Consider the following 71,344-nt stretch of genomic DNA (forward strand, 5'->3'; position numbering starts at 1 on the left):
CTCTCTGAATTATGTATTCCCTATCTTCTCCAACAATTTCAATCTTCTTTATATATTTAGGTGAACATGCAAAGAGATAGAGTGCATGGCTTGCAGCTCATGCTTGGAGAATCAAAGTAGAGAAAAAATGCTTTGTGTGTGAGCATAAAGATGATGATAATGGAGAAAAACCTTTTTCCACTTTGTACAATCCATGCAAAACATTTTTTTCATTTTTCTTTTTTTTTAAAAAAAATGACTTTTAAATCATTTTAATTTAAAAATTGATTTTCTTAAATTAATTTTAAAAAATATTTATTTAATATCAAATATTAAATTAATTTTTGCACAATAATCATCTTTATATATTTAAATCATATTTAAATATTTATTCTCTTGTTCCATTTAATTTGAATGTTTCAAATTAATTTTTCAAGCTAACCTAAAGCGTACCCATTTACGAGCTAGTAGGGGGACCTCGCAGACCTACAGATCATGGGCTCCAACGATCCAAGATTAATCGGCTAAACTCATTAGATCGATCTAACCCCCATTCGTTAACTAATGGGTGATTCCACTAAAGCCCATGGCTAAAGCCCATAGCTGAACTCCCCTCACTGTAGATATATTATGTCTACTCGATATAACCATGATTAGTAAGTTAACCCTTCACAGGTTGCTCGTAATAACGACTGGGTCGAATCTCTGTTTTGTCCCTGAAATTACCTATTGTTCTTTAAGTTCCACTGGTCCCCTAATGAACAATTGATTTGTGATCTAATCAACAAATCGAATCCCTCTCAAGACAATGAGAGGGTGAAGACCCAGAATCAACACTTGAAGGGAACAACCTCTTTACTAACCCTAACCGGGTAGGAGTGAATTCCCTCTTGCACCCTATGTTCCCAGCTATTCATCCGGTCTTATCCCCAAAATGGTAAGCTTATTGAGCAGAGGCAATTGGTCTACTCTCACCGTTTGCAGATCAAAGGATAATCCCGAACAAACAGGAGTTCATAGTTAGCTCAGGATTAAGGTTAAGTTACCTAGGTCATCGCTTCGAAATAGTTAGTCTTAAACAGTAAACAACGTTATAAAGTAAGAGTGAAAGATTTCGTGGTCCGACCTTGCACAAAACTCATTTACACTGGAAACTCACACTTCTCATGTCTCAACATGCACAAATTAGGATCACTTCGTATGTAGCACTTTACAACTCTTTGTAACAACTATAGAGTAGGCCGCATCCAATAGTGTTACTAGAATAAGGTACCCAACCTTATTCATATACTATAGATCATTTTGACTATTTACTTGAACCTGATTCACTTGTATGTCTCCACATAAAGTTCAAATACTCATATAATAGTCAAGGGACTTGGGTTTATTGGATTTCCAAAAAACAATATATTCAATAACAACTTTATCGAATTCTTAGAATAGGTTCTAATGTTTACAAAACCATGAGTTTTAGGACATAAAACCCAACACGCTCCACGTCTCCACATGAATGGTTAGGATTTACCATCTGTAGTAGTTTACAACACTTGTAAACCTCTACAAAGCGGGTCGTATCCGTAGTGTCACCAGGATCAGGTATCCCACCTTAATCCTTATACTACAGACCTATTTATGTTATCACTTAAGGCAGATCCACTTGTATATCACATATACATGCTTAAGTTCACATAAGATAACCAAGGAGCTTTGTTTATTGGATATGAGTAAATGTCAGAATTAAATAACTTATTTTATTCATTGAACAATGTGTATCTTTACAAAACAACAAGAATTCGGGAGAATTAGGACACCAATCCCAACAGAAGTGATAGAAGTCTACCACTATATAACTTTATTATTCTTTATTTTTTATTTGTTGTTGTGCAGATATATAGTTTTTTATGTGAATATGTATAGATGTGAACATTTCTCTACCAATGATAGATATTTATCATTATCTATCAGTTATACAAAGTGATAGAGTTCTCAATGATAAACAGTGATAGAGTTCTATCACTTTCTATCAGTGATAGATAGTTATAGAGCTCTATCACTCTCTATAACAGTGATTGATATACTGTGATTGATATATTGTGATTGATATACTGTGATTGAGCTTTATCATTTTCTATCACTGATAGTTAGTGATAGCACTTTATCACTATCTATTAATAATAGAACTTTTCACTTATAAACAGTGATAGATCTCTATCACTGTCTATCACTAATATAAAGTTATAAAGCTATATACATATTAACATTTTTCTTATATAATCTTCTTTTCCTTTTATTGCGGTAAATTGATACTATGATTAATATTCCTGTAGTCGTTTTTTATGGTGGACAGTGGACTCATTACAATTCTTATGAAAATTATAGTGTTGTTGGAGTTTTTATTGATGATATGATAGACTTCAATGGTTTAGTTAGATTGATATTGGGTGAAATTCAGTTGGATATTCAATAGATTTATCGATATTGTTGGATTTTGGTCAAACTAATATTCAATCTATATTCCAAATAATGGAAGATAAAGGATGTCATTTGGTACTTGTCTTTGGCTAAAGATTCAGGGGCTAGGCATCCTTTAGTTGCTCATGTTAGTCTTCATTCTGTAGAAGGATCTTGCAGTGGTATTAGTGGTGGAAGTGGTGATAGATTGCTATGTTTATGTTCTTCTAGTTATTCAAATGATCAAGTTATATGAAATATTGATTTTAAAGGTGATTTGAAAAAAACAGATGTATTTGGAAGAAAAGAAATACTGTCTAAGTGTTTTTATGTAATAGTAGTGAATAAGAATTTTCAATTCAGGACTACACGGTCAAATTCAAAGTTGCTTGAGTTGAAATGTTTGCAAGAAGGCTGTTAATGGTATGTTCGAGCATCTCAGTACAAGAAGATCGAGTTGTGGATGCTTAGAAAGTATATTTTCGACCATAATTGTTCAATGAATAGAACTCAAAGTTGTCATAGGCAAGCTTCTTCATCTGTAATTGGGGACTGCTTGAAAAAGGATTTTAGGTTTATCTCTACTGATCACTCCCTTCCTAGAGATATTGCTCATAAGGCTCGTACTAAGCTTGGTGTTAGCTTGAAGGAAATGAATCCGGGTATTATTACAAATGAAGTATTCTTCTTATAAAATTTATATCATTGTGTACTGTAGATGGACTGTGATAGATATCTATCACTATCCATCAATGATAGATGTGCATTATTGTCTATCACTAATTAACTATGATAGCCATCTATAACTGTCTATCCACCAATGACAGATAATGATTGATTTGTTACCATTGTGACTAATATAATTGTTTTCATTTATTTGCTTAGGAATGTACATTACTTTAAAGATTGATGAAAATGGACATTCTAAATTCTGTTTCATGGCTATTGGTGCATCTATTGAGGGGTGGAGGTATTGTAGACCTACCATATCCATTGATGGCACGTTTTTGAAGTCTAAGTTTGCTAGTACTCTACTGTCAACTTCCACACTAAATGGTAACGATAATATTTTTCCCCTTGCGTTTGCTATTGTAGATTCTGAGAATGATGTATCAAAGAAATGGTTTTTTGAAAATATACAAACTAGTTTAGGGGATAGAGAACATTTAGTCATTGTCTCTTATCGACATTTAAGCATTCCAAAGGGTGTCTTAAGTGTGGTTAACAATGTTGAGTAATGTGTGCATTCAACATGTTATGCAAAATTTGAAGTTGTTCAAGGATCCTTTAAGTAACCAGTTTTACTTTAGTTGTGCTAAATCTTATACTGTTGATGACTTCGAGTTTAATATGAGATTTATAGAGTCAATTTGTCCAAATATTCAAAGTTACCTTATTAATGTAGGATTTGAGAAGTGGTCTTGTGCATATTCTCGAATAAGAAGGTATGAAATGATGACAACAAAATCTTCAGAGTGTGTAAATTCTGTTTTGAAAGAGAATAAGAATTCATCAGTTGCAAGTTTACTCGATGCAATTAGAAGTTTACTGCAAAAATGGTTTCATGATCAAAGGAAAGCTAGTTTGTCAACAATAACAATTTTGACTCATTGGGCAGAGAATATATTACGCAACCAAGATGAACAATCAAGAAGTTTCATAGTAAGTGTTCTTTATAAAATTGATAGGAGAATGGTATTCAGTGTGATAGACAATGATAGAAGTCTATCACCCTAACGTTGATAGATTTATACAACTTTTTATCTATTTGTATGTTTGGTATGTTTGTAATGTGCTGATTTCTTTTCCCATTTTTATTTATTAGGTTCATCCTATTGAAAACATTGAATACTCAGTAATGGATGGTGATAAATAATTCCTAGTCAAGCTTAATTTGGGATCTTGTAGCTGTCGAGTATGGGATTTTGAAGAAATCTTATGCTCTCATGCGCTTGTTGTTCTTCTGCTGCTTAACAAGGATATTTATTCCTATGTATCTAATTATTATTACTCAAGCGCGTTGTCATAAACATATATGGGTTGTGTTCGACCTATTGGAGTCTATTCAAATTTGAGGGTTTTAGATGATGGCATTAGAGCATTACTTCCTATTTTTAAACGTTTAATAGGAAGACCTAACAAACAACAGACTCCATCTATAGGTGAAGCTAAAAGTAGTTCATTAAGTTGTAGTCATTGTCATTCTAAAGGTCACAATTCTAGGACTTGCAAACTTCGCCTAATTAGTCAATGATGTAATCATTATAATTGCATTTTCCCCTTGTATTGTCAAATAGATTGATATTAGAACTTATGAAAGTTATTTTTGCCCTTGGTTGGTTCAATTATTGAGTTTGTAAGTGAATGGAATGCTACCTTTATATGAATAAAATTCTTGAATTTCTTTGTTTATATTCCTTTTCTAGATTGAAATTGAAGGAAATCAGACATGAGGATTTCCATGAGCAGCGGAATGATTGTTCCAAATTCCATTTGAAATTGAATATATACAATTACAGTCATGAAACGAAAACTTACAGGTCATGCACAATATGAAATTACAGTATGCTTTTCAATAAGATCAAGGGATAAAGTATCATATCTTTGAAGACTCATGTTTCACACTTCCTTAATCACAAATGCTCGATCAGTCTCCAAAACAGCAACACATGAATGCTCGAACACAGTGACCGCAACACAGCACGATCAATCAGTAAACACGAACTCAACGACCTCCAAGATCACAAACCCAACAAACGGCCTCCAAAACCTCGAGCCAGTCGAGTTGAGTAAGATACCACCATAATGGCTACCTTGGTATTCTCGGTGTGAGAATCCAGAAGTGTGGGTTCTATGTGGACTTGGTTAGAGGAAGAGACCGGAGGAATAACAATCGTATAGACGATTAAGCAAGTGGAAGATGACAATAGTCTATCGTATAGACGAATGCTCAATCGTTTAGAAGACGGTAAGCTATCGTATAGCAAAAGCCCCACTATCGTTTAGAAGATGACCAACTAAATGATCTATCGTGTAGTGTCACTTCACGATCGTTTAGTCTCTCTTCAGCTATCGTTTAGTGAATCCCATTCACTTGACAGCAAACTATTAGTTTTTTCGAGAATGGAAACTCTTTCTAAATCTACTAAATTTAGGAAAATATTTTTCCTTTTATCTCACGGTTACCATGAAACCACCAATAACCTCCCATTCAATTGGTTATTAGAGAAAAAAGTATATTATCTAATAATTAATATTATTATAAATATATATGTCATCTTATATTTATAACTTATAGTTTTAATATTTCATCTAATGAAACATACAACCATAGTTCTTTTTCTATTTCATGGTACTTAATGTAAATCTCATTTACATTAATCCTCCACTTGATGTATCTTACATCACACCGATCATATCATATATAATCGAATTTTCTCTTGTCAATTTGAACATTTCAAATCAACATCGAGAACTGATTCTCAACTTGAATCCATGAGCTACCAAGGGGACCATATGGACCTATAGCTTAAAGCTCCAACAGTATGTGAATAACTGACTAAACTCTTTAGTCATGGGATCCACCATCCGTTAACTGCCAAATACTCCACTAAAGACTGACAACTGCACTCTTCTTACTACAGATATATTTTGTGTCCATATTAACCAATCAACAGTGTGATAACCCTTCACAAGTTGCTCGTAAGTACAGCTGGGCCAATAACCTTTATGCTCTTGTAGTTATATCTAACTTCTTAAGTACCATTGATCCCTCTAATGAACATAAGTCATAGTCCTACTATGACTAAGTCCTCTCTTCCAAAGAAAAGTTGTGGCCACTATGTTCAAGACCCGAAATCAGCTCTTAAAGGAGTAATCTATCTACTTACCCCTGCTTCAGGGAAGGAGTGAGTTTCATTTTGTGTAACTGAGTTCCCAACTCCCAAATCATACAAATCCCCAAAAAGGTAGGCATGTTGAGTTGGCAATCTGACACTCTCACCTATACTAATCAAAAGACCGCCCTCAAAGGTAGAAGTTCCCAAAATATTCAGGATTGAGGTCATGTCACCTATGGTTGTTTAGGTTAGATGTAAGTCTCAAGTATGAACGATGTTATATAAATAAACTATTCATCTCGTGGTTATGTCTTATACAAACTCTTTGTATAGGACACCCCCACTCGCATGTCTCCACATGAATGGTCAGAATCTATCATCTGGAGTAGTTCACAACACTTGCAAACCTCTACAAAGCAAGCCGTGTCTGTAGTGTCACCAGGATCAGGTATCCTTCCTTAATCCTTATGCTACAGACCTATTTAAGTTTCACTTAAGGCATGATCAACTTGTATATCTCATATACATGCTTAAGTTTACATACAATAACCATGGAACTTTGTTTATTGGCTATGAGTAAATGCCAAATAAAATAATTCTTATTTTATTCATAACAACGTGTACAGTTTACAAACTACGAGACTTCGAGAGAATTAGGATACCAATCCAAATAGAAACATGTGATATACCCATTTATACAAACACTGATATACACTGATAGACACTGATCAATTTCTATCATTTATACACATTGATATACCATTGTATTGATATACATTATCTTTCAATCAGTGTATATCACTAATAGAGAGTAATTTATTTTTCTGTTATTCTGAAAATGAAGATACTTGATGAACTGATCATGGAAATTGATACTGAACTTGTTTAATGGTCAATTTTAAAGTTAGTGTTTCTTCTTTACCATATGATACAGTATATCAGTTTTGGTTATTAAAGTTTATATATTGATTTCATTTTTTATGTAAAAGTTGTTGCAATATTAGGATTATGCATGGTTGATTCAATTTTGGCATCAAAACTAGAAGCATTATAGCATTATTGTAATTGAGTTTAGAGTTGATAGATGCTAGAATAAGTCTATCAATATCTATCAGTAAACTATGGAATTGATAGACTTCAAAAGTATATAATATATATTTAAACATTGATAGACACTGATAGTAGTTTAAATAGTTTAAATATATTTTTGTCAAACCAAAAAATAGTTTGAGATAAGAAAATTGACAATATCAACATCCAAACTCTTGCAAAAATGCTCCAAAGGACTCTTAAACTCTTGTAAATAACTCTGAAAAAAATGGTGGTTAAACGTCCTCATTCTTCGTACACAAAATAAACCATAAATAAAGCTCCATAAATAGGTCCAATAGCTAATGCAAAAAGTAGTAGATATTGTATAAATATCGGGATGTCTTGTGAAGTCGAGGGGACTCAATGAGAGCAAAGACCAACCATGATACAGAATAACGTTGTATATTTTCTTGGATTAAACTTACAATTAAAAATAATTTCCAGTGAGCAGTTCTTTCCCCAAGTGAAATGGAGCTTACAATCATGTTTCTTTTTTATAGACCATCACTAATAGACATTGATAAACTTCTATCATTGTCTATCAATGATAGAATTCATGATGTACCTAATAGAATTACGTTGGACATATATTTGATAGTGGTTTATTCATCATGTACCTGATAGAATTTTATCCAACACATATACAAAAGTTCAAGATTTCGAATGGATGACACTTGGCTTTGTAGCACCACATCGTTTTTCTGGATATACTCTTTCAAAATATTTTCTAATGGTGAAGAAGTTGATGGTTGAGATGAGCTTGGCATTTGCGAATATCGGTTCTCCCTTGATGGAACCCAGGTGGTCCATCTCTGGCTACGTTTGGAATGCCATGGCAGTTGGTGTGCAGCTACTGATTTCTGTCCCATGAGAAATTTGAGTGGTTCTTCTAACCAGTTGTATGTATTAGAAAATGAGTTATTCTTGATCAAGCAAACGGATTGTGGATTATGTGGGTACCTTTCAAATGAATGTGCTTCTTCACATATGACACAACTCTTATTAGCCGCATGCATGACCACATTCACCTATCCACTTCTAACACCAGTTTGTGCCATTAGCATTGCTTGTAACAAATTTATCATCGTGTTTACCTGTGTCTGCAATGTTGTGATGGCACTGTTATCATGTGAATTCTCATTTCTTCTTCAATCATTCTCCTTCCAATCTTCAATCATTCTCCTTCCTCAATCAATGATGTTTTTGGCTTCAGTATAGGTTCTTGAGAAAAAGAGAAAGAAAAGAGTAAATGAGCTAAAGAAATCGAAAAAAAAAATAAAAAACAAAATCGAGAAAAAAGAACACTCAAAATAAAATAACTCACAGTTTAAGATGCAATAGGGAAAATGAAACAAACGCACGAATTGAATCGAAGAGATTGAAACGAAGAGCATCATGATTTCGAATCGGAGAGCTTCAAAATTTTGAATTCATCGTACGTTTTTACACTTGAAACAAAGATGGACCCCTGAAAACAATGAAATCGAAAATGTAAAAAAAGAAAGTTAATAAAGGGAAAAAGAGGTTAAATTTGGAATATTTAAAAAACTAATACTTTGACCGGTCAATAGTTGCTATATTAGCAAATATTCCAAACGTGGAATATAGGATAAGTTTTTTCCCCATTTGTATTATTTGATACAAATTTTTGGTAATTTTCCCATGGTATTTTTTTTTCCAAATATTTGAAGATAATTATTCAACATTTTATACCATTTAAGTTACAAATTATATTTTGTTTACTTTAAATTATTTGAAAATTTTAAAAATCGCAGTTTTTATTTTTAAAAAAATATCTCTACCCAATCTTTATTATGATTTAACTACAAACATTATATAGGAAAAAAATGAACTCAAGCAAATATTTTGTTGATGCCAAAATTTGAATAAAAAATAAATTTATTAGCATAATCAAATTATACATTCAAAAGAAATTTTGTAGTTCACCACTATGGTGCTATTTAAGCCACACACACTCCAATGATTATAGCAAATATCAAACCTGTGAGTAACTTCAATCATAGATTGTGAATATTGTGGACGTGCCTTCAAAGTTTGCATCTTTTTTCCTTGTACAGGGATTGGATTTGGGCTTTCATGGACGACATGGGACCATGTTCGAGCCTCATGCCTCGTGATTCCCCCCTCACACCTCAACCTAAGGGTTTGGATCAACCTAGTTAAGGCTCAACCTCTAAGGTCGCTATGTAAGGTTTAATTCCCTTAGGCTCGTTTTTAAAGCTCAACCTTTTGCCCTTGGTTATATTCGATGGGTTTGGACTTACCCATTCAAGATAGAACAATCTAGGTTGATTCTTTTCTAATTAGTATATAAATATAAATGTGTATATATATCCTGACAATATGTGGGATGAGAGCAGAAGGAATTGAATATCTGTCAGTTAAGTTATGCTTATTTTAGTTTCTGCTTGTGATAATTACTTAACAGTTGGACTTTGAGTCTCATGTTAGGTTTAAACACGACCTGATCATAATTTCACCCTAAACAATATCATACAAATAATAATAATAAACCGAATATAAAATTGATGGCAAATTATGGTATAGGCATGAAATGATTAAAAAAAACCATTTAAAAAGTTTTTCTTGGTTTTTTTTTCCGCACATGTGCTGTTTTTAGAATAGTTAAAGCTCAAAATAGATAGAATTTTGTAAATAAAGAAAGGAATAAAAGAAGTGATTTATCTTCTCACCTTAAAAAGTCTTCAAAACCAAATGTCAAAAAGGGAGATTTGTATTTATTAAAGTTTGATGAGAATATATCAACCTTAGCTATAAGGTCACACCATAGATTCCCATACACAAAGAAGCACACAATAAATATTCTCCTCAGCCATTCCCCTTCATGTCAGCCTAAGGCACGTCGCCGCTCGACTAACCAACACATTGCCTTATTTTCGGACACGTAACAATTCCTATTTATTTTAATTCACATAATCTCTGATCCCTTCATCGCAAGATCAACGGTCAATATTAAACGGGAACACCGTAGTGTGTCTAGTTCTGGTTGCAGTAGATTATCAACCCGCGAAAAATGCTTTTCTTCGGGATCCGAGTATTCAAACCCTCCGGTCCGAAGCGTGGACGACTCTACAGGAATCCGGCAACAAAATGACAACTCTGCCCCTTCCAAAATGGACGGCCCAGATGAAATCCATCCTCTTTCCTTTGTTTCAAACCCTTGAATCGGAACCGGTTGGTTGATGAGTTGGGTCCGCTTTGATTTTTGGAGTGGACAGGTCGGTTTACATTCGCTTCTTTCTTCCGTCTATTCCTCTTTCGTTCTATAAAGACGTAGATTCGCGTACCAACTCTCTAATTTTCCCGTTCGTTTGAAATCCCTGTTCTGGTGGGTTCTTTTTGTTTTCTTACATTTTGTTCTTGGTTTTGTTATTTGGACTTCGTTGTTTACTTCATCCGGTAACTGGGATTTGTTTACTTTTTTGAATTGGGATTTGTGGTTTGTTGTTTTGATAATGTGATCGTTGTTTTTTGTTTTTTGTTTTTGTCTATCCCTTGTTCGGTTTATTGTTATCCGATTACCATTTCGATGATCGTGATTTGTCGGATGCTGATCATGTTCTTAGGTTTTGATTTTTAAGGTTTTTTTGCATGTGTTTGTGTTTGTTATGCCATTTGACCGTATCATTTCAAGGTTTCTTTTTCTTCCTATGTTCTGCAATTTCGTATAGTTCATAATTTTCTTTTCTCCTGAGGCTCCCTGGATTTTGTTGGATTGAATCATTAGTTAGGACGTAGGAGTGTAATGTCCCAAACGATTTTATCGTTATAAGGTTTCTCTTTAATTTTGTGTAGGAGACTTGGTCGATTAATCTGGTCTACCTTCTTTGGATATATTTTTGTTTTTTATTTTTTAACCTCAATCCAGAACAATTTAAGAGGTTCATCATCTGAAACTTGATTTTGAAACATTGTTTTTAATGTAATTAGTCAATTCAATAGTTTAGGGCTCGTTTGATTAGGTTTTTTCATTTCTTTATTTATGTTCTGTGTTTTTTTTTTTATGTTAAAAGCTATTAGAATAAGGCTCGTCCAACTTGATTTGTAGCAGGTTTTTAGTGATATGTTTATAATTTATTTTACTTCTTGAAATTTCAAAGAATCCCAATGTTATTTATCTGGTCTATTCTTGTTGTTTTCTCATCCCCTCCCTATGAGTCTTGACTTTTAGCTGGAAGAAAATCTCAATGTTCTATGGTTTTGTTTCCTGCTTGTTTTCTTATCAATAATCATCAAGGGACTATGAGTTTCATGATTTCTCAACTTCACTTTGGACTTATAGGTTACCAATGGCTTCGTATCACTCCCAAGCAGCTTTCTTGTGTTTATTCTTGTTGGTTTCATTTAATATTGTCTCGTCTGCATCGAAAGATGGTTTGCTTAGAGTTGGACTAAAGAAGATTAAGTTAGACCCAGAGAACCGGCTAGCTGCCCGCCTTGAATCCAAGGATGCAGAGATTTTGAAAGCTGCTTATAGGAAGTATAACCCCAATGGTAGTCTTGGTGAATCTTCTGATACTGATATCGTTGCGTTAAAGAACTACCTGGATGCTCAGTACTATGGTGAGATTGCCATTGGTACACCCCCACAAAAGTTCACTGTGATTTTTGACACGGGCAGCTCCAATCTGTGGGTGCCTTCTGCGAAGTGCTTGTTTTCTGTAAGAATCTGTCGCATTGAAGAAATGATATATTTTTTTGGAGTGCACCAGTTCGATTAAGGGCCACACACTCAACCCTTTTTTTTTTTATTATTTTTTTATTTTTATTTTTTATGTAGGTGGCTTGTCATTTCCATGCCAGATACAAGTCAAGCCGCTCAAGTACATACAAGGAAAATGGTACTTCCCCAATTCCATGTGCTAGATTGGATTTTAATTATCGGTACTTATTTTGAACTGGGGGGATGTTTGTAGTTTGTACTTTCATTCTAAAATAATTTGGTATATGGACATTGTGCAGGGACATCTGCTTCAATTCGATATGGCACTGGAGCAGTCTCTGGTTTCTTTAGTTATGACAATGTCAAAGTTGGAGACCTAGTAGTAAAGAATCAGGTAACTTCCGGCATTAACTATTTTTATATCAAATAAATTGTTGGTATATCAATGATTTGTTACATATTGTTGTTGTCTTTTTCAGTTGTTCATTGAAGCAACCAGAGAACCTAGTCTTACGTTTCTGGTGGCTAAGTTTGATGGCTTGTTGGGACTTGGTTTTCAAGAGATCGCAGTTGGTAATGCTGTCCCAGTATGGTAGGATATGTTTATCCAACATTACAGATTATTGTTTAAGGTTCCTCTTTGGTCATAGAGCTTGAATGAGTCGTTTGTAATTTTCTTTCCAGGTATAACATGGTTGAACAAGGTCTTGTTAAGGAACCAGTCTTTTCCTTTTGGCTCAATCGCAACGCTGAGGAGGAGGAAGGAGGCGAAATTGTGTTTGGTGGGGTTGACCCAAAGCATTATAAGGGCAAGCATATTTATGTTCCTGTCACACAGAAAGGTTATTGGCAGGTTGGTTTCTAAGTCACCATCTCATACATCCCTGTTCGTTTTGTTTTTTACTCACCATGCTTAACTTTTTCTTTCTGATTTGTAGTTTGACATGGGCGATGTTCTCATAGATGGTGAACCAACTGGTGTGTTTCCAAATCACTTATTAATTATAATACATCTAAAGTTAATAGAATATAAAAGAAAGGAGATAGTTTTTCATTTTCTTTCTCTCTTTTTTATTATTTCTGCAATATGGGATGATTTGTAATCTGCATTTATGTGCTTATGACTAAAGAAAATTGTTAATTCAGGATATTGTGAAGGTGGTTGCTCAGCAATAGCAGATTCTGGAACTTCACTTTTGGCTGGTCCAACTGTGCGTACATAGACTTGAACTTTTCCTTGTAATCTGCAATTTCACTGGCTTTACATATATTACCATGTTGCATGACACTTTTTTAATCAATAAGTTGAAAGTCCTTTTTTTTTAATTAAAATAAAATGTCTTATGCTTCTGGATGCTTTTTAACCTAAGATTTCAGGTTTTAATTTGGTGCTCTGTATAAATATATTTTCACACCCTTGTACATCAAGATCTTTTAGCCTTTGGTGCAAAAGTATCCATGATTGATCAAAACTGCAGCGATGGACTTTGCAGTTGGGTTAAATGGGCTACTGACTCCCATTGTTTGCTTTTCTCTTTTAGACTATTATAACCATGATCAATCATGCCATTGGGGCTAAAGGAGTCATGAGCCAGGAATGCAAGGCTGTTGTTCAACAATATGGGCAAACTATTATGGATTTGCTTTTATCTGAGGCAAGTTAATCCTATCATTTTTAACTTCTCAATTTTTAACGTAGCATTTTGGTCTTATACTCTGCTCCCAATCTTTATACCTTCTATAGATTATTTACCTCTAGCATTTATGCTAACAGGCAGATCCGAAGAAGATCTGTTCTCAAATTAAGTTGTGTACTTTTGATGGAACTCGAGGAGTTAGGTAAGGCATAATAAATGATTTTCTGTAGTACCACAAATTACAGTGTTCCTGCTATATGAAATCACGCACATATATTTACTTGGTGAATCTACTGATCCCTGAAATTATGTTGTTCGTGTAGTATGGGAATCGAGAGTGTCGTAGATGAGAATGCTGGTAAATCATCTGATGGTCTAAGGGATGCTATGTGCTCTGTATGTGAGATGACAGTTGTCTGGATGCAAAATCAACTTCGTCAGAATCAAACAAAAGAACGCATAATAAACTACATCAACGAGGTGGATAGAATCTCATACTTTTAAGAATTTTACAGATCCTTTAGAATATTTGTTCTTTGACTCAACTAATCAACTCCCCTGCAGCTATGTGATCGTATGCCTAGTCCAATGGGACAATCAGCAGTCGACTGTGGAAACCTTTCTTCCATGCCTGGTGTTTCCTTCACCATTGGTGGCAAAGTTTTTGACCTTGCCCCAGAAGAGGTAAATACCATAAAAATGAGAAAATAGTTGCTGGACGTAGAATTTTTTCTCCAGACGTAGAACTATTTTCATTTGGTCATACAGCTTCTTAGATGTTGAAACCGGAGATCATGGAAAAATTATAATGCTTGTTTAGTGTTTCCTCAATATTACACTAGTTTTTACCAACCCTCTAAAATGGCGAGCATTGTGAACAGTATATACTCAAGGTGGGTGAGGGTGCTGCAGCTCAGTGCATCAGTGGATTTACAGCATTTGATGTTCCTCCTCCTCGCGGACCCCTCTGGTATATGTCTTAACCATTTATTTTGCTTTCAGAATAATTCAAAGCATAGTTCCGTCTCATTATCTGTTTTTATTGGCCACAGGATCTTGGGAGATGTCTTCATGGGCCGCTACCATACAGTTTTTGATTCTGGCAAGCTGAGAGTGGGATTTGCGGAGGCTGCATAAAGAAGACCTTCCTTTGATGGCTTTGTTCGGTTGCCTTCAATGTTTATACACATGAGCCATCTTTTGTTTCAATCGAACCTTTAACTTTAGTTTATGTTCATGGATTTATGGAAGTGTTAAATGCGGTTAGAGCTTCCCTGCAAAAGGGAAAAATCCAAGATTGTAAATGCTTGCTACTGTTTCATCTTTTATAGACACAGCTTGTATAGTTGCTTTTTTAGTATCTCTGCTGATATAAATATATACAGAGTGGCTGTATATTTGGAGATGGAGATAGAAAACAAATGAATCAAATAATATATTTGTGTCATCTTGATTTACAAGTCAACTTGAAATACAGTAACTTAGAAAAGCTTGCTTGCGAACTCTCCCAATTCCTCTCTGCTGCTGCTGCTGCTGCTGCTGCTGGAGTTTGATAAAGCCAATTGCTTGAGTTCTGATAAACTCCTCCCCAATTGTAAAGCGACCTTCATTTCAAACACTTCTCCATTCTCCCTTTTCCCAACGTCTCTCGAATTTACATTTGATTCGATTGTTTCTTCCATGAGCTTAAAGAAACCTGCGTTGCTCCTGTACATTTCAAACACCATTCCAACTTGTCCACCATGTTCCATTGTATTCACAACACTCGCCATAGATCCTGCAACAGCTCCTAGCAAAGCAGGCCAAGCCCCTGAACAAGAGCCTACAAAAGCAGACCCAATTGCTCCAACCAAGGTTAACAATGGACCGGAAACTGCTAGAATCTTGTTGATTTTCAGGGCCTTTTGGCTCAATCTCAAGTATTCTTGCAGATCTTTTCTCTTTAGTACCCGAACAATTTCTCTCATTTCTTCTTCTAGGATTCTACCCCAGCCATTTTCATTGAGTTTTGTACTTGCTTCTTTATGTCTATGCATTTGCTTTTGTTGAGGCCACCAAGTTGCAGGCTCCACGGTGGTGGGAAATTTTTCAATCATGGATCCTAATAAAGGAAGAGGGTATGCTCTATCCAAAGCCAAAACTTTCTCCATTGTTTCCTCTACTTGGTTGTCGTTAAGATCTCCCACAGAGAGTTTGGATTGAAGCTGACAATGAAGCTGCTGGAACAATCTTGCAGCGTTTCTCTGTTCTTCAGCTAGTTGGGATGGTTGCAACTTGTTCATCACCACCGAAATTCCAGTGGCTGCTAAATACAGCAACATCGATGACATCTTTAGTGCCGTGATTGGTGCACCGGTCATGGCTGCAGCTGCCAATCCGACCATCGTTGCAGCTCCAAGAGTAATTGCATTCAAGGAAGTTAGTAAGAGTCGGTTCCAATTGTCACGTTGCTCCCCAACATTTCGATGCATTTCCACTCGATCAGCTATGGCCTCCATAACAGCATACAACTTCGCAGTCATGACAGGATCCGAGCGACTCGCAACACCACTGTTTAAATGTGTATCAGCAACTGCATCAGTAAAAGTTGGAATCTTAAACCCATTTCCCATCTCCAATTTCTCAACCAAGCCTCTGCTTTGCAACTTAGGGAGAGACACAGCAGTGGCTTGAAACATAGGTGAACTCGAACTCATTGTAGCTTTACAAACTCCTTCACTGCAATTGGTTGAATAGAAAGACGACAGTGAAGATGAAGAACTCTTGAAATACAATAAGCTTGCAGTTCTAAATGCAGCCATTTCATCAATAATCTGGAAAAATCAGGTTGAACAAAAGAGAGAAACAACTGATTTGAATAAAATGGGTTCAAATTTCTATGTATATATAGAAAAGCAGAGATCTAAAGAGCAGGAATGAAAGAATCAAGATGCTGATTCTCGAGTTCAAGACTTCAGCAGTGGGAAAAGGCTGACTTTTCAACTCTAAAGGCCCGTCTGTATGAGTACACAAACCAACAACTGCCTCTCAGCCAATTCCAAACAGCTTGGTATTACATAATAATAGAGAAGGTAACATGTTTTTGTTCAAAATATGCCTTTAAACCGACAAAACATTGTTCTGTTCTGACAACTCACACAATGTTTCAAGTTCATTCGTTAATTTTAAAAATGAATCCGACCTCTACTGATGGTAATGTTTGCCCTTTGACGCGTTTCACTAAGCAGTTTCATGTGTAAGAGTTTTGAGGATTTTACAAACGAACTCCAATACGGTTTGTCAAAGAGGGGTTTGCTCAGTCAAAATTTAACTGCTTATTCAAATTTTTATATAGAATAATTTATTATTATTATTATTATTATTGATAAAAGGTGGAATCTATAAAGAGAGAGAATTAAACGGACCTGGTTACGACTTGAACTTTGGGTTAGTGTAATTTAATTTCTATGGACCCGATTAATTCCTGATTAACGTCCCCATTTTTGGACCAAGACATCATATTTTCTTCGTGGTAATTAAATTAAAGGGGTAAAAAGATAATTTCATTTTGAAATATCAAAAAAAAAAAAAAACTATTACATCATTTCTCATTAGACCTATGAAAGATTGAATTGCGGACTATTTTGATTTTTTTAAATATGATATTATTGCTACCACTAGATAATCTTAGAGTCAAAACTATAACGAGTATAGTTATACTGGCATCGAATATGTGTCATAAGCCTTGAGATTAAAGGTTCAATCCTCATCCCATATATTATAAAAAAGATAATTAAGATTAGAAATGAACTACACAATAAAAAATTAGACACTTAGCACAATAAGTAAATACTTGTTACCAACTTCAAGTCTATCCTCTTAAGTCGATGATTTGAACCTCCCCTTTCATATCTAACGTGTTGTTTTTTATTTTTTTTTTAAAAAATAGTTTGCTTGCTTAAAGAAGGATTAGAAGAGTGCTTTTCTTACTTATTGATACCAAAAATGGTTGAGTAGATCAAAAGTATATTTGTATATAATAGAGATCCAACTCAACTTGCAAAACATAAACAACTATGTGCACCTGTGTGATGTTAAATTCAAGTTAGTCTTGAGTTTTTGAGTAACTTGATAGTAATAATGGTGCTTTTAATGTATCCAAGGCAAATAGTCTACTTTACTAGTATAGAATCATCACTTTGTAAATGAAACTTAGGGTCATCATTGTTGTCTTTTTTTTTTTTTTTTTCTCTCTTTGATGAAGCGATCATCATTGTCTTCTTTGTAACTCTTGTAACCATTGAACCACTATTCAGGTGGTTACATTACATCACCACTTAAGTCCATAATTGAATTGATTTTTAAGTGTCTCATCCATTCAATTTTCAACCGTTCTTTCATGGTCATGTGAGGGTCATCCAAGAATCATGTAATAATCATCCTATGCTCTTGGCCAACCCATATGGGTCAGCCATAAGCCTGTATCGGCCAAGAGCTACGCATGATCCTGAGTCATTGTCAGCTCACTTAGGTCAATCTCTTAAGACCATTGGTGACTTTAACGCAAATTTCTTCAATCTTAAGCGAGTCATGTTAGACTTTTACATTCGCCCTCGAGCCTCCTGTCTCTGCAATTCTCAATTTTGGACCATCTCAAGAAATTAACCCATAGCATTACTTGTTATGCATCATTTGAGTATCACACGTGTGGCGACCCTAACACCTAAGGTTTAAAAATGGGAATTTTTTTAATGGGAATTTGAAAACGTGACTCAGTTTACGATTTTTTTTTATTGTTACAATTTTCAATTATTAAAATCTTTTGAAAATTACTTGATAAATATATTACCATAGGTAATTGTTTTAAATGTCAAACTGTTAGAAATATTTTCAAATATAGCAAAATGTCACTGTCTATCAGTAATAGATAGTGATAGACATCTATCAATGTCTATCACTGTCACTGATAGATGTCTATCAGTGTCACTGATATATAATGAAATTTTGCTTTATTTGAAAATATTTTTCAACAATTTTCTATATTTAAAAATAGCCTTATCCAAAAATAAGAATAAGGTGTTCAGGGCTATTAAGGAGTGGGTTTTGAGGGTCTAGCAAGTATAGAAGGAGAAGCTCTTTTTAGCTAGCGTAAGGAGGTCTTGCTTAAAGCGGTTGCACAAGCTATCCCGAACTATATGATGAGTTGCTTTTAGCTCCCCAAAAGTCTGTGTGATGAGATTTTTTAAGTGTATGCGAGATTTTGGTGGGGGTCATCAAGTAATAAATCTAAAGTTCATTGGCGTAGTTGGTCTCGCATGTGTATTAGGAAAGAGGACAATAGTCTTGGCTTTCCCAACTTGCATATCTTTAATCAAGTTATGCTAGCAAAACAAAGTTAGAGGATTATCAAGAGACCTAATAGCCTTCTTACTAAGAGCCTTATAAGGTAACTACTTCAAAACTAGAAATTTCTAATGGTAGGTTTAGGCCACAACCCTTCATATGCTTGGAGGAGTATCTTGTGGGGAAGATATTTGTTCGAGAAAGGATATAAATGGAAGGTGGGCAATGGGCAGATCATCCAAATCGATAGGTGTTGGGCATGCTTCTGTGAAATGATGAAACTTTTAGCCCAAATGATGAAATAAGTGAGGCCCTTTTTGCTGATCCAAAACCGAGAGCCCAGTTCTTTACCCCAAAACTTTTGGTTGGTAGAGAACTTGGTTATTAAGAGCCCACGATTTTCCAGCTGATGCCTTACACGTGGTCTTTCCACTACTTTTTGTCTAATGGAAAAATTGAAAGAGTGACTTCTTTCTGATGGGTGTTTAATGCAAATTAATTTTTCTTTCTCTCTCTTGCTCTCTGATTCTCTCTTGTTTTCCGCCTTCTATGTTCCTTTACTTTCTTCTAACCCTAATACTTTCTTGTTTGATCTGTGCAACTGCTTTGAGTATACAATGGAGGAGTCTTGCAATCGAGTAGACGATGGAAGAAGGAAAAGGTAAACGAACATGCAATCACGTAGACAATTGCTGAAGGAAAAAGTAGACGATCAGTCGATCTTCGAGACGATATGAAGAAAATGGTAAACGATCGTGCTATCTTGTAGACGATGAGAAGAAAGGGAAGAAAAATACTGAGCGATGTATGTGGTTCGTCTATTAAAGCCTACGTCCACGGGAAGGAGAGAGTTTTATTGAAACTAAGTCACAGACTCTTTTTCTTTTACAGATATTTCAAGTTCTTCTTGAAGCGATGTAGTTGTATCTAAAAAATTTGTAAATGATGAGTATTTATACTGATCTTTTATACAAGTAGTTACAATAACTAACTGTAAAGATTAAAGAAATGTGAAATAGCTTCTTGACTATTGAATGTATGAGCTTATAATCTTCAATAGGTGACCCTTGGCTTTCAAAGGGAGTTGTGTGCCTCTCCAAGTGCCTCCAAGCCTACAAGGTTGAGTAGAGGCTTATCTCTTTTCTGATAATGATGGATGGAACAAGGAGCTTTTTCAGGCAAGTTTCATTCCTACAAATGCAAACTCCATTCTTCAATTCCAGAGATCAAGGGGTAGACATAACCATGAGATCATTTGGGATCTTGACAATAAGAGAGTATTTTCTATTAAAAGTGCTTATTTTTTGGGTCTCAAACTTGCTAATTTGAATGCAACTAGCTCGTTGGAGAGGATCGCTTCAAAATCTATGTGGCAATCACTCTGAAAGTCGAAAGCCCCTAGGGCTAATTTTCCCTCCAAAATATAACCTTGCCAAAAAGGTGTTCATTCTGAGTTGTTGTGTGTGTTTTACATGAAGCATGTGGAAACTGCAAACCACCTTATATGGAGTTGTTTGGACTCTAGAAAGATTTGGTTTAGGATTATTTCAACTAATATTGATGTTCTCTGGAATGACAGGCCTTAATGGAATTATCAAAACTGCTGACATTGGATTTTTTAACATGTGGTATTTGTTAATATTAATAAGATCGTGATCATGGTGTGACAGTTTTGGGAAGCTCGGAACAAAGTGGTGTTTTTAAGACAGCCGACTTGTTGGAATGCCTTGAATTTGTTTATTGGTTTCTTGAACAACCAAGTACGGGGGTCTCGCTTCCGTTTTTGCTGTATTAAAAAAACTTTCTCTTTAATAATATTGTTCTCCCTCTACCTTGTGGACGTAGCTAACACACCGTTAGTGAACCATGTATATCTGTATGTTGATACTTTTTACGTTTTTTGTATTCTTTAATTGCCAATTACATAATGCGACTAATGTTTAATCCATTTGTGATGCGAATGCAAGGTATTTTTCAATTTGTGATGCGAATGCAAGGGGTTGATCCTTCCTACCCAAATCCCAGCTCAGATTGGTCGGCACCTCCTGAACCATCTTTTTAGAAGTTGAATATTGATGCAACTTGGAGTACGAATAACAATTCAAGTGGGTTGGGTTGGGTACTTCGTGACCACTAAGGTCATTTGCATCTAGTAGGGTTGAAATCTATCCCCAGATGCCAGAAGGTGAAGCTCCTTGAAGCTATGGCGATTTGCTTTGAACTCGAGACTCTGTCTTCCATTAGTGTATCAAATATATTGGTGGAGTCTGATTGTTTGGAGATCATAAATCTACTAAATGAATGTTGTCGACTTTTCTGATGTCTCCTTTTTTATTGAGAGGCTAAGGATAGAGACGGGGAGCTAGAAGTTGTCCCATTTTCTCATGTTCGACGTAGCTAGAACATGTTGGCACACTGTGTTACGCACAAAACTTTGGAGGATCAGAAGTCCTCAATTCTTTATCTTGAGTGGTTCACACTGATTATGTCTCATGATATCATTGCATAGTTGTTCTGCTTCGATTGTATTTGTCCTTTTTCATAAGAAAAAAAAAGGTCCTTATAACAATAGGTATGTCTCTTAGCCTTATAGGCAGGTAAATGAATTCCTCAAAATAAAACCTTTTTTCAAATAAGGCATTAATCTATAGTTGAATTGGCAAAGTCCCCAACCGATGATAAATAACGTCAATGGTTGTTAACTTGAGATAATTAAGACATTCGTCATTTGATCATGTCAAAATCCACCCTTATACCTTGAACTAAATTCATAACAAATATAAATGGTTATTATTTTCTCCATACAAATCAATCCTCTGACTTTCTTGTTCATTTGCAACACAATCTCACAAAGTTTCCATGTAACAAACACAGAAAGTGAAACTTAAGGCAGATTACCAAAAATTGCAAAAGCAAGAAGAGAAAAAACAAAAGATTTTTGGAACACTTGTTTGAAACCAATGTACAAAATCTATTTGACATCATAAGATTAAGTACTTGTGTTTTATTTTATCTTTTTAAAATGTTCATACTCACCCCTTTCATGCGCCAACTTCACACTTCCAAGGCGGGTAGCGTATTTACACACACACGCACAAAAAAAAAAAAAAAAAAAGTGCAGAATGTTCTGCTGATGCTTAAATGCAAATGGTTCCAATGCAAGATTACATTTTTATGTTCAACAAGTTCTGATTAGTGCAGTTTGAAAACAAAATACCCCAACACTTTTGACATCATGGAAATACAGAATTTGGTCAAAAGAGAAGGGTCAGATCAGAAAAATCTTGACAGGACAGGACCAACATACATAGTAGACATGAATTATGTTGGCTTGTAGTATTTTGTAGGAACGAATGGCATTTTAGTGACAACACCATCGTAAGCCTTTCCTCTGATAATTATCTTAACTTTGGTGCCAGCTTTGTGAGATCCAGATTTCACATAACCCATGGCAATGTTCTTCTTGAGGCAAGGGCTAAATCCTCCACTGGTAACTTCTCCAATGTTTTTCCCTTCCTCATTCTGAATCTCACTGTGGCTTCTTGCAGGAGGACCGGAAGAGAAGAAACCAACACGCCTTATGGCTGGGCCCTCTTCGAGTTGTTTCAGAATCACTTCGGCACCGAGAAAACCACCTTCTGCTCTCCTCCTTTTTCCTATGGCCCACGTTAATCCCGCCTCGACTGGTGTTATATGTTGTTCCATGTCATTTCCGTATAAACACAGGCCAGCCTCAAGTCGAAGACTGTCTCGAGCACCCAGTCCTGTCAATCTCACCTTCGCTTCCGATTTCTCCAGGATTGCTTTGGCAAGATCCAGTGCATGCTCTGAAGGCACTGAAATTTCAAATCCATCTTCACCTGTGTACCTGATTATTTTCAGAAGTACAAGAAAGTTGAATTAACTGTCAGCATTGTTCATTTTCCTTCCCCTAAATTTGGAATGCATTCACAAGAACCACTATGATTCGTGAACTGAACTTGAAAACCAAACGATTGATAAATGGATTTCATCACTTTTTTCAAGCACAGGATGATATGAGATGTTATGATTAGAAAAAGGAAATAACGTGTTTAGTTTTTCACAGATTTCATGTGGTACCAAAAGACTTGGCTCATTTAGAATGGAAAGAGAAATGTTAAGCCTAAAGGAAGCATACCCTGTCCTGGTGAGAAAGCAATGGGCTCCATTGATATCCAATATGCGGAACTCACCAAAGTAAAGTTTGCTCAGATCGTCTTTGGTCAAGTGTTGAAGAACTGGTGCAGCAAGAGGGCCCTACAAAAGAAAGACAATGAACTTTTTTTACATTGTTAACACAATAGGTGCATTCGAATATTGTAAACAGCAGAACAATGCATTCAACCTGAATCGATGGGGTTGATGTGAAGGGGATGAATTCAACAATTTAATATGCAGATGAAACCAACTTCACAAATAGGAATCCTAAACTAATGACAGTGTTTATCCAATTTAGGATAGGGAAATGAAAATTGAAATGAACAGAATATGTCAACCTGCAGTGCTAGAAGAGATCTCTCATCATGGATATGCCATGAAACATCCCCTCCTTTGGCCTTGAAGGCTTTCATATGCTCCTCAATGTGAGCTAAATCCTTGTCTCTGCAGCCTGCATTCACAACCAAGTATATGTGGTCATCTGTCACCTTGGTGATCACTGAGTCATCAATGGCTCCACCCTTTTCATTGGTAAAGACAGTAAGTGTTCCTGTTCCAGGAGCAAGCCCAGCAACATCAGCAACAACGAGTGTCTCGAGGAAAGGGATAGAATCCTTCCCCTTAAGGCTGAGTCCACACATATGGGAGACATCAAACAGTCCACCATTCTGCCTACAGTTCACAGTCGATTCCATTATCGAGTCCTTGTACTGAATAGGCATACTCCATCCAGCAAATGGAACCATCTTTCCACCATGAGCAACATGGAAATCATACAAAACAGTTTTTTTGAGCTCAGACTCTGTAGAAAAGAATCGACGTCCCACAGCCTTTTTATCAGCCTGTGCAAGACGGCGAGTAATTGATTGGCCCAGTTGCCACAGACCTCCCCTCATCTTGCTACTCTAAAATATCTGAACATAGAATGAAGGAAATTTAGGCAGAAAATCAGTTTTACCTTAAAATTTAAACCACACCATGTATTGCATGCTTGAATCACTTTTTCTCATATTCAAAATCACTCTCAAACACGTTTTTAATTCCATAAAATTAATTTTATATTTAATTTTATACTCTTAATGCAATTTTCATATCATCAAAATAACGTTGGAGTGATTTTGAAAATGTCAAAAGTGATTTTAAATATTAAAGAATTACTCCCAAACATGTTATTAGTTAGAAAAGAACAAGATGAAATGGAAACCCGAATAACTAGATAGCTAAAAGTAGAGGCAAAATCAGTATGAACTCTACGATGCTTGCAAACAAAATTGAGATATAACATGGTCATGGTTCATATACGACTCATAAACAAGGAAAGTTCGAGTTACAAGTTGCTAATAATTATTAGCACAAGTTGCAAGCAAGCAATTTGAGCAAAACTGGTCCATTCCAATGGCATGAAATACTAAGATCAAGAGACGATAGAACATCCAATGATTCAAATAATTTAAGATCACTTCTAAAAAACCAATCACTGATTTGAAATACCGGGAACAATACTCGAGCAGATGAAAAGCCTGGCATGTCACATTGGAGATGCAAAACATCAAACACCGCCTGGAACAATTACAAATGACCGTCTAAAAAAAATTCAAACAAATCAAGATTATAGACACTTCTTTAAGAAACCCAGAGAAAAACATATTCCAATTTCCTTCCATGAATCCAGTCTACAAAACACTGTGTTAGTTTGTATGCTTCAACGTAAGTTTCCAAGATCCAATTAACGACCCGCAAGAGGAAGAGAAACATAATCACAAAAAAGGTAAAAACTCAGATTGGAAAACGCAATGTCTGGAGATATAAAAACCAGAAATCAAGAGAAAAGAACGAGCGAAGAACTTACAGAGATGGGTTTTCTTGTTGGCCCTTCAAATTTAGTTCTTCAAAGAAACAAATCTGACAGCCTAAAGGAGCATTTGTGGATCAGTCTGAAGATATCAAGAGGAGAGAAAAAGCTTGAACCTTTATATATGTGTAGGTTATTTTACGTCATATACCAACAAAATACTAATAATAAAATCAAAAGAAAATAAGATTAAAAAACCATATAAGGAAAAAAAATTATAAAAAAAAAAAAAAAAAACTTCAAAAGGTTTGGTGAAATATAAAGTGGGTGGCGTAGGGTGCCCTCTTCCAAATTGAGCAGCCAAAAATACCCCATCTTTAATGGGTGGTGGTGGCACAATCTCACACACACCCTAATCTCTTAAAATTCTCTGCCAATTCCTCAGTTTCTTCAATCATATTTATCCCCAAAATGTACAGCCCCTGATGCAAAAATCAAACCCAAAATTTCCAACAACAGAGTATCTCCACCGTTAAATTTGTAATACTATTGACAAAATGGTGGGGTCAGCCATAAATAAGAGACTTACAAATTACTATTCTTCCCATGGTACTCAGTACAGGATATCAGAATGGCTCACCTAAGTTCGGTGGGCGATCACTTCAGGAATCAGAACTATGAAACTGAGATGAAAAGGAGAATAATATTCTCACCAATTACTTCTTTCTCAAATAATTTATTGGTTTTATAAGGTTATAGAGTTTGATAAACAAATAAAATTAACCCTAATGTGACATTGATTTGGTTAAAAGGGCCATAGCTTATTTAATTTGAGGTTGGAAGATACTTGATCGTGCACCACCGCAATGGTCAATCTCTTGGGTGATTGAAACGACGCCGTCGCCGTTGCCGCCTTTCATCGCAACGACGTCGGATTCTGAGCCTAACCTCACTGCGTCATCCGGTCTGCTCTGATTTAAAGGGGAATGGCAGTTGCAGAGGATAAGAATTTGGTGAAAAAGGAAAGCTAATCAGCAAGAAATTGTTTCCATGGAACTGAAAAGTACTGTACTATTAGCTCCGTTGGAGGGTAGGACGACGAGTTGACGACGATGAGCTTCGCACTATTGGGCTGGGCCTAGTCTAGCGAATACCACCGATCGATTTAAATGGGCTGGGCCTAGTCATGAGTTTAGTAATTCCAAGCCCAGTTTTATTGAGAATATAGTGTGTCTTTTAAATTGTAAAAACACTAAATATAATTAATGGGTGATTAGTTTATTATTTTGATTGAGCTGCAAATGTTTGACTTTATGATATATTTTGTTAGAATATTTTCTTAAATTTTGATAAATTTTCTGGACTGATTTTAAAGCAAGTAATGTTGGAAATGCAACCAAAGTCTACATTCATTAGATTAAGGAGATGATCATAAATATATAAGTGAGAACAATTATCTCTATTAATATAAGACTATGAGATTTCTTGGTTTGAAACTAAAAACAAAGTCATGAGGTTTATGCCTATCGTAGACAATATTATATCATTGTGGGGATGTTTTGATGGTTATTGTCACTATCAAGTGGTAGCAAAATCATAGTCTTGACTTAACCATCTTGGTAGTGGTTGAACTAGATTGATAACGTTTTTACAAAAACAAAGCCATAGGAGTTTATGGGCGAAGTGGAGGATATTTGCCCCTAAAAATAATAGAAATTTAGTTTGAATTTTATTTGGGTGGTTATTTTAATTTCTTTATCCATTATATTTTGGAAGTGTTCAAATTTAGACTTACACTTTTAATCAACTTCAAAAACAATTCTCTCACACAATTAATGGGGGTTAAAATGAACTAATTTAGAAGGAAGGAAAACAAAACTACTTCATCTCTCCTATCTCTCCTCTTCCCTCCCTAGCCACACTTCCCTATGCCTTTCTCAATCTCTTTGGCTATGGCATAATTCAGTTGAGAAATATACCAATTCAAAAATAGATTAATAAAATTCTTAAGTACTTGAATCATAAGCTGTGAAATCTAAAAGAAGCTTTACTCAGTTAGGAAGATTGTTTCTAAGGACAAATATAAAATAGACAATATATAGTATGAATTAGTGCATCTTGTTTAGAATTACATTTTCTACAAAGATAACTTAATAGATAAGATGTTTATCATCATGTCAACTCATAATTGATTTGAATTTAGTATGGAAATTCAATTTGAATACATTTAATGTATCCAACTAGAATAGTAATTTATCATAAAAGTTTTAAACCTGAAATCATGAACTTGAACTTAGATATTTGAAAGGGAAACAATATATGTGATAAATACATGCAAAATGATGGGATATTAAAGATTACAAACAAATTTTGTGCATCTTAAATAATTGCATGGTAATGGCAAAAGGTCGCTTAGGGTTGGGCAATGGTGGTTTTAGCTTTAGTATGGTCATTGTACTCATCAGCTCCATTGTTATTGTTTCCCATCCCAAATCCAATTCCCATACCAAATCCCATCCCAAATCCCATTCCTATGCCTTGTCCTCCCTTTCCTCCGCCGCCAAGTCCACCGCCCTCCCCCTTACCATATCCTCCATTTGAACTACTTACTCCACCCCCTCCCCCACCGCCACCACCACCACCAAAAACACTGCCATGACCGTCATTTCCTCCATTTGAACCCCCTTCTCCTCCGCCTCCACCGCCGCCGCCGCCTCCGCTACCTACACCACCGCCAAAGCCACTACCATAGCCATTTCCTCCATTTGCACCTCCTCCACTACCGCCGCCGCCGCCTCCTCCTCCACCTCCCCCGCCACCCATACCTCCACCTCCCCCAAACCCACTTCCATGTCCATACGCCTCCCCTCCCCAAACAGAATTTCCGCCACCCCCACCGCCACCGCCGCCACCTCTTCCACCGCTGCCTCCTCCGCCTAACCCAAACCCTGCACCAAATCCCATTCCTTGGCCGTAACCATTACTACCACTACCACCACCGCCACCGCCACCTCCTCCGCCTCCAGCTCCATATCCACTACCATGACCAGACCCTTCTCCAGACCCACCTCCCCCACCTCCGCCACCGCCTCCACCATTCCCACCTACACCAAACCCAACTCCATAACCTTCACCATGGCCGGACCCAAACCCAACTCCTGAATTGCCTCCGCCGCCTCCAGCTGAAGAACCCCTGTCAGCCGGCCACCCAAAGAAGCTTCCACATCCCCTCCAATACCGGCAAGATTCCTCATTGGTAAATCCCCACCCAGTTTGATCACCTCCGTAGCCAAAACTAAGTTGGCTTAAAACAAGAACTATAAGACAGAGAAATGTAAAACAAGGTTGAGACATCATTAATTATTAGAAGAAAAGTAGGAAAGAACTTTTGCATGGGTTTCGCTGGTTCTTTGTGTGCCTTATAAAGAGGAAGCCGCAGTCTATAACCATCTCCCTTTCCCCTTTACTGTACTATCTTAACTCAGTACCAAGTTTAATTTACTATATAATGCTCTCCTACCTACCATCTTTCCTTTACACGCTGTTTCAGAAAGGCCTCAAATCTGCCGAAATTATTCCAACTCCACATTTCATTCTCAGAAATTTCTAATATGAAGAATACTTCGCTCGTTCAATCACAAATTGACACACTACTTTCCTTTTTCAAAAAAGATATTTTTTTAAAAAAAATATTTAGGTGTTAAGTTTGCTAGGTTGCACTTATCTATGTGCCCTCTACTTAATTGCTTGATTAAAATTTATATTACTTTTTTTTCTTTTTTTGTAAAAAAAAATGATTTTTTTTTATTATGTAATAAAAGAGTCGAGTCGGTTGGAATATGGCTTCACTTAGGAAAAACTTAGGTGCAGTCAGACTACACCCATCTTTTGTGTAATCTAGCTAACATCTAATAGAAATGTGTCACGTGTCATTTCTTTTTTGTCTTTTTTTCTTAAATTTGTACTTTATGTGTAAAGAAAATAGGAGCATGAGATTAAGTGGTTGGTTGCTGTTAATCATTGGCTCATTATCTATATTTATTTATTTATTTATTTTGTAATTGAAGGAGATGCTCGAAGATGAATACTTATAGATCTGTGTGCATAAATGTTAGTAGGTCACCCACATTAATCTAAGTGAATCTCACCTTATTTTTTAAAAGATCTTTGGTAATCTCAGTAGCATCTATCTTTGTGCATCCCACAAAATTGACCCATCATAATTTGACATGTGGCAATTTTTTTAATATTTCAATGTTTTTTTTTTTAATTTTACGCAAGTGATAAAAGTGAGATGCATAAAAATGAGTGTATCTTAAGATACATCCAAGTATTAAAAGCATTCTAACCTCGCTTGCAACACAAATGAAAATTTTCCATTCATTCTACCCTTTTATGAAAAATATAACAAAGTTCTTGCTTAGGTGTTTACTAATTTTATTTCTATACTATACGTCCGACTCAAGGTTTTTTTCGGATAATATTTGAGTGCATCTGCTTCTATGCTTTTTCTCTCATTACTCACACACACACAAAAAATATATATTTTAAAAAGGAAATAAAAAGAATTTGCCACATGGCAAATTATGATTGAACAACTTAGTAGGATGCACATTGATAGGGAATTCTCGAGATGTATCTAAGTATTTTCCTTGAAAAGAAATGTGAGGAAAATATAACAATTACTCATCCACACATAAAGTTCTACGTACGTTCTTACATATTTCCTCTAATATAGGTTGTTCTAATTTCTAGAAGTGCTTTAAAAGATACAGTGGAATTTACTTATAAAGTTAGTTGAGATAGTCAAATTTACTTGTTAATTAATTGAGTATAAGAAAATATTGCTCGTTCAGCTTCAATAAAGAATGTAATAAAGTTATATCCCAATGAAAGCAATCCATATCTTGAAATTTATGAGAGTGTCAGTATTTGAAGAGCATTTGTTAAACTATATTTTGATTAGTAGCAAGTGGATAAAACTTACCTTTTTATCTCCTAATAAGTCATCTTTCTATGTATATACACTCTAATTAAGTGTTAATTTTTTTAATTAAAAAAATTAAAAAGAGTTTGATAGGTGATAAACTATGATCCGACAAAGTTAAATGAAATGAAAAAAAAAAAAAAAGAATATAGTCTAAAATGTACCTAATTATGTGTACATATATTTATATTTTTTTTTGTGGTTGTTTGATCCTTGCACTTACCCAATTTAGAACAAAGCAAGTAAGGTATTGACAATAATCTTATAAACCATAATTTAAAAAAAAAAAAAAAAAAAAAAAAAAAAAAAAAAAAAACTTTGTTACATAAAATTATAGATTACAATCTTTTTTGTTTAAGAGAAAACTTAAAATATGAAATATTTTATATCAAATACATACTTTTTACGTTAAAGAAACAAAAATATAAATAAACGAAAGAGACCTAGAAACAAATACTAACACAAGGCCATCACTACTATTTTTTAGTACAATAATATAGAGAATATATACATTATATCAGTCAAGTTAGGTTCATGTTGGACAAATTCATTACTATCCTATCGTATTTTAGTGTTAAATTTCAATTTAAAATTAATATATATATAACTTATTTTCTTGACATTATCGTGAAAATTTTTAATCATGAGTGTAACTCAGAAATTTGAATTCTTACATGTACCAAAAAAAAAAAAAAAAGTTAATTTTCTTTTGAATATATATTCTACCATGTGATAGAAACGTTCATTTTTAATTCGAGGTTTGTAAGAAATTACACAAAATTATTGTTCAAGTGAGTAAAATATTTAAACTTCAGTTTTTGATAAGACAAGTGTCATTTCGATCGCTAAATGCTTTTAAAGCAAATAATTAATGGACAGATTATTAAATAATTTAAATTTATAAGATATGGTGGAGTAGGTGACAGCATCTTCATAACAAATCAGTGTAGAGAAGGAAAAAAAGAAGAAAGATAGAAGAAAATTGTCACCCATAATCGGAGCTTCAAGTCTAATACAAGAACCCCCATGTGATTTATTTTATAATAAAGTTTTATAATAAAGTCCAGTCTGTCATTCTACTTTACATTTTTTTTAATCAAAATGGATTATCTTTATTTATATGCAAATTGAATATTTCTTTGGCCACGTGAAACAACGAACTGGCCATACTTGTAACATAGCTAATGCATTTTGTTGCATTTATTTTTTCTTCTCAATTTTTTTGTTGGAATGAAAAATAAGTAAAAATAGACACCGGGTTGATACTTTATCCAACACACTTTAACGCTTAAGTTAATATTAATCTAAAGTGGTGTTGAGCTCAAGCAATTTTAAATTACGTATTCTTCAAGGAGTGGGTGTTTCTCCTATTATATTATTGTTCTACGGATCCACTCATTGTGAGTTGATTAGCTTGACATCCTCCTTGGCTCGAGCCTAACAATTCCGAGCTTCACCTACATATGGTTGCGTAGGGGTGGCTTCAATTCCTTAGGCCTATAGTATGTCACTTGTCTCATAATAATGATAAGGACAACCAACCTTCACGTGTCTCCACAAGGAAATATGATATTGTCTACTTTGGGTATAAATTTTTATGATTTTGCTTTGGAACCATCCAAAAAAATGTCATGCCAATGAAGATAATTGTCCACACTTATATATCCATGATCATTCTTTTTCATATTCAACGTGAGACTTTATCACTCCTAACCAATAATAAATTCATGGGGGCAGTATTTGAAAAAAAAAAAGGCAAAACTAATTTTAATTTGAAAAAAAAAAAATCAATTTGACTCCTACTAAGTTTATCATTGTGTTAATTAATCATCATGTTGCACTATAGATAACAAATAACACAAATTATGAGTAAATAAGTTTATTGTTTCAAAAGGAGATAAAATTATTTACTAATATTTTTATTTTGTTATTATTTACTTTTAATTTACGTATATTGGAAAAATATTTTCAGCAAGATTTTAGGAGTTGATATTCATGAAAATATCGATTTTATAAAAATATGATGATATTTTTGGAAAAATATAAAAATTTAAAATTTAAAACATTTAAATTAACAAATGAAACTTTTGCCAGTAAGTTGAATTTTTCTTTTGTTGTTAATATTATGTTCACATTAGTGGTGATATTTTTATTATATTATATTTATTTTTCAATGATATAATGAACGTTTCATCTTTACATCAATATTGAATTCATAAAAGTATGAGAATATCGATGAGAAATTTAATATTTTTTGAATTTTTTTTATTTATAAGAATTTCTCAAATAAAGATTAGCAACGAAATCTGTGTATAAAAGAAAAAATAAATAAAAAGGAGAAAAAGAGAAAACACCAAAAGGAAAAATGAATGGTCTATATTTTCCCCTACCTTCTCACCATGAAGCCCAATCAAGTAAGGTCAATCATCAATGAAGAGACTTTGAAAATTATATAAAATCTTTCTTTTATCAAATTTTGGCTGCATTACTTGAAAGTATAAACTATAGTGCTCTCCAACACATACCTAAAATGTAATCTATTAATGTGTATATTATTGCATGACTTTCTTAAAAATTATAAATAGAAAATAAGCTGTTTGAGGAACATTTAATTTTTTTCCTTTTTTTAGATTTTTATTTTTTAAAATTATACTTAAAAATATTTTTTATCTTCGAATCAATATTGTTTAGTATTCGTTTTAAAAACTTATCTTTTTTATAGCATCTAATTAAGAATTCATATATTTCTTTAAGAGAAGTGAAAATCATAGTAAAAGATTAATATATAATTACGAAACTCAGACAATTAAAAATCAAACCATGGTTAATTATCAAATAGATCTAAAGAATTTTGTTTTTGACTTTGATTTCGGATAGCTTCAAAACAAGCTTCCATTGCTTTTCATCAATGGAGCATGAACTACTCCCACTTAGGCAACTCTCTCTTAAAAGATTATCTTCTAGATATGCCTTTTTTTTATACTATATATGTATATATATACATATATACATATATATCCTTATTTTCAAAGACCAAGCAAATATATGGCATTGGATGAGACTCAAAAGGCATTGTAATTTGTTTGAATAGATCATTTATTGGGTATCAAAAAGAAGAAAAAGAAAAAGAAAGCCTATTTGATTCCTTCTGACTGAATAGATCAATAATTATATTTTTTATATATAGTTGTAGAAATAAACTTCTAAACCTGATTAAATAATGATATCTTATAATATCTATATATCGTTTAACGACATGAGATTTTAATATTATAATAAAAGAGAGGAAGAGAAGAGCAAGAATAATATGAAGAAATCTTCTCTATGGTATATTGAATTTGTTTCTCTCAAACTTAATCAAGAGATCCATCACTATATTGTTTATATGTACAATTATCAAATGAATGAGGAATAACAAATTTGAATCGAAAGAATATTTCAGGCCTATGTGTTATACTATCACTGGAAAAGAAATAAAAGAAAGGGAATGACATTTTTCTGGAAGATTCTTTGGATTATGTATTTCAAAAGACGATCAACGTCGATAAAGGAATGTTGAGTCATGAGCCACATCACTAGTTGACTTGGTCTTTAATATGTAGTCTAAAATTTTTATAATTACCTTTATATGATTGACTCAAAATTAATACAAGTAGATTTCTCATTTGTATGTTAATTAATAGAGTAAGATTAATGCAATTAGGTGTTGACAATATTTCTCTAGCTTTGTAGTTAGTGCTAATATATTATCTCTTCGTTGGGGTCGTCGTGACTTTTTTAGCAGATTTTTGTAGTAATATATTAAATCTTCCAAGTTTTTTTTGTAGAGTAGTTCAAATCCTTTTTGATATTTATATTAACTTTGTAAAATAATATGGAATAATGTGGAATGTTAAGATTGAGCCAATTTAGTGAAGATTACCAAACACGCGTACCAACTCCTATTACTAATTTTATTTAGGTTAAAAGGTTAAATTGTAAAATTAAGATTTTAAATGATGAGGTTTGTGTCATTTAATAAGTTTCTAAAATCTCGTTTGGTAATCATTTTGTTTTTTATTTTTTTTAATTAAAGTTATTTCTTCCCATTGCTTACAATGATTTACATTCCTCTTAAATATAATGGTTGAATTTTTAATCAAATTCTAAAAATATAAACAAGTTTTTAAAAATTACTTTTTTTTAGTTTTCAAAATTTGACTTGATTTTTTAAACCATTAGTGACAAAGGAAGAAATATGAAGGTGGAAGTATTGTCGGCTTAATTTTCAAAAACAAAAAATAAAAAATCAAATGGTTGTCAAATAGGGCCTAAACTTTCAGTATTGTCTAATAATTCCCTAGACTTTTCAATTTTGTGTTTAATATATATATCTTTGAAATTTCACTTTTATGTCTAATAAGTCTTTTTAACAAATTAATTTTTTTTAAGATGAATTGATCTATTAGATATAGTTTAAATGTTATGAATCCTAAACTTCTAATTTCTCTAGAGTAGATAGTTAATTTTTTTTTTTTTTTCAATATCAAAATTTAGAGATTGAATTTATGATTTTGATAGTTTAGGGACCAAATAGATTAAAAAAAACTTGAAAGTTCAAATTTAATCTAGATGAAATTACTACTTGAAATTAATTCCTAAACATTCATCTATGTGTTAATAAGTTTCTAAATTTTCATTATGCGTGTTAAAGTCACCAAAATTTAATGGGGATAGATAATTAAACCTTTAAATTTGTGTCTACTTAAGTTCTCAACCTATACATCGGACTATCTTTTAATATTCAATAACTTAATGGATACAAAATTTTGAAATGGTTAGAGAGCTCTATTAGCTTTAAAAACATCAATTACATATATCATATAGATTTGTTAATTTTTCTATATTTATGTTCGAACGAGCTTATACGTAACTTGATTAATCACAAAGTTTCTTATAACTTAAATCCTAAGTAAATGGTCATTATAGATAGATGAAAAAATGCAAAATATGTCAAAAATCTATGCAAAATTTATTGGACACTTTTAAAATATATAACACAAATTTAAATATTTAATGCTAAAACTTATGAGTTATCCTTTTATTTACATATTTTGTTAATGTTTTATAAACTAATGAACTGTAATATGCCTATAAGGGCTATAAATTACCAATTTGATAATTGCTAAACATATATACATGTCCCTCCACACATTAAAAAGAGATCTTGCTCATTGACATACATTATAATAAAAACCAAATTCATTGAACTTTATAACATGAAATCACATAAATGGGAAAACACACAACAAACATAAACAAACACCATAATTAACCAAATCTCTAGTAATTAACTTCACACTCAATGATGCCCTCAAATAGTAAATGTCCGATGAAACAACACAATTTTTTAACTCAAGGCAGTCCACCTCCAAATCCACCACCAGCTCCTCCGCCAGCTCCGCCACCTAAAATACCACCGCCACCGCCTCCACCTCCACCAAACCCTCCGCCACCGCCACTGCCTAGTCCCCCAATGCCAGACCCAAAACCCCCTCCACCTCCACTGCCAAAGCCCGAACCACCACCTAACCCGCCGCCGCCACCACCACCATACCCTCCACCGCCACCGAGTCCGCCGCCGAATCCAGGAAAGAACTGGAAGGCCAGTGTCTTTTCACTCTCAATCTCTCCTCCATTGGTAATTACGAGTTTTCTGGGCTCTGAGGCCCAAATTAGTGCACACAGAACCACCAGCCAGAGAAATTTGAAAGCCAAAGAACCCATCTTTTTTTTTTAATATAGAAAAAGGGTGATAATTTTTTTTTATGGGAATTGGGAGTTTCGAATGTTGGAATTTATAGAACTTTATGAACTGAAAAAAGGGTAAAAAAAAAAAAATGGGATAGATGACATAAAATTTATGTCAAGATATCATCAATTATCCGTGGCTGGGCAGTTTTTACAGATACCAATTTGCCTTTTAGTTGAGACTTCCCATGCATTCCTTGTTGATGAACAATAATTTTTCCTTTTTTATATTGATTTTCTTGGGAAAAAGATGAGCAAATAATTCTTGAGGAACTAATATGCTTGCACTTTTTTGATGTGTCTCGTCAATTTTGCAATTACATCATTAAAATTATTCTTCTAGACACATTAATTTGTTAGAAACAATATTCAGAAATTAGATGAAACTGGTTTGAGCTCTTTTTGGTATAGCATTTATATGGGCTTTTAGGTGAGCAGATGAAAACTTCAAATTGAGTTGTTGGAAGCTTTACTTTTTTTTTTCTCCTTTAGTAGATGAATGGAATTTTGGTTGTGGTCATGATCTCACCACCCACAACAGTAATTTTTCTGTTCCAGTTGAAGATAATCTTGAGTTTTAAGATGATTTATTATTAGAATTTTCTATTTGTTTAAGAACGATTTTTATATACTTATTTTTTAATCCATTTGGATAAAGAAATCCCTCTCCTTTCTCGGCCCATATTTTGCCATTTTCAGAATATATATTAGCCAAAAACACTTGTGTTATGAGTCCATTTTCCTCGATGTCACTAGTCTAGAGCGATAGGAGGTTGAAGGACAAAAGATAAAAGATCTAACTAATGAATAGTGGTCCATGTCTTTAAGAGATCGATACGAATGGATTGGTCAAATTTAATTACGAGAGAGCTTATAAAGAATTACAGAGGACCCATGAGAGAGCTTAAAAGTAGGATAATGATATCATGGAAGTCCTATGTAGTAGTATCTAATAGTACCATGAAAGGCCCATGTAGTAACACCGTTGAAATCCTAGTAGTGTCGAGTGATACCATTGGAGGTTCCAGTAGTGCCTCGTGATACAATAAAAGTCCTATGTAGTACCTAGTGGTACCATTGAGAACTCATATAGTATTATTATAGAGATCTAATAGTGTCTAGTGATATTATAGAGGTTCTAATTGTAATGACCCGACCTTTTTTAATACTCTGACAAGGGTCGTTACTCAAAACTACACATTTACATTCAAAATATTTCGACCATTGAGGAAAATAAATTTCATTAAAATAATAAAGACAGTTTTCCAAAATAAATAACAAATAAGTAAAACCTTTGTTTGAGACCCCTAAAATAATGAAGAAAAAAAATAACTTAAACAAATAAAATTTTGACCAACATTGAGTTTCAAATCAAAACTTTTAAATAGCTTGAAAACATAAACTGAGCGAAAGCGATTTACATGTCCCATATGGCACAATCACAGGTCCCGTAAGTGATCCCATTACCGGGATCAGGCTATGCATCTACGAGCAAAGAAAAATAGCTCATGGCTCATACAGCTACATCGGTTTTTTATGATGAAAGGAAAATCAAAACACATACTATCTTGCATTGATATGCATGTCTAGCGATCCGTAGGCACACCGTCAAATATGATAATAACATGAACGTGAACCCATCAACTCACACATGTCTAGCGGCCTGTAGGCACACCGTCAAATATGATAATAATATGAACGTAAACTTGTCGGTTCACGCATGTCTTGTAACACCCGGAGTGTTTTAACTTTCGAAGATGAAAGTTCCTTGAGAAGGGAAGAATGTAACACCCCGCACATTTTTATATAATAATGTAATTTCAGTAACGTTATATTTTAGTAATTCAATAATTGCTTAGTCGAAGGGCCTTTTTGGAATTTTGGATCTCAAGTATAAATGCAGAAATTTAAGTTGGCGGAAAATTATTCAATTTTGAATTTCAATGTGAAAGTTAATGACAGGAATTCATTTCCTTTTTGAAACGGAAAGAAATATTATCATTATCATTATCATTATCATCATGATTATTATTATTATTATTATTATTCATTTCAAATGGAAGAGATGAATTTATGTCCATTTTTATTTGAAATTTCTTGGCTCCAAAAAGAGGGTAAATCTCCTTTATATAGAAGGCAAACTAAATAGAGGAAAAGGTAAGGGATGATAAATTTGACTCGAGCTCAAGTTGAGCTTTTTGAACAAGTTATATTCAAAAGAAATACTAATCTAATATCCGCTAAATCATTTGCCATTTAGAATCATGTCACCCACTCGTGACAAAAATTGTAAGATTTTGAAACTTAAAGTGGTCTAGTGTGACGACCACTGGCCTTGCCGCAAACAAGAGCGTTTCGGGGGATTGGCAACTCATCTCTAAAAGAGGTTGATGAGGTATAAACCCTGAGATAGAACTGCTGTCCCAAGTACTGCCTTGCCCAACTCTCAGATCTCACATTCCACATTCCTACATTATCAAGTGCCATATAGATTGCTGTCCATGCCTTTGGATACACCTGAAGTTCATAAAAAGTTCATCAAAAGGTCAGGTTTAGAGACACATATATAAACAGATCTCGTGTGTTTCTAAGCAAGCATTACCTGAGTTGTGCAACGGGCGACCGTGTCTCTGAGATTGTATCGAGCTCTACTAGCAGGAGTCCATTGGCCTCCATCCATCCTGTGATCAAATCCAGCTTCCATGTTAATGAGACTGAAACTGATCATTTGTTTCATTGAGAAGATAGATAAAGGAAGTCAAAGAAGCCTTACCCAACAACGAAGAAAGAGTAGCCATTGATATGCCAAGACTGAACGGTGTCTTCCCAATTTTGAAACACGATCTCGATGTATTCTCGAAAATTAGAACCCATGACAGAGGTCTGGAGGTAGGCATTTCCCCAAGTGGGAGTGGTGGGAATGCTATTGAGGTTGAAAACTCCAGGGATCTTGAAGTAGTCAGCCAGTTTCAGTGGAGTGTCTGCTTGAACAAATGATACACTGTTGACAGCAAACCTCTGCTTGCCATTAATAACAGGAGCCGAGTTCGCTAGTATTATCGTACGGCTCGTCTTGATTAGTCCGTAATGGTAGGAGCCTTGCGGATTGGGTCTAGGTCCACTTGCAGTCAAATTCCAGCTGATTGCAGAAGAGTGAAACCATATTTTAACAAGCAATGTATAGCCACACAAAATATTGCAAACAGAATTAACTTCGAGGTAACTGTTGCTTTCTCAAGTAATCTGGACATGTTTATAGACAACTTCCGTGTTTCACAAGTTTTGCTCCATTTCGATAGAAAGATGAGATATTTCTTTCTGACATTGAAGTTTTCCATATATATATATATATATATATATATATATATATATATATTACCAAAGTGAAGATAACTCATCCATAATTATTCAAACAATACTAGACTAACAAGCAATTGATATGCTAATAAGAAGTTGACGAAATACCGTATTGATCTAGCCTGCTGGAGAGACCAAGCGATCTCAGTGGTCGGGCCACCTGGAACTGGACCAGAAACTTTCTGCCATGAATTGCTGTAGTGAAGTACAGCTGTCGTCGTGAGGATCGGAGAGGTGAATCGAGATGAAACGACGACATAGTAATCCTTAGGAGGTTGATTGGCAGTGACCAAGACAGAGTAGGATTGCCCCAAATGGATGTCAAGAGAGGAATATGTGTTCTGGAGAGTGTGAGATCCTTCTACCTCCACCAGTTTCATCACATGGCCCTGAATTCTGAAGTTAATGGAAGCTGAAATACCCACATTTGAAATTCTGAACCTATATGTCTTCCCTGAAAACAAATATTAAGCTTAACAAACTTACTATTTGGTAACTAATAAAAGTTCTCATTGTGTGCACATCAGTGGAATTATGAACAGTGTTAGCTGCAAAATTGTTGTTCACCTGGATCAACATTGAATGTATAACCATTCCACCCTCGACCGTTGATTAAAAGCCCGTCTGGAGATGGAAGATTTTTACCGCTTTCCAGGACTTGCCTCAAAATCTAAGAAAGAATGAGAAACCAGATTTAACAGAATTTTTCAGTAGGATAAATGGTAACATCATTGCCTAAAGAAAAAGAAATCAATCAGGCATCAAATTTTCATGGAACAATTTGATTCAAGAACAGAATGCTTACATAATGATTGGTCTTGAACCAGTCACCAGCTAGCACTGTGAAGTCGCCTGCAGGAGGAGCAAAAGGAACGGGAATACCGGGGCGGCTCCAAATTCTGATGCCTCCAAAGGCTCCAGCTGCTTTGTGAAATGCTGTTGATGGGAAGTAGAAGTAACTGCCAATTTGGTCCTTTGCCTGTAGAGTATAAGTGAAGTTCCTCAGTGGAGGGATAGCACAAGTAGTCCCATAAACTCCATCTTGCCATGAGTTCCTTCTCTGCTGTAACCCATTCCTGCAAAGTTAAATCCACAAGAAAGGTCATATTTCAATCTAGTTTAAGGTTAAAATCTCACCCTAATACAATATCTACCACGAATTTTATCTTGAAACATCTCAAATCACAATTAGATTCAAAATCTCAATTTTTAAAGGGATTTTAGATCAGTTCTAGGAGATGGGGTTTAAATTTCATAACTACTTTTTGATTTTTTGTTTCTTTTTACTAAAAACGTATTTGGACAATCGGTTTTCGAACTTATTTTTGCTTATTCTGTTCTTATGTTGAAGAGGCCATAAAGTTTGAAGGTACAAGAAATGGAACAAATGTAATGATTTCTTCACCTTACAAAGGACCCATCAGGTTAATGCAATTCAGATCAACAAAATCTGTACCCTATGCAGGGCCAAGATTCAAAGACAATAACTTTTCTTTATTTTAGCCATTTAATGTGGTTAAATGTGGGGTAACTTTTTAGTTTTTATGAACGATAAATAAATAAGAGATGTAAACATCTAGCATGTGAACACTGAAGTCTACCATAAGAGGCCTGCTAATGGAAAAGAATATTTTAATCACACAGAAAGTTAATATAAGGAATCAATAAGATCCAAGAGGGGCATACAAATTAGTTATGACTTAGACCATTACTACAACAGGTCAGATTGTCATTGACTAATATATGCACCATTTAAGGCAGCTTTAATGACACACATTTTTAAAAAACTACAACCAAACAAAAATAAGAGACAGACATTTGATTAAATAGGATGTTTGCTTTACAAGATTTACCATCCCCCCCAAAACAAGAAAAAAAAACCCTCATTTCAAATTATTGGCTTCATTACTTAGATCTGATCTAGGAAATGGATGAAAGGTGAAAGTAGAAACTTTCCCAAGTTTTCATTTTTCCCTCTAATTTCTAATTATTGGCACATTTCCCTATGTTACTGAATGCAACAATTCAACCTTTGCCACACTCAAGTGTGAGCAAATGCACATCATTAGCTGAGTAACTGAGGAAATTAATGTTCGTTGACTCCTATTATCTGGTTTCAAACTTTCATGCAGTTTCCAGGAACCAAACAGAAAAACCTTATACCATTATGCTAATAGAAAGTATAAACGTAATTAGTAGTATTACCAGGAAATGAGAAACGGCTCCTTGAGATAGTTGTACACATTGATAATCAAGTTATCATTAGTAACAGCATCAATCTGAGGTCCTGGAAACTGCCCATTAATCAAGATTCCCTGCCAAATGTCCACCACAACAGCCAATAAGCTCCAAAAACAACAATGAAGTTTGAGGGAAAAAATGATAAAAATGTTAACTTTTAGCTTTAAAAAGCAAGCACTTTCTTAAAAAATACATAAAAATGAAACGAAACAAAGCACCTGTTGCTTAACTCCAAGCGGATAGATATTGCCATAAGTGACTTTCCATGTGAAAAACCTATATGGGTTATCAGCATTAACCTCATTAACAGCAAAAAGAACCAAGATTATGAGAGAACAGAGTACTCTGTTTTCCCTCATTGCAATATGGAGCTTAAAATCAGCTGAAATGAACAATGTGACAGATCTAGAAGAAGAAGAAGGGATTGAGAAAGAAAGAAAGAAACCAAAAGGGAGTCTTTCTCTCTCTCTCTCTCTCTCTCTCTAAATCTACTAAACTCTCTCTCTCTCTCTCAACAATTATGTTTTGTGGTGCTTTGCCTTTTGTATAAGCTGAAGTCCGTCTTGGATGTTTACCTAGAAGGCAGTGTGGAAGGCTTGTGAGTTGTCAGTTTTTTAGTTCAGAGCCGTAGGTGATGGAGTGAAATGCGGAGGATGGTTGTTCTGATCATCCACCGTCAATCTGGCCTTATTGAAATGAATGGTTGTGATTGCGTTGAAAAATGAAAGTCTATGATGAGATGATTGATGAAGACCGACTGAATTTACGAAGGTTGCCCTTTTCACGTGCAGGTTGGATTATTAAATGCAAGATTCCTCTCAATATACCGTCCATTCCAAAGTAAAACTCACCGTCAAGAGGAATTCGACACCGCCGCCGCCGCCGCACCTTCAGATATTGAAAAGCCGCGACGGTTTTTTCTTTCAAGTGCAGTACCAAAATCTCTATGCTATCTGAAGTTCTAAGCAAGTACAAATGTACATATGATTAGTGTAAAGTCCTTATTTTTAATGACAGCGTTAATCTCTCCGATGACACAGGAAGACTTTGGAGAGATTCTTGTGAGAGGAAAAAAATGTAAAAGTTTTGCACCCTTTTAGTTACAAAATTCAAGTGAATGATTGGTGCATCTTTGAAAAGAAAACAAAAAACTTTGGTTAGGCAGATTTGGGTTAGTGGCTTGTTTCAAAGATACTTAAAAAAAACATTTTTGTCCTTTACGATCGACATAGTAAAACTATTCGAAATAAAATTTATTTATAAACTACAAAAATACAGTTATTTTTATTATGTAATAAAAATTGATAATATTGATAAATGATTTTCAAAATAAAGATTAAATCTTTTCAAGTTGTAAAGTTAAGAGGCTAAATTGTTACTTAACAAAATTCATGATCTAAACTAAGAATTACATAATTCGGATTGGGCCGGATTGGAAGATTTTTGTGGAGCAACCCAAAAATTCGAGTTGGCTAGTAATGAACCTTATTAGTTCTTTTTTGGAGGGTCAACCCAACCCAAAATTTTCGGGTTGGGTCACTAGTTCTGTTTTTTTTTTTTAAATTTGATTTTTTTTTTTAACTTTTATATATATTCGGGTCAGGTCGGGTTGACCCGACCTTGAAATGGGCTAACCCCAGACCCAATCTGAATTTAATATTTTTTAACCTTTTTAACCCAACTCAATTCTTACGGTTTGGGTTGGGTGGGTTGAGTAGTCTGGATTGATTGGATTACCGGGTTTTTTAAATACCCCTAATCTAAACTATTAAAAATTTAAAAGTATAGAAACTAAATCGTTACGAGCTAAAGTTAAAAAATCAAGTTGTCATCAAATTTCAAGAATCTAAAATCAAAAGTTCCTTTTAATCTATTAACAATACAAAATCACATGCAATTGGAGTAAGGACCCATGTGATCGTGTCGGGTCAAATATCACACATTCCTTAGGCAAGTTTCCATCTTTCAAAATGGGAAAAGTCCTTCCAATCTCTGTGTAATTCCCTTATCTTGCTGCCTTCGAATAATACATAGTTTCTGTACCAAATTATTGAACAAGAATATGCTGAGATAGAACATGGAAAAACCAGATCGAGATCTAGAATACGATTGTAGATACCCTGATGCTGTACCATTACAAAATCTTAAACCAACCCATTGTTTTGTTTTAAGCTAAATACAAAATCGCAAGTCAAAGCATGCATTGTTGAAGCACCGCAAAGGAACAAAAAACGATTAGAGCAGGCTTCGACTACAAAACTTAGAACAAAATCCTCACATTACAGGCTGCTAATTGTCAATAGCAAGCCATAATGATCACTAGGGAAAACAGGGAGCTCCAGTGTCTTCATATCTTTTCCCACTTTCTTCTCCTTGGTGTATGATAATTCAGGTATTGATTCGGTCCCAATCATTACAATGGAGTTTACCTTGAAATCTTGTAATTTACAAATAAATCGATCCAAACGCTTTTGCAACGTACGGTTCCCAGATAACATCTTGTTTGATTTGGTATCATAAGTCCAACCATTTTCGCCTGGCCTTAATTCTTCCCAAGCATCAATCCAGCCATCGGGAAAAGGAAACCGACCATCCAACTTATCATCCCAGTTCATGTCTCCACCGAAAATGACATTAGGAGTTTCCTTGAGGAAGTCTATGGCTTCTTTGGCTTGAATGACACGCTCTTTGCTATACATTTGATTCCACTTTGGAGGTGCAGGACAAGGACTCTCCAGATGGCTTGTTGCAACTGTAAATGAAATGCCTTTTTGAACTTCAAGATTGGCAATACAGAGTTCTCTCCCCATTATAGAATTGGGAAATGGTTGACAACTGAAGGATTTCACAGGCAATTTGCTCAACTGCACATTAAAAGGATGAATAATATTATCAGCTTAAGATGCAAAACTATTAAAAAAAGGCACAATACTAGAGTAAGAACAGGTTCGCCACTACCCATCTTCCACCTCTCTGCAGACTACAAAACAACTAATGCGAGAATAAGATTAGGAGATATCTATAAACGATACAGATACATAAAAAAGAAACAACAGTACCAAAAACCTAAGCTCATACTCTGGATTTTAAGAAGGGCTTAAAGTGGTTGGTATTGAATGCTAGACCATAAACGGTCTTTGTGTTTCTGGGTATTCCATTAGCATTTCATCCAAGAGAAAGATATTCCACCAATTAGTAACCCAAGATTCTAGGCTCTTATTAAATGAAAGAGAGATCCACTAGGGCAAAAATGCTATAGATGCAAGATATAGAAGGAGAATGAATGCTTTCTTTACACTGGGATTGAAGCAAAAAATCACTATGGAGACTATATTCAATATTTGGGAAAGTGCATCCAAACCAACCCATCCGTCGAATTTTTTTTTTTTTCTTTCGTTAAATTACTCTTTCTTCCCTCTCCAAGAGTCAAAAACTCTTGGAACTTTCAGCATAGTAGTAAGAGATCATTAGAGTTGGTTATATGTGAGTGTGGTGAGTGCATGTTGAGTTAAATTGTAAGTTAAGTCCCATGTGTTGTCTGTATGTGTGGGTCCAATTTAGCGATAACAGACAAGATAGAAGTTTGGTAGAGGGGGTGTATATTATAGAACAGCTACCCATGTGCTGTCTGTGCTTTGGCCTAGAGTTTGCTCTTGGAAAGAAGTGTTTCAACTTTCAAATCTCTCCAAGCTTGATGGTTGTTTCGTGAATATTAATCTAATAGATCATCTGACTGAGACCAGTTTAGTGGTCAGGTCATGAGTCAATCCATAAACATATCAGACTTCAGAAGATCAAAAAAGCACTCAAATAAGAATAACCATGTCTCAATACAATATTTCCCAGAACATCACTAAAAAATGGTAAAAATTCCGAACTACTTCCACAAATTCAAATATACTACAGTATACACTTTCTCAATGATAAGAGAAATGTCAATGTACAGACATTATCGCATTGCTTTGAGTCATAGAGAAAACAATTTGACATAATGTCATCAAACATATCCAAATATCTATTATAAAAATTCTACTTCCCAAAACCAACCCAGACCCAGAGTCCAATTATGATTTAGTTATGTAGGAAATGAAAAATGATCAAGCAAGGAAGGCAACAAAAAGCTTACCAACATACAAAAGTATCCCCTTGAATGAGAATCTTTCTTAACCGAGCAGCTATAAACTTTCCACCAGTTGGTAATCTGGAAGATGTCATATATAGCTGGGGTAACTTCCTGCAGCACAACATAGATATGAAATAATATAACACAAAACTGAATTCTAGAAACACAGACCAAGTAAACTGAGGATGGAAAACCTGAAAACAAATAACATCTGGTGAATGCCGCTGGATAAGTTGTCCAAGGGCTCTCATTCTATTACGCAACTCCAAATCTTCTCGAAACCAAACATTGTAAGTCATAATCTTAATCGATTTCAAGCTTGCCCTAGAACTAGAATCCCCTGTCACCCATCACCCATCACCCATTAATCCAACTTCAAAACCATATTGTACTTGAAGAAACAATAACATTAGCAGACAAATTGGAAACAATAAAACTAACCCATTTCAACAACAGTGTTCGTCGATGTCCTAGTGCCCCGAAATGCGCTTAATTCAGCGAAATCGTCATTGGCCTCCACAGGAACAGGATCGTCCATTTTTCTTTTCTTGCAGGGCTGCAACGGAAAGAACACAGACCCGATAGAAGAATCGGCATTCGCATCTTCACTTATATCAATCAAATCCTTGAAACTCGAAAGCGAGAGGGCCGGAGCCCTAGTACCACAGAGTTCGCAATCGGAATTCTTAAATGGGTTGAGAAATGTGCAGGCCTTGCAGGACCATTTAGGGATTGTCGAAGAAGAAGGAGAAGAAGATGGGGGTGGAGATGGAGGCGATAGACAGATTTTGCAGGCTTCCTTTTGAGAGGATGGGTTTAGGAAGGTGCATTTTTTGCAGGACCAACTAGACATTGGCAGAGAGAAATTGAGAAATGTTCGACGATTTTCAACAGTGCGATGAAGAAGAAAGAAGCTGATTGAGAGAAGAGATTTTGAAGAAGAAGATGCTCCTGTTTGAAACATTAACGATTTGCTCGAGTTTTGCCGCTTCGAGCTCCCACTTGGTAGTCGTTTCAATCTACATGAAACAAGTCGACGCTCGAACGACTTATCGTTTCATACGAGGGGGAACTTCGAAATTGACGTGTTTCAAAAATATCTTTAAATTTTAAAAAAAATTTAAAAATATTCTTACATCTTAAAAGAATAGTTCAAAAATAGGTCCGTTGTTAGTTTTGGATTGAAAGTTTTTTATTTCAAAAATACCTTTGAACGGTCAAAAAGTTCAAAAATATCTTTACTGTCAATATATAAGCACAAATCGTTAATACTCATTTCAAATATCCTTGATCCTATAAAAGTTGCATTAATACTCTTAGCATTGTAAAAAAGAAAGTTTAAAAATGTTTCTACTGTTAGTATAGTGATCACTCTGTTTGAAGTTTTCTTGAATTCGAGAAAAACCTAAAACAAATTAAATAAATATCCTCTTTTTCATATAAATACTCTCATTTTTCTTTCATCTGTCCAATTCTTACTTCATTTTATCACAATAAGATATAAACTTCAAGGTAAAGCATAAAATCCTACAAAACTCCAAAAATAAAAATCTCCCTTAAAACATACCAAAAAAAAAATAACGTATTTGTCTATTAACATACACTCAACTACTAACATATAATCTTGAAACATATAAATCCTAAGGTCCCATTGGTGCTTCCGTTGTTGTCTTTCTTGTTATTATAATCCATATACCTTAATCGAAGGGGGTGATGGTGTTGACAATCAACAAGCGAAGCAATTAAGATCTTAAGTACTTTAATTCCATCAATTTTAGTAATCTAGCAAGCATGGTCATAATAAAGAAAATAGGATTTTAGTAATTATACCTTTGAAGAATTCTTCTTTCCTTCCGTCCTAATTTGAATCACCTCTCCAACAAGATCTAGACCACCACTTGATTTTCTCTACTGTTCTCTAGGACCTTAGGTTGGAAGGTGGATACCAAAATGAGTTGAATTTTGAGAATATTTGATAGAGGGTATGGTTTTTGTGTTCAAATGTTGAAGAACTCTTCTTCAACTCAAAAACAGAAAAGTTACTTGTTGCATAACTACCTCATGCAATCTGATTTCATGACATCTTGACACCAAATATGTCAAGCTATAGTGACAATTTTAGGTTCATAGTGGGAAAAATCTACTATGTTTAATAAATGGATTTAAAACCAATTTTCAAATTTGAAATCCAAAATTCAAATTAATTGATTTTTCAATTCAATTTCTCAATTTTTAATTTAAATTTTCAAAACTTAAATTAAAACAAAAATGGAACTTATTATTTGAATTTTCATAAAATTCAAATTTTCAACTTTAAATAAAATTAATTCAAACAATTAATTAGATAATTTAATTAATTTAATATCAAATATTAAATTAATTAAACACCAATTCCTCAATCATAAATCCCTATTGATGTAATTAATATTTAAATCAAATTTAAACATTATCCAATTCTTCAATTTCGTTTAATTTAATAGTTAAATGTTTAATTATCGTATATAATTACTGATTCCCTTAATTCGAATGTTTCACACTATTTTAAGGTTTAGTTCATTTGTGAGCTATTAGGGGATCTAATAGACCTAAAAATCATGGACTCCAACGATCCAAAATTAATTGACTAAACTTTTAGGTCATTCCACTAAAGCTCAGTAGTTGCACTCCCATCACTGTAAATATATTCTTGCCCACTTGATTTAACCATAATTAGTAACTCGACCCTTCATAAGTTGTTCGTAATAATAGCTGGGTCAAAAACTGTTTTACCCCGAGATTACATTTTGCTCCTTAAGTCCCATTAATCCTTTAACAGAACCATTGGTTTATGATCCAATCACCAAACCGAGTCCGTTTCAGGCCAATAAGAGGATAGGGCCCATTGTTCAAGACCCGGAATAAGTACTTAAGGGAACAACCTCTCTACCATAAAATGGGTAGGAGTAAATTCTATCTTACACTTTATGGCCCTAGCTATCTATCCGGTCCTACCCTTGAAATGAGAGGCTTATTGAGCCGACACTGTTGGGTTAATTCTCACCCATGCTAATCTAAGGATAATTCTGAATAAATAGGAGTTCATAATTAGTTCAAGATACTTAGATCATCGCTTTCAAATAGTCAATCTTAAACTGTAATATAACGTTATAAAGTAATAGTGACTTATTTCTCGATCTGGACTTATACAAAGTCTTTGCATAGGAAGCCTCCACTTGCATGTCTCCACATGAACGATTCAGGATCACATTGTTTGTAATAAATACAAAGTGAGTCGTATCCAATAGTGTTTTTAGAATAGGTACCCAACCTTATCCATATACTATAGACCATTTTGACTATCTACTCGAACTTGATCCATTCTTATGTCTCTACATAAATTTTAAGTACTTATATAACAACCATGGATCTTAGTTTATTGGATTTAGTTTTTACAAGCGCAAGTTACAATTCAATAACAGTTTTATTGAATAAAACTCACTAACTTCTTTATTGCAAATAGAATATGTTTAATTTTATAAACTGCGAATTTTAGGACATACAACACAACATGGGCAAATTTTTTTAATGAGATAAACAAAAGATTAAACAGTTAACAAGCAATATAGTAAAAGAGGAGGGGAAAAAAAAAGAGAAAACAAGAAGTAATAGGTCATATATTGAATTAGGGGAGAGAAAGAAATTGGAAGAGGTGATGAGGTGTAGAGAAACGGTTAGAGCATTTTTAATTTTTTTTAAGTAAGGGTACTAATACAAAATTTGAAAGTTTATAGGTATTTATGCAACAAGGTATTAACGGTTTCTATTCATGTATTAACAATGAGAGTATTTTTAAACTTTTTTAAAAAAATTAAGGGTATTTTTGAAACTTTTGAAAGTTCATTGATCTTTTTTAAACAAACCATTAATAGTTTCCATTTAAAACTAACGTTAGGGTATCTTTGAACTCTTTTTGAAAGTTAAAGAGTATTTTTCAAACTTTTAAAAGTTTAATGTATTTTTAACACACTACATAGTCTAAGAACATTTTGTATAATTTAACCTAATTTTTATTTAACCAAATCCGTCCTTTAGTCAAACAAGATCCAACTGAACAAAACCAGTAAATATATCCAAAAAATTGACTTCTAATTTTATTAATTTATTTTTTCGATTTCAACTAGGATTCCCATTTAGTCAACCGAGTGGGATCGGAATGTGCATAAAAATGGCTTCTTTAGTACGTCAAACATTTCCTAAGTAATAAACACCATATTATTCTTGCAGGGAAAAAAAAAATTATGTACTTTCAAATTAATAATAATTTAGTTTCTAATGTTAAAAAAATCATCAAAATTAAATATCAATTTTTGCTGTTTCATGATGTAGGCTTTTATACTTTATAAAAATATTGAGTCTCTAATTAATTTATCGATTTATTTATACCGTAAATCTAATTAAATCTTAACATTAATTTCAATTATAGGAAACAAATCGTTACAAATTTTAAAATACAATGACTAATTGTAACATAATAAAGTTCAAGAACTAAATTATTACAAAATAAAGAATATAAAGACTAAATTATTACAAATTTGAAAATACATGAAATAAATTGTTATAAATCAAAGTACATAGACTAAATTGTTATTTTATAAAAGTTTTGGACTAAAAGTCATATTCGACCATTTTTATTAAAACAAAAATCTCTATCAGCACTTTATTTACCATTTGTTTCAATTCAAGAAAATTTAAGAAATGATTTTAAATTAATTACTTTATTTGGAACGGAAAATATATGAAATAAATATATTTAAAATTTTGTATTGGATGATAACAAAAAAAAAGAGAGAGTTAAGAATTTACTAATATAGGTTTTTAACTATGATGTGTTAATTGAAAATTAAAATTTAACAAAGTTAACTAATTAAATAATTTACTTTCAAATCCTATAAAATCTTACAAAATTCAAATATTTTAGTTAAGAAATTTTTTTTAAGTAAAATAGAATTTAAAATCATTCTACTTCCTACGGTACCGAACAATGGAATTCATTATGAATTGAAAATTTTCAAAATCATGAGGTTAAAAAAAAAAAGGCTTACGTTTAACTAATTTTAATAAAAAATAACATTGAAGGAGTAAAGTATAGGAACTAATTAGTCTGTATGAGGATGTGATGTAATTCTGACCTGGTTTTGAATGTAATAGTACCATTTTAAAAGAATGAAATCAAATCAAAAGTACATAAACCAAACAAAAGATTCAAAGCTAAACAATTGTTATCTCTCTCTTAACCTTCAAACAAAGAAAGTAGCTAATTTTAGGTCATATTCAACAAAAACACTTTAGTAATTAGAGTAAAGAAGGGAAAGAAAGTAGCTTATGAAAATTTCAACTTCCCATTTTTATGTTGACAATTTGAATAAACAAAATCCTGAATCTACCAAAAGGAAAGAAAGAGGCCTTTCCAAGAATCTCCCAAAATGAATTTCAACTCTACCCCTTCATAAAAATATTACATTTCAAAAATAAATATATAAATATATAATATATAAAGCCCTTTTTTTTTTTTTTTTTTATAATAATAATAATTATTATTTTCTACATCAGCCTCCCCCCACCATGGAGCCATCAAAGGAATGAGAAGAGAAAGAATGAGAAAACTGCAAGCAAAAAAGTATGGGGTCCTTTCTCCAATATTCCACTCATTCCACTCATCAATTTCAATCTCTGAGCTGCCACTCCACTGGCTTGAGGGATTTGTGTTGAGTTCACTCTCTCTTTAGTATTATTTTTAACTTTCTTACTGCAAAAACAAACCCATAATACTTGCATGAAACCCACAACCAAAACAAGCAACCAGTTTTTTTTTTTTTTTTTAATTAATTTTTTTTGACCTGTTTGGTAATCATTTGAAGCTCATTTGATAACCATTCGATTTTTAGTTTGTTATTTAAAAAATTAAACCTATAAATACTTCTTCCACATCTAAATTTATTCCTTTGTTATCCATTTTTTTACCAATGATTTAAAAACTAAGTCAAATTTTGAAAATTAAAAATAATAGTTTTTAAAAATTTGTTTTTATGTAAAATTTGGCTAGGAATTCATCTATTGTATTTAAGAAAAATACAAATTATTGTAAAAAAATGGAAAGATAATAGTCTTAAATTTAAAAAAAAACGAAATGATTACCAAACAAGACCTTGATTTTTAGTTTGTTGTTTTTGAAAACTAAGCCTATAAAGACTCTATCTACCTCTAAATTTCTTGATTTGTTATCTACTACTTCCAAATGTTTTCAACAAACCAAGTCAAAATTTTGAAAACTAAGATCCTGTTTGGTAATCATTTGGTTTTTTGTTTTTGTTTTTGAAAATTAAACCTACTTAATCCACATTTCTAACAATAATTTGCATCTTTCTAACTATAATGGTTAAATTCTTAAGATAAATTCCAAAAACACAAACAACTTTTTTGGAAGCTAATTTTTCTAATACTCAAAATTTGGTTTGGTTTTTTGAACCGTTGGTAAAAAGTAGATAACAAAAAATGAAATTTGGAGGTGAAAGTCATCCAATAGGCTTAATTTTTTTTTAAAAAAAACAAAATGATTACCAAACGGACCTAAACAAATAGTTTTTAAAAATTTGACTTTTGTACTTAAAAGAAAGATGCAAATGATCTTGAGAATTGATAAAAAAAGACAGAGCTTTGGTCTATCTATTATTACCTTCCAGGAAATATACAGCTCCCATGACCTGCAAAAACAAACACATTTCCCACAAGTTAGTGAAGCATTCACAAATCACAGGGCACACCATAAAGTAACAGTACCACAAACTGAATATGGGGAGCCCATGTTGCCCCAAAAATCTAAGGCAATTACCTACAAATCTAGGGCCTGGATTGGGAATCTTTCATAATGATGCTGGGGGCAAGAACCACTATGCAATGGAAAAATACAAACCACCCACCCCCACAAGCAAAAGATCCACAAATAAACAAAAAGAGGGAGAAGGAATGCATCATAAAAGTGAATCATACCTCACATTTCTAGAATATAGTATAATGTCTATCCACTTTATATCCTGTGTGATTTTGATTTTGATTTTACCAAAGAAGACCATGATTTGTTGCCTTTTACTTGTATGTTACCAAGATTTCAAGATCTCTTCCCTGTCTGATATAGCTTGTATGCTACCAAGATTTCAAGATCTCTTCCCTTTCTGATAGATATGGAGAGGAAATTACATAATTGTGTTGTACTAATGAGTTGAATATGAAATGTCACATTCCACTCTCTTCAGATTACCTGGCAAGACTTAAGACGAGCTATGATGACAGTAAGGTCTTGTGCCAACGGTTTCACATCCCGTCTTAGATTATCTTATTGAACTTTGGGCAATATCAAATAACACATCCCACCCCGCCTAGATCACCTAACCAGACTTCAAACGAACTGTGACAATAATAGTGTCTTGTGCTAATGTTAAAGTGTCACACTCTATCTCAGATTATCTTATTGAACTTAGGGCAATATCAAATGTCACACCCCACCCCGCCCAGATTACCTAGCAAGACTTTCAGCAGTGACGACAGTAGAGCCTTGTGCTAATGGTCTCATGGTTAAAAAATGCCACATTCCGTCTAAGGTTACCTTCCTAAACTTAGGGTGCGCTGTAACGACAATAGGACTAGATTCAGTGAGATAATCTGGGACTAGTAGGGTAATTTGAGGCAGGTGTGACACAAATTTATTTAAAAAAAGGCACACATCCCAGAGTAAACCAAATTGAAATTTAAGATAAAGAGATGAAGAAAAACTTACTTGGGTCGGTGGTGGTGATCATAGCCAGACCCTTGAAATCACAAGATCCAGCAGTTTTCCCTTCTTTCTGGTAATAGCTATCAAATGCATAAGAAGCATGATTTTTCACATTATTAGGCTGATAACAAACCTCACCAGGCTGAATCTCTGTACAATTAGCTTTTCCAGGTCCACAAGCCCAATCTAAAGCCGTTTGCAATGTCTTTGCATCAAACTCATCCATGGCAATACAATAAGTCTGATTCGTCGTATCATTAGCCAAAAACGTCCCACTTCCTGATACATGAAGCAAATAAACCGGCGTGGAGTTGCCGTAAAACAGCCCCCAATTCGCCTCCGACACCGGCGGAGACCGTAAATCCTCATTGAACAGCTCATAGATATACACACTTGAAGTGATTTCAGGGTGAAATGGGGTTCCACTCCGGTCAAGAATATGCTTTATTAGATTCGAATTGAAATTGTCGGCGTTGTTGATTGTGGCGTACGGCTCTTTCGAATCGCCCTTCGAAGGCCACCCACTTTCAGTAACGAGAACCATAACGTCTGTGATATTGAGATTCTTCATCGAGAAATAAGCAGAGTCAATCATGGCGTCGAGGACATTGGTGTAATGAAGCAGAGTATTGGGATCGACCATTTCTTTAGATGGAACCAAGGGCTTGAATAACGCATTATCAAGAGGAACAACTCCTTTGTTTTGCATAAAAACATAATAAGGGTAAAAATTCATCATCAATGGCGACCCAGTTCTCGAAAGGAACTGAAGCAGGGGAAGTATGAACTGAACCAGGCTTTGGTTGAAGAAAGCCTGCGATGGCGGAAATGGGTCGAGAATAATCGAAGCCGCGTGTGGAGTGGAAACGGTGATTTGGGTATGAAGATTTGCAGCAACTAGGGCATTGTAAAGGGATTCAATAGCAGGAAGTAACAAAGGGGAAGCAGAGGGGATAGTGGTTAAAACCTCATCGCCGACGGAAATGCCGGAAATTAGTGTCTGAGGGTAGTACGCCACCACATTCCGGTCGATCCATGCGGCGGCGGTGGTATTCGAAAACCCAATTGCAAGAAGTTGGTTGTTGGGTACACTGATTATGACTCGAATTTTCGACCCGCTTAGGGCTTTGAGAATATCAGGGTTCGTATCGTAAAGCCTAATGTGAGTAATTTTCTGAAAATGCAAGAAAGAAACCAAGTCTGAAGGCGATAATAGATTCGACACGTCACTCCCAATATTAACCCCAATAAATGGCTGCTTATCGTCTTTCTGCACCTTCTCCCCCTTAATCAATGGCGGAAATTTACCTGCAAAAACCCCAAAAGAGAGAAAGATGAGAACAAGAAGACAAACTTTTACAACTTAGAAGATTTTCATGTCCGTACCTTCCGAAACAGTGAGAAACACAAAAAGGAAGAGAAAGAACAGAGAAAACTTAGAATCTGCCATTGAAATGAGGATGAAGATGAAGGTTGAACTCAGTTACTACGTCATTCTGGGCCTCTGTTTCAGCTACAAATCCTTGCATTATCTAGTGTTTATCAATTCTTTCCCCTGTACTCATTATGTCGGTTTCCTCTTCTGGGTCTGAGTAGTTGACCAAAAACAATCAACAAATTGCAAAGCCAAAGAGAAGACTCCATGGAATGGAATGGAATGGAATTGAATTGACGTTGATTTTGATTAAATGGGGGCTTACTACAGAAATTACAAAGAAACATGTTAATTTACAAAAACACCCTCGTGGGCCAATGTCCTTTTTGGTGGACTTAATGGTTAAGTTTTAGGGTATTCTTGCGCTGGCTTTGTTGATTCCTTTCCTGTGTCGCACGATGGTTGGGCAAAAAAGGGTTAAAGGAAAAAGGGAGGACTCTTTCGGAAGTTTAAACTGTGTGTTGGGGACAGTATTGTAAATTCACAAGGGATTCGAAAAAAGTGTCCGTTCTAGACATTGTTAGATTGCTGTTGAGGAAAAACAGGCTGTCTCTTACACCAAACAAAGAGACGTTACACTTAACACTTCCCAACTCCTGCTGTGTTTTGTTTTTATTTATGGCGCGTGATTTTTAAACATGTCTTTTACCTAATTCACTGGGCTTAATTAACTCCAAAATTTAATACTTCCCAAAAGTTAAAATAAAGAAAATATACTTTTTTGTTAGGAAAAATAAATTATTTTAGCATTATGCTACTGTCCCACACTCTATTTCATAATTTTCCGTGTCATTAGTTGATATATTATTCAATAATTATAGGATAAGAAATATAACTTTTAAAAAAAAGACCATGTAAATTATTGTAGAACTTACCTCATTTTGACCCATTTTTTCGTAGGTTCTATTTAATTTTAACTGCTACTATTGGACGTAAATTTTCATACCACCAATATCATAGTACTAGAAAAATTTCTAACATGTAAGCTTCAACATGTTACACTTTTACCTTTGAATTTTGAGTCTAATTTTTGTTTAGTCCTAAGTTTGAAAATAACATTTTACTTTTAAGTTTTGAGTTTTGTTTTAATTTGGTTATTAAAACTACCTTGATTTTTCATTAAATATTAAATTTCAATCTTTTCAATTCTTAGTATTAATGTCCATCAAATTAAGGAAAATTTTTTCAAATAGAAAAAATGTCAAACTATTTATAGAAATAGAAAAAAAAAACACCGATAGATACATCAGTGATAAACTTCTATCCATTTACATCACCGATACACTTCTATCCGTCTCTATAAAAAAAATATTAAAATATTGATATTTTGTGTACATAATTTTCTTTATTTTTCTATTTTTGAAAATCTTCATTCAATTAATTTAAAAGAACTAAATTGATTAATTAAAAATTTATAAATATTTTAAATTAATTTCAAATAACATAAAATAAACTTTAGTAAGAACTCAAGAGAAAAAGCGTAAAATACTTGTCCAAAACACTAGTGTCAAAATCCTTTTAAAACTTAGGATCAAATGGAAATTAAAATACAAATTTAGGGATAAAAGTGTAATTGAAACAAAAATCAAGGAACCAAAGCAAAATAATAATAATAATAAAATTAAGTTTGTTTAGAATGTACTGTTTATAGTAAAAAAAAATTAAAAATGATTATAATAATGGGATGGGAAGGTAATATGTCATTGTTCATTCAAATATGATAAGAAAGGCAAGGTTTTTGGCCTAAGAAAGCCAAAGGTTTGTATACTAAAAAAGGACAGACATGAACACCCAACTATGTACCTTCTACAAAACAGAGAGTCACGAGCGCTTGAAATAGAATCACGTGACTCTCTGCTCTTAGACCATGAACAAAACACAGAGAAAATAGCAGAAAGAAGACAAAGGAGAGGACATGACATAGAAAAAGTCGAGGAAAATAGTAATTAATAATATATAAGCCATGAAAATCAAAGGTTGGGTTTGAAGATGAAGTTTCTTGAACAAGTGGAGTGGCAGAAAAAAAAGGCATTGGATCCCTTTTGCTAAAAAGGCATAGCATCTTGAACTATAAACTCAATTCTTTATTTTCAATGACAGTAAGCAGGCTTTGTGTTTGGTGGTCGTCAGTCATTATAAACCAAAAAAGGCCGCTTAAATATAGTATTGTATTGGTCAAATAATTAGGCAAAAAGAGGTGGGAATTATACAAACATTTCTCTTCTTCTTCTACTTCAAATAAATAAACATAAGGTTTCGAGTAAATATTGTGGTTCACCCACCTGCCCATGCCTTTTCTTCTTTCCTTTTATCAAGCATAGGACACAGACAATTTTAAGCTAGAAAAATCTCTTCAATGTAAGAATTAGAAAACTTCCTATCGACGTCAAAATCTCTACTATAATCAATAATGGGTTATAACGAGTTCTCTCTACTCACAATTATAGGCATACAAAATAGATATCTCAAGATTAACAAATCTCGATAACAAGCGGCAACATTAATAGAGAAGAATAAATTTAAAAAGGTTTTACTTGAGGAGAACCAATTATCCACTATAATCTAATTGTGGTAGCTCAAAAAGAGACCTCTATTGTCTAAATTGAAGACCTTCGTATCAAAAAACACGTTATCAAAATTTTAGTTCCATTGTACAACAAATCAACTTCCAAAGAAGGGTTGAAACATGTAACTATATGAAATGTATTTTTCTTTCTACTTTTCCTCACTCTCGGCAACACTCTTGATTTGCATAATAATAATAACTAGTTGCTGCTAAGATTTTAATAAGAGATTTTTACATAAATAATCATTTGGATCTTATTTTTCAAAAATGCCTTTTCTTTTGTATTTTTTCAATGAAGGCTATTTGTACCTTTTTTGGACAAATTTACCATTTTTTTAAAATTTTTTGTTCATAATTGTTTTGTGTATAATTGTGAAATCCGGATCTCTATTTTCCTACTTAAGTAAGTGATTAAGAGGTTAATTAGGAGAAAGTTAAATCCTATATTATATAAATAATCTAATAATTTTACAATTGTCATAATAACTGTAATAATTGTCACCTTCTGTGGATCAACAATTAATAAGAGTGAATGTAAACTATAATGGTTAGGTATTATAGTTACGATAACCATATTTGATCCTAGAGTACGAGTAGAGAGGACCCTAAAAGGATAAAAAGAAGAGAAAACTTTGAAGACTTAAATTCTGAATAGTGAAGAAAGGATTGAAGAACTGAGGAAAATATAGAAAAATTATTTGGGAAAATTCGTGTGGAAGTTGCACGGAGATAAACCATATTCACAGTAGCTAACGAGATTGGAAAGAATGAGAGTGGAGAGAGCAACACCAACGAGAGTGGAGGCAGCGAGAGAATGAGAGAGAGCGAGATTGATTTGAGCGAGAGAATGGGAGAGAGAGCGAGATTGGAGAAGAGCGAGAGTTTGAGCGAGGAAGTTGGAGAGAGCGAGAGTGGAGAAAGCGAGAGTTTGAGCGAGAAAGTGGGAGAGAGCGAGAGTGGAAAGAGCAAGACCAACGAGAAAGTGGGAGAGAGCGAGAGCGGAGAGAGCAAGAGCAACCTGAACGCCTCATTCAAACATCACGCCCACGCGATCGAAGGAAACCGCCTGTGCATCAAACGACCGGACAGTTATGTGTTGAATTTGGCCACGATCTTATAGATTATGCATTGAAAACCCTAAATTGAATACAAAAAAAAGCTTGAAGACGTAAGGACAAATGTCAATTAAAATTTAGGTGTCCGATTAAGAGAAATTCTTAAACCCTAAGAAATTGTGTTGGATGCGTTTGGGAAGAACTCATTGAACCAGGGTGAAGTCAGCCTACGTTGATAAAGGGAGGATTAAACATTTGGCCATGCAGTCAAGTAGGTAGTGTCAACACCATAGGAGGTTTGAACGCCTATAATAGAGCCTTTGGGATTTCATTTTCAAATCACAAATCATAAAATTCGCAAAAAGAGGGGGAGAGTAGAGTGCATTGGACAATGAGGGTGGAGGAGAATGCATCAACTTGAGACGAGGAGATCTCCCAATCTACTTGAGTGTTTGATGTAATTTCAAAACCATCTGAAAGATAAGAGAGTCTAGTATTCATGGTGAGACTTCAGAAGCTCTAAGGAATTGGGCTGGAGAATGAGAAAAAGACAGAGGGGTCGAGCTATCGAGTAAGCTGGGCCAGTCTTAATGTTTGGATGATTCCAGCTAAACCATGAAGAGTTATGTGCTAAGATTTTATGGAAAGCTTCTTGAGACATTTTAGAATAGTTTTGTAGAAGGAAGTATCTTAAAATAAGGTTTAAAAATATGAGTAATCTAAGCTGTAATTTGGATCTGGATTCTAGGGATAAAAAGGGAGCCCGAAGAAAAGGGAACTATTAGAAAGGCTCCTAAGCAATTAAGGTGGGTGTTATAGCTTTGATCATTAACACATAGTGTGAGTGTTATAGTTTTGATAGTTAACATATGTTGTGAGTGTTATAGTTTTAATAGTTAACATATGTCGTGAGTGTTATAGCTTTGATAATTAACACATAGTGTGAGTGTTATAGCGTTATAGTTTCGATATATCGTGAGTGTTATAGCATTGATAATTAACACATAGTGTGAGTGTTATAGCGTTATAGTTTCGATATATCGTGAGTGTTATGTTGCTTTGATAAATAAAGAATATTGTGTGTTTATACGGTGTTGATAGTAAATGCATATTATGAGTATTCACTTAGCTTTATACTCTGATATTGGAATATATGCATCTGTAGATACAAAATACATGCTTTTGGTGATAGGATGATTGCCATGATATTGTTTATGGTCGGCTTCGGTCGGTGGGAAAATATGGTCGGCTTCGGTCGGTGGGAAATAATAGTCGGTGACGACCAACGGAAAATATGGTCAAGTACCTAAGCATGACTAGCGGGATAAATAAAATGGTTGATGTGCACATTGGCGGGAATTGAGGTCATAGGAAGGTTTCCATAGATGATTGTATTGATTGATGATATGATATGCATGCTACGTGTAGCTTTTGGGATAAAGATTACTGGTTGCATGATTATATCTTTGACTGTGCATGAGTTATAATGCGAGTGTTGGCATGTGATTGATTTCCCAAAAATTATGATTTTCAAAGTGAATTTCATCTTAAAATAACCACTCACTGGGCTTAGTAGTTCACATTCTTCAAAATGTTTTCTTAATCCTCCCCCTCCCCCCCCCCCCCTCAGGTAGCGGAAGATGAGGAGTTCCAGGGTGCTGCTAAGGTCAAGGTCTACCACGTGCCCCAATTACACTTTCGGAGAGTTCTTACGGTTGTCGTTGTAAACTTTATTGTTAAATCCTTAAGTTGTATAAACGTTATATCACTATCGTAATAAAATATAGGCCTATTTAATCCGTTATAGTTTATCTCCTTGACTTAATTATTCCGCTGTGTATAAGTTATAGTATGGTATCAGAGTTATTCCGCAAGAATCATTAGGCAGTAAGTGTCAGCTCAAGGGTTGATAATTGTTGCAGTCGCATCCCTCTTTCAGGTTAAGAAGGTTGTCTGGGGGCGGGGTGTGACAGAGTGGTATCAGAGCAAGGTATACGTAAAACCTGGGAGGCGGTTGAGCATAAAGTTTAAGTTGACACCAACTTGGTATCAGAACATAAGTTTTGGAACAATTGAGGAATTAGTTTATACCAGTTTAGTATCCAGTATAAGTTTTAGGAAAGGTTAAAGAGTTAGTTGATACCAGAGTGGTATCAGAACATAGGTATACGTAAACTTAGGGAAGATTTGAACTAAGTTTAGTACTAGAGTATAAGTTTATGGGAAAGTTAAAGATGAGTTGATACTAGTTTGGTATCAAAGTGTATGGTCTTAAAAAAAACATGAGGGTTGAGTTTAGTAAAACCAGAGGGAAGTGTGAAAAGAGAAACCTAAAAATTAGTTGAAGTGGGACTAAGAGGAATGGTAGATGTGGCATGACCTAGCAGGCAACCAGAGCTAGAACTCACAATGCTACCTGAAGACCTATCGAGGAAGGTAAGTATGAAATCAACTTATTTAGTAATTGAGATAAAAATGTTTATGTTGTAAATAATTTGGTTCAACATCTAGCTTAGAGATGGCTAGGTGAGGTATTGTTGGACAAACTGAGAAAATTGATATTAGAGTAGCATAGTGGAAGCGTGGTAATAGACGAGAGTATAGGAGTTTACAACAGTGGTTGTTATGAAACTTAAACCGAGTTAGTTCGAGTAAATTTCGAGGACGAAATTTCTTAAGGGGGAAGTAATTGTGAAACCCGGATCTCCATTTTCCTACTTAAGTAAGTGATTAAGGGGTTAATTTGGAGGAAGTTAAATCCTATGTTATGTAAATAATCTAATAATTTTACAATTTTCATAATAACTGTAATAATTGTCACCTTCTGTGGATCAACAATTAGTAAGAGAGAATGTAAACTATAATGGTTAGGTATTATAGTTATGATAACCATATTTGATCCTGGAGTACGAGTAGAGAGGACCCTAAAAGGATAAAAAGAAGAGAAAACCTTGAAGACTTAAATCCTGAATAGTGAAGAAAGGATTGAAGAACTGAGGAATATAGAAAATTATTTGGGAAAATTCGTGTGGAAGTTGCACGGAGATAAACCATATTCATAGTTGCTAACGAGATTGGAAAGAATGAGAGTGGAGAGAGCGACACCAGCGAGAGAATGGGAGAGAACGGGATCGATTTGAGCGAGAGAATGGGAGAGAGAGCGAGATTGGAGAAGAGCGAGAGTTTGAGAGAGGAAGTTGGAGAGAGTGAGAGTGGAGAAAGTGAGAATTTGAGCGAGAAAGTGGGAGAGAGAAAGAATAGAGAGAGCAAGACCAGCGAGAAAGTGGGAGAGAGCGAGAGCAGCCTGAATGCCTTAATCGAACGTCATGCCCACGCGATCGAAGGAAACTGCATGCGCATCGAACGGTCGGGCATTTATGCGCTGAATTTGGCCACGATCTTATAGATTATGCATTGAAAACCCTAAATTGAATATAAACAAAGATTGAAGATGCAAGGGCCAACTTCAACCAAAATTTAGGTGTCCGATTAAGAGAAATTCTTAAACCCTAAGAAATTGTGTTGGATGCGTTTGGGAAGAACACATTGAACCAAGGTGAAGTCAGCTTACGTTGATAAAGGGAGGATTAAAAATTTGGCCATGCAGCCAAATAGGTGCTGTCAATCCCACGAGCAATTTGAACGCCTATAAATAGGGAGTTGGGATTTCATTTTCAAATCACAAATCATAAAATTCATAAAAAGAGGGGGAGAGTAGAGTGCATTGGACAGTAAGGGTGAAGGAGAATGCATCAACTTGAGACGAGGAGATCTCCTAATCTACTCGAGCGTTTGATGTAATTTGAAAGCCATCTGAAAGATAAGAGAGTCTAGTTTTCATGGTGAGGCTACCAGAGAAGAAGCTCTAAGGAATTGGGCTGGAGAATGAGAAAAATATAGAGGGGTCGAGCTATCGGGTAAGCTGGTCCAGTCTTGATATTTGGATGGTTCTGGCTAAACCATGAAGAGTTATGAGCTAAGATTTATGGTAAGCTTCTTGCGACATTTTAGAATAGTTTTGTAGAAGGAAGTATCTTAAAATAAGGCTAAGAACTATGAGTAATTTAAGCTGTAAATTGGATCTAGATTCTAAGGGTAAAAAGGGAGGCCGAGGTAGAAAAGGGAACTATTAGAAAGGCTCCTAAGCAATTAAGGTGAGTGTTATAGCTTTGATAATTAATACATAGTGTGAGAGATTTGTCAATATCCTGTTCAAAATTTGTAATCAACTTCCTCCTTCTTGCGTTTTCTGTCAGAGGGAAGTATTTCTTCACGAACTTTTCCACTACTTGTTCCCAAGACGTTATCTCCCCTGGTTCGAGAGAATAGGCCCATTTCATTGCTTGGTTGCATAGCGAAAATGGAAATAACGTTAGTCGAACTTCTTCAGATGAGATGTTTGGGAATACAAAAGTATTACAGATTTCAATAAAACTCTGAAGATGGGCATGGGGATCCTCGCCACGCCTTCCATCAAACTGTCCGGCCGTCTGAATCATCTGCAACATAACCGGCTTCATCTCAAACCTCAATCCGTCTATGGCTGGCTTCATGATTCCTAGGGAGAAATCATAGAGGTTGGGTGACGCATAGTCCCGGATGGGCCTATTGCGATCATTCGCCAGGAGAATGGGGTTTACCATGATGTTGTTTGCGTTTGCTGCTCTGTCTTCTGGTTGTTCTGCCATGTTGGGATTTCTCTCTTATTTTTGTTGGCAGTTATTTCTTCGTCTTCTTTGGAAAGTTCTTCCAATCTCTGGGTCGTAGTTAGGCTTAGGAACTTGTCCTTCGCTCATACGAAATCCGCTTCTTCCCTTGCCAAAGGAGAGGCAGTGCACAGAGGTTAAAAGCTATAAAGAAAATAAAAAAAGTTACTGTTAGCACAATATGTACTGTCGTAGTCCCCGGCAGCGGATCCAAAAACTTAATGCGTTGTAAAGGTGATGAAATAATGGTATAAAATTGTGGTGATGAATTATGTGTTGCACATGCAATTTTTCCTAGTAAAACCTAAGTATAAATCTTACTAGGTTTCTTGGTAAGTCTAGGGTCGAACACAGGGACTACTGAGATACTATGCAACAATAAAATCGATTCCTTTGCGATGGCAAAAACAAATAAGTTTGGCTGGTGTTTTGTTTAAGTATAAATTCTATGTGACGGATTTGAGTAAAGAGTTGATGAAATTGAGAATACAATGAGTATGTGGTGAACGAGTTGAGAAGGGATTTAGCTAATACTTCCTAATATTGCGTTCAAGTTATGCGATCATGCTACACACACACAACAACATGTCATCTCTCAATGCAAATTCCATAGTTCCTATTTCTAGGACGCATGCGATGTATACGATAATGTTGATAGGACTTATGTCTAAGCCTCTATTCTTGTCTATGCAATGATAAATGATACACACATACACAAGGTGACCGCATACTATCATATCCTATTTCTAGGGTGCATGCGATGCATAATAGAAAACAGAACTTATGTCTAAGTTTCTATCTCTTGCTTATGCGGTTCTAATCTGACTCTCTCAAGCCTAAATTTTAACATGACTATCTCAAGTCTAGGTTCTTTCTTTAGACTACTCTCTCAAGTATCTCTAAAGGGTGACTGACGCATACATAAGACAAGATGATCATATAAAGTGAAGATCTTAGGTCATGTTAGTTAAGTGCTTCTCAACCCATTCGAAAATTTAGCTACTCATGCGAAATGTGGAGAGATTGATCAGATGTTAAGATGAGAATTCCATTTTATAAATAAAGTCAGAATACAAAACACAATAGAAAGTAGGGATAAGAAGCTCGGTAGCAATGTCTTGCTTCCTGAGGCTTTTACACTGTCTTTTTGCTCTACTATGTCCAGAAGAATGTCCTTTCATTCGCAAGTGTCGGCCCTCTCTCCTTTTACAGCGCTTCCCGGAAATCTTTCGAGCTAACCAGGAATGATCTCTCGGCATCTTCCTCTCTTTGCTCGCCTACGCCTTCTAATATATGAAAAACTACAGACTAACGACTACCTATTTGTATATGATATATCTTCTATATGTATGGCAAACTGTGTTGAACTCCAACTCGTTTAACAGTGGTGGCCTTCGGTATTTATAGAGCTTCAAGGTGAAAAGCTTTTCTCTCTAATGATTGCAATGATAGGAGGTCATTAAATCTTTTGTCTGATGCGTCGATTAATGGTCATCGAAAAGTTGAATGTACTTGTTACAGTGTGTCGTTAACGGCTTGTTAACTAAATTCGGATTCGACCATCATCAGCTTTCCGTCCCATCATGATTTATTAAGCTTTGACCTTGATGTGCTGTCTTTATGTGGCCACCTTCTTGAGCAAATTCTCGCGAGCGCATACGATTGCATGGCTTTACGGTCACAATCTTTTAATGTGCATCGTCGCCGAATTCCTTGGATCGCAATTTGCTTTGTGCCAACGCATTTTTCCTGTACACAATAAGTAAATTAGCTGCTTTTATGCGATGGGTGCATGCGATCGCAATATTCTTAGTTTAACTCTTTTGAACATAATTTTGCATATTTTTATCGTCGCATACTCACATTTTTTTACATCTTTGTGCTTTAATAACGTGCATTTCTGCCCGTTATCAGTCGTTTATTTATTTTTTTCCTTTTAGTTTTGGACTCGAGAAATGAGCTTTTTAAATAGGTAGCCTAGTTTTAGATTGAGAAAGATTAGATGAGTTGCTTGTCTTTTTTCTTTAAAAAAAGGTACGCGTAGAAATAAATACGTCAAATTGCATGTCAAATACATATCTGGGTAGTATCTGGAAGTATCGGTATCTGATACGTGTCTGATACAGATTCTTTGCCTCACATGAAGTATCTGTGCTTCATAGTGAGGAACCTTTCTTCTGCCAATTCTAGTGTGTACTCTTTTTAGAGCCATAGTAGCATTAATTGCATCAAGCGATGAATGAGAAGGAACACTGTAAACAGAATCAGAAGGATTCTCAGAGGATGGTGGTAAACATAAGCACGTTCTAGAAGAAGGACTAGGAATCTGAGACATCGAGACTGTTTTTTTTTCATTCTATGTTTGCTTAGTTCAGCAAGCACAACATGGTCATCAGAAGTGTCAGATGAAATTTCTTTGTTAATCATAGGCTTATCAGCATTGGTATTAGGGTTTTGAGGTATATTTGCTTCAGTAATAGAAGACTCATCAATGATATGACCCGAGGCGATCGTATACAAGTCAACATTCTCATCAGTAGTAACCTGTTGATGCATCATGGTGGTAGAAAGAGGTTGAGAGAGCAACACATCAGAATTTTCAACTGCAGAAAGCCCCTCAACAATATCCAGAACAACATTTTCTTCTACTTTGCAAGAAAAATAAATATATGGTAAGTCATTCACACAAAATTCGGTAGCAGCGAGAGAAGGCATACTAGGAAAAATGACAATATTATGATGTTCAAAAAACACATGTCGAGGAGAGGTGATAGGGTCACTTCCAGGTAAAACAAAAGACAACAAGTTCTCATCCCCACCAACATAAGACACAATGGCAAGAGGACCAATCTCAACAGAGTCTATAGAATTAGATGCATGCACGATATTTTTAGTATCCATAGCAGAAAAAGTACCTTGATCAACATGCACAACCACAGAAGAAGTGGAAGAGCTCGAATGACGTTGTTTGGAAGTGCAAGCAACTAGTTTAGCATTGCGAGGATGCTTTAACGATTTGCGAGGGTTCACCACAGATTTGTGAGTATTTTGGAATCCACTTCTTGTATCCACCATGTTGAACACAAAAATAGACAAAACACTCAACATTGGACAACTTCTCTCTAAGTACACCAAGGGATACCCAAGATCACGAAGAAGAGAGTGATTGCAAGAAATACTTCTGAGATCCTTAGAAGACTTCAAGCGATTTAAATAGAAGATGGTAAATGTTTTAAATTCTGCAATAAAGAGGACTTTAATCAAGGAATATGAAACCAAACTTTCGACCCACATCCCACAATACATTAGAACAAACATTAATGACTATGAAGGCAATTTACAAAATCTGAGGGTTGTCCTTAGCAATTCAAAAGTAATCTGAGGTGTTTAGTAAAGATGTCTGTAAGTTGCTTATTTATTTTTATATGTTCAATAGTAATGACTTTGTTCTCAACCAATTCACGGATAAAGTGATGTCCAATGTTGATGTGCTTCATTCGATGGTTGACTGGTATGCACAGGATTTTTTGAAATATTTATGACGCTCATATTGTCGAAATACATGATCATAACATCCTGAAACATATTATACTCAGCAAACATCTGTTTCATCCAAAGTAATTGAGCATAACTACTGCCAGTTGCAACATATTTTGCCTCCACAGTTGATGCGTTGTGAATATGATGAAATAATGGTGTATATTGCGATGGTGATGTATGTGTTGTGCATGCATGTTTTCCTAACAAAATCCAAGTATAAATCCTACTAGGTTGACTGGTAAGCCCAGGGTCGAACATAGGGACTATGGAGACAGTATGCGACGGTGATTTCTGATTCCTATGCAGTGACAAATAAAACAATGAGTTGGTTGGTATGTTTGTTAAGGTACAGATTCTATGCGGCGGAATTGAGAAAAGAGTTAATAACAATGAAAGCTATGATGAGTAAGCAGGGAACGGGTTGAGAAAGGATTTAGCTAACACTTCCTAAGATTGCGTTCAAGTTATGCGATCATGCTACACACATACAACAGTAGGTCATCTCTCAATGCAAATGCTATAGCTTTTAATTTTAGGACGCATGCGATGTATACGATGATGTCTATAGGACTTATATTTAAGCCTCTATTCTTGTCTATGCAATGATGAATGACACACACATACATAAGGCGACCGCATACTATCATATCCTATTTCTAGGGTGCATGTGATGCATGTTGGCAAACAGAACTTATCTCTAAGCTTCTATCTCTTGCTTATGCAGTTCTAATATGACTTTCTTAAGCTTAGATTCTAACCTAGTTCTCTCAAGTCTAGGTTCTTTCTTTAGACTCTCTCTCGAGTAGCTCTAAAGGGGTGATGGACGCATACATAAGACAAGATGATCGCATAAAATGAAGATCTTAGGTCATGCTAGCTAAGTGCTTCTCAACCCATTCGGAAGTTTAGTTACTCATGTGTAATGTAAAGAGAGTGAATAGATGTAGAGATGCAAATTCTATGTTATAAATGAAATCAAAATACAAAATGACAATGGGGAGTAAGGATAGGGAGCCTGGTAGCAATGTCTTGCTTCCCAAGGCTTTTACACTGTGTTTTTCTCTACTCTGCCCAAAAGAACGTTCTTGTTTTCGCAAGAGTCGGCCCTCTCTTCATTCTCAACGCTTCCTGACACTCTCTCGAGCTGACCAGGAACGATCTTCCGGCGTCTTCTTTCTTCACTCGCCCCTGCCTCTAAGTTGGTAAAATTAAAGACTACGGCTATCTATGTAAATGGCGGAAAAGAAATATAAAATTCTAACTGCTAAACTCCTGCCGAACTCCTTCAACGAAGATAGCCTTCGGTATTTATAGAGCTTCAGGGTGAAGGGCTTTTCTCTCAAATGATTGCACTGATGGGATGTCATTAAATCTCTATCTGATGCGCCGATTAATTATCATCGAAAAGTTGAGTGTACTTGCTACAGTGTTGTCGTTAAAGGCTTGTCAACTAAATTTGGATTCGACCGTCATCAACTTTCTCAGATGGAAAATATTTGGCTCATGACCATAAGCTAATTATAATGGCGAGTACTTATGACAAGCTACTGATATAATGCGTACAAGTGACACTGCATGAAAAATAGCATGTCCCCATACATATGAAGGAAGCTTAGCTCTCATAAATAATGGTCTTGCAATTAATTGCAAACGTTTTATAAATGATTCTGCTAAACCATTTTGTGTATGAACATGAGCTATAAAATATTTAACACTTATCCCAATTGACATACAATAATTATCAAAAGCATGGGATATAAATTTACCAGCATTATCAAGACGAATGGTCTTAATTGTATAATCAGGAAATTGTGCTCTGAACTTAATTATTTGAGCAAGTGATCTTGCAAATTTAATATTTCAACTTGATAATAAACACACGTGTGACCATCTACTGGATGCATTTATTAATACCATAAAATATCTAAATGGTCCACTTGGTGAGTTAATAGGTCGACATATATCATCATGAATTTGTTCTCAAAATGTAGATGATTCAGTCCCCACTTTAGCTAGTGATGCACTAATTATTAATTTGTCTTAAGAGCAAGCAACACATGATAATTCATTAGATTGAAGAATCTTCTGGTTCTTCAATGAGTGTCCATTTTGAATTTTTTATTTCTCCTTATCATTATAGATTATGGATGACCCAATCAGTCATGCCAAATTGTAAATATGTCTGGATTCATGAATTTCAGGTTCATTGTTGCATATGTTTCAATTACTTGTATATAAGTATAATACAATCTAGAAGATAAAGCAAACAATTTTTCCAATATACATTTTTTATTTGAGACAGTAGAGGTAATATATAGATATTCCACATTATTCTTACTATCAGTCTCAATATGATAATTATTGCAACATATATGTTTAAAACTATTTTTATGATATTTATAATAGTTTTATTTACATTAAATTTAAAATAAGCAATTGAATAACGTTTATAGAGAAGAAAGAGCATATCAAGTTGATTGAGAAGAGTAAAAATATCACCTTCCACTTTAGAGAGAAATACTGAAGTCGTTTAAAGCAAAATTCATAAAAATTAACAATTTAAACAAGAATTTATAAGGAATTAACCATTTAAATGAAGATTTATAGTGGTAAACCGACTATTTTGTTGAAAAGTTGGGTGCAATTATACTAACATTAATGCACTAGATTCCATTAGACCTTCATAGTCAAGTGTGCTTGGAAGAGAATAGTATTGAGTTGGGTGATCGTTTGGGAAGTACTTATATTGCACCTTTTTTATAAAAGCTATTTCATTGAAATTTTTTTTATAAAGATAATTTCATTGATTTTTTTATAAACATTAAAACGAAAAAAAATTTCCGACAGGAAACTCGAACTTTACAAATTTCTCATGAAAATTCTCTGCCCCAAAGTCTATGAAATTAAACAGGAAATTTCATGGTGAAGAATCAAATGGGGGGCCAGGATGCCATCCCCATCTCCACCCCCACTTAAGGACATATCTATGCAAATTCATTTTCGATCTGTGGGATAGTCTCCTTCACCAGAAGCAAGTTAAGAATTTTTTTTAAATAATAATTTTATTTTAATAATTAATGACAAAAATAAGGTTAGAAGGAAAATGATGGAAAAATTAAGGTTGGAGAGTCGTGGATCCGATACACAATTACATGCCTAAATTGTGTACCATGTCCACGATTTTGGAAATCATGAATGGGATCCACAAGTTCCATGTTAAATCATGGACGGGCCTGACTTCGTAGTCCCCAAAACTCCACCTCTTCCCTGAAATCTGTTTCACTTGCCGCTTCGTTGCAACTTCCTCTGTAATTTATTATGTTGTTCCATGGATATCTCCAACATAATTTTATAAATGATCATAAAATATAAAAAATGTCATTTATTTAGACCCGTATGAATAGAAATACTAATAACAATATCCATGAATTTTTTTTTTTTTAACAAGATATTAGAGGAAGTATGTCAGGCATAGGAGGTGCACCGAGATATCTCCACTAGGTTGATACATACTTAGTACCCTCATCATACCCCAAACCCAAAAGCGAGACATTCATTAAAAAAGAAATACAATTATATACAAATAGAGAACTAGAGGCGAACACTTCAGAAGATAACAATATACAAAATAAAGGCTAGAAAAGCCTTCCTATTAAGAGCAATACCTGATGCGTCATAATTACAAAAAGAGAAGATTTTCTTACACTAAAGAGCCACAAGAGTGATGATATCTTCTTGAAAATTAGAAAGAAGGGCTTACTCATGTCTTGAAAAATTCTTTTGTTATGCTCCAGCCACTGACACCACAAGGAAGCACCAATGATGTTACTTCTAAGAATTTTTTATATGTTATTTTATGTGTTACAAAATGTCAATCGTTGTTGTGCCATGGAAAAATCATTTCCTTGAAAGAAAAACTCAACGTAACATCGATGCTAAATCACCTACACTAGTTACTCTTCAAGATTAATACAACTTCCCAACTCAAGCATACACTCACGGGAGAAAGGAATGGAATCAATGAAAATAGAGATCTAAAGAGAAAACTTAGAGGAAGAAGAAAGAAAAAAAATTCTCTGTCTCTTTCAAAAGCTAAGAGCACTATTTAAAGAAAAATAATTGAAGAATTAAAAGTAGAAACCGTTTTAGAATTAATTGAAACTAATTATTGGAATTCATCTCAAATAATTAATTCTTGGAATTAATTTCAAACGGTAATAAAACCTTTTTCTATTTTCTTTTCTTTTGCTATGTTAGTCATTCCCAACAATCCCCCACGAATGACTAATTTAGCAAACAAAACAAAAAGACATTTTATAAAACTTGTTTTTTGAGTAAAGTTAAAAGACCAAACTTAAACATGAATATCTTGATAATTTGAATTGATGCATAGTGAAATGAGGCAATAACTTTGTTAGAAAGAGTGAGTTACCTCTTGAACTTTCATTAACTATGGTTGAGACCCCCACAATATGTTTACTCCTTCAATTTCCATTGATTCCACGATAAATGTGTGCTATTTAAGGCCATGCAAATAGAACCTTCGGTCAATGTGAAAGCTCTAGGAAAAGACCCTTGAATCTTTTCATATAAGGTGGTCACACCTTTATAATCACGTTCATTGCTTCATCAAGTCTATCACAATAGACACTAAAAAATTGAGCTATGAGCCAACAAGAGCGTAGCTCAACTGGCATAGTGCTTGTACTATCGACCTCAAGGTCTGAGGTTTGATTCCTCC

General features: G+C 34.5%; 5 protein-coding genes, 1 long non-coding RNA gene and 1 pseudogene across 13 annotated transcripts; 1 reads left to right on the forward strand and 6 right to left on the reverse strand.

Moving 5' to 3' along the window:
• Positions 1–7,744: 7,744 nt before the first annotated feature.
• Positions 7,745–8,829, reverse strand: LOC120083581 (uncharacterized). The gene is made up of 3 exons (XR_016531153.1): positions 8,686–8,829; positions 8,322–8,582; positions 7,745–8,221 (listed from the first exon to the last, which is right to left on the reverse strand). It is a non-coding gene; the product is annotated as an uncharacterized LOC120083581 (long non-coding RNA).
• A 1,400-nt stretch (positions 8,830–10,229) lies between these two features.
• Positions 10,230–15,150, forward strand: LOC150034700 (aspartic proteinase). Of its 4 annotated transcripts, none has more exons than XM_090316180.1 (14): positions 10,230–10,621; positions 11,686–12,064; positions 12,184–12,244; positions 12,366–12,460; positions 12,546–12,658; positions 12,751–12,919; positions 13,005–13,044; positions 13,213–13,277; positions 13,608–13,725; positions 13,845–13,905; positions 14,027–14,183; positions 14,268–14,387; positions 14,585–14,673; positions 14,756–15,150. In XM_090316180.1, exons 2-14 carry the CDS (start codon positions 11,693–11,695, stop codon positions 14,838–14,840), a joined length of 1,545 nt encoding a protein of 514 aa, XP_090172306.1. In that variant the 5' UTR covers positions 10,230–10,621; positions 11,686–11,692; the 3' UTR covers positions 14,841–15,150. The 4 variants fall into 4 exon arrangements, with proteins under 4 accessions (XP_090172306.1, XP_090172305.1, XP_090172307.1 ...); XM_090316179.1 differs by having other exon boundaries at positions 10,563–10,731; XM_090316181.1 differs by lacking the exon at positions 10,230–10,621 and adding an exon at positions 10,705–10,802.
• Positions 15,117–16,887, reverse strand: LOC150034701 (putative F-box protein At4g22030 pseudogene; annotated as a pseudogene). The gene has a single exon (XR_016531152.1). The product of XR_016531152.1 is annotated as a putative F-box protein At4g22030 pseudogene (transcript).
• Positions 16,888–22,162: 5,275 nt separating this feature from the next.
• On the reverse strand, positions 22,163–26,081 carry LOC150034702 (aminomethyltransferase, mitochondrial). Of its 4 annotated transcripts, XM_090316183.1 has the most exons (6): positions 25,844–26,008; positions 25,586–25,679; positions 25,054–25,138; positions 23,543–24,118; positions 23,185–23,303; positions 22,163–22,893 (listed from the first exon to the last, which is right to left on the reverse strand). In XM_090316183.1, the coding sequence occupies exons 4-6, from the start codon at positions 24,098–24,100 to the stop codon at positions 22,347–22,349; spliced, it is 1,224 nt and encodes a 407-aa protein (XP_090172309.1). In that variant the 5' UTR covers positions 24,101–24,118; positions 25,054–25,138; positions 25,586–25,679; positions 25,844–26,008; the 3' UTR covers positions 22,163–22,346. The 4 variants fall into 4 exon arrangements, with proteins under 4 accessions (XP_090172309.1, XP_090172310.1, XP_090172311.1 ...); XM_090316184.1 differs by lacking the exon at positions 25,586–25,679 and having other exon boundaries at positions 25,844–26,081; XM_090316185.1 differs by lacking the exons at positions 25,586–25,679; positions 25,844–26,008 and adding an exon at positions 24,696–24,764 and having other exon boundaries at positions 25,054–25,144.
• An 11,838-nt stretch (positions 26,082–37,919) lies between these two features.
• LOC150034703 (L-ascorbate oxidase homolog) lies at positions 37,920–41,887 on the reverse strand. Its single transcript, XM_090316187.1, has 8 exons — positions 41,590–41,887; positions 41,336–41,445; positions 39,936–40,206; positions 39,698–39,800; positions 39,239–39,584; positions 38,547–38,912; positions 38,376–38,454; positions 37,920–38,290 (listed from the first exon to the last, which is right to left on the reverse strand). The coding sequence occupies exons 1-8, from the start codon at positions 41,728–41,730 to the stop codon at positions 38,078–38,080; spliced, it is 1,629 nt and encodes a 542-aa protein (XP_090172313.1). The 5' UTR covers positions 41,731–41,887; the 3' UTR covers positions 37,920–38,077.
• A 1,581-nt stretch (positions 41,888–43,468) lies between these two features.
• Positions 43,469–46,535, reverse strand: LOC120082628 (uncharacterized). Its single transcript, XM_039037881.2, has 4 exons — positions 45,936–46,535; positions 45,689–45,834; positions 45,498–45,605; positions 43,469–44,235 (listed from the first exon to the last, which is right to left on the reverse strand). The coding sequence occupies exons 1-4, from the start codon at positions 46,456–46,458 to the stop codon at positions 43,651–43,653; spliced, it is 1,362 nt and encodes a 453-aa protein (XP_038893809.2). The 5' UTR covers positions 46,459–46,535; the 3' UTR covers positions 43,469–43,650.
• Positions 46,536–51,055: 4,520 nt separating this feature from the next.
• LOC120083447 (glucan endo-1,3-beta-glucosidase 1) lies at positions 51,056–54,969 on the reverse strand. The gene is made up of 4 exons (XM_039039215.2): positions 54,688–54,969; positions 53,305–54,609; positions 52,207–52,234; positions 51,056–51,279 (listed from the first exon to the last, which is right to left on the reverse strand). The coding sequence occupies exons 1-4, from the start codon at positions 54,749–54,751 to the stop codon at positions 51,105–51,107; spliced, it is 1,572 nt and encodes a 523-aa protein (XP_038895143.2). The 5' UTR covers positions 54,752–54,969; the 3' UTR covers positions 51,056–51,104.
• Positions 54,970–71,344: the final 16,375 nt, after the last annotated feature.

This window comes from Benincasa hispida, chromosome 8, assembly GCF_027475165.1.
Source record: "Benincasa hispida cultivar pf3 chromosome 8, pf3_genome.v1.1, whole genome shotgun sequence".
NCBI lineage: Eukaryota > Viridiplantae > Streptophyta > Magnoliopsida > Cucurbitales > Cucurbitaceae > Benincasa > Benincasa hispida.

Bases quoted from the DNA above. Each gene is read 5' to 3' on its own strand.
- LOC120083447 (XM_039039215.2), bottom strand. From the start codon at position 54,751: ATGGCAGATTCTAAGTTTTCTCTGTTCTTTCTCTTCCTTTTTGTGTTT. The intron at 52,235-53,304 runs GTAAGTTTTTCT...TTGTTTTTGCAG, and splicing joins GATCACCACCACCGACCCAA to GTCATGGGAGCTGTATATTT. The intron at 51,280-52,206 runs GTAATAATAGAT...TTGTTTTTGCAG, and splicing joins AGCTGTATATTTCCTGGAAG to TAAGAAAGTTAAAAATAATA.
- LOC150034703 (XM_090316187.1), bottom strand. From the start codon at position 41,730: ATGAGGGAAAACAGAGTACTCTGTTCTCTCATAATCTTGGTTCTTTTT. The intron at 41,446-41,589 runs GTGCTTTGTTTC...GACATTTGGCAG, and splicing joins CGCTTGGAGTTAAGCAACAG to GGAATCTTGATTAATGGGCA. The intron at 39,585-39,697 runs GTGAACAACAAT...ATTTGTTTTCAG, and splicing joins TACATTCAATGTTGATCCAG to GGAAGACATATAGGTTCAGA.
- LOC150034702 (XM_090316184.1), bottom strand. From the start codon at position 24,100: ATGAGGGGAGGTCTGTGGCAACTGGGCCAATCAATTACTCGCCGTCTT. The intron at 23,304-23,542 runs GTTGACATATTC...TTTCTTTTGTAG, and splicing joins GATCTCTTCTAGCACTGCAG to GGCCCTCTTGCTGCACCAGT. The intron at 22,894-23,184 runs GTATGCTTCCTT...GAAAATAATCAG, and splicing joins TGCTTTCTCACCAGGACAGG to GTACACAGGTGAAGATGGAT.
- LOC150034700 (XM_090316182.1), top strand. From the start codon at position 10,995: ATGTGTTTGTGTTTGTTATGCCATTTGACCGTATCATTTCAAGGTTTC. The intron at 13,906-14,026 runs GTAAGGCATAAT...TTGTTCGTGTAG, and splicing joins GATGGAACTCGAGGAGTTAG to TATGGGAATCGAGAGTGTCG. The intron at 14,184-14,267 runs GTGGATAGAATC...ACTCCCCTGCAG, and splicing joins TAATAAACTACATCAACGAG to CTATGTGATCGTATGCCTAG.
- LOC120082628 (XM_039037881.2), bottom strand. From the start codon at position 46,458: ATGTTTCAAACAGGAGCATCTTCTTCTTCAAAATCTCTTCTCTCAATC. The intron at 45,606-45,688 runs GTTTTCCATCCT...GTTGTGCTGCAG, and splicing joins CAGATGTTATTTGTTTTCAG to GAAGTTACCCCAGCTATATA. The intron at 44,236-45,497 runs GTAAGCTTTTTG...TTTAATGTGCAG, and splicing joins GGGGATACTTTTGTATGTTG to TTGAGCAAATTGCCTGTGAA.